The sequence below is a fragment of the Grampus griseus genome, assembly GCF_964374135.1.
Source record: "Grampus griseus genome assembly, chromosome: X".
NCBI classification, from domain to species: domain Eukaryota; kingdom Metazoa; phylum Chordata; class Mammalia; order Artiodactyla; family Delphinidae; genus Grampus; species Grampus griseus.
Genome location: NC_138999.1, coordinates 756,265 through 827,860, shown reverse-complemented (window position 1 = coordinate 827,860; position 71,596 = coordinate 756,265). Strand labels below are relative to the sequence as shown.

At 49.8% G+C, this 71,596-nt stretch overlaps 2 protein-coding genes across 2 annotated transcripts in view; one reads left to right on the top strand and one right to left on the bottom strand.

Moving 5' to 3' along the window:
* The window catches only part of CSF2RA (colony stimulating factor 2 receptor subunit alpha), a 21,778-nt gene extending 15,034 nt beyond the window's left edge, over positions 1-6,744 (bottom strand). Inside the window, exons 1-2 of the mRNA XM_082681157.1 lie at positions 6,670-6,744; positions 253-360 (exon numbers count right to left, since the gene is read on the bottom strand). Of these exons, the coding sequence (XP_082537283.1) occupies positions 253-360; positions 6,670-6,706 (145 nt within the window). The 5' untranslated portion in view covers positions 6,707-6,744. The remainder of the gene's footprint in view (positions 1-252; positions 361-6,669) is intronic.
* A 10,516-nt stretch (positions 6,745-17,260) lies between these two features.
* Positions 17,261-43,593, top strand: CRLF2 (cytokine receptor like factor 2; the record flags this gene model as incomplete). Its single annotated transcript, XM_082681198.1, has 9 exons — positions 17,261-17,327; positions 27,075-27,200; positions 32,285-32,387; positions 34,449-34,612; positions 35,536-35,669; positions 37,596-37,758; positions 38,540-38,645; positions 40,950-41,034; positions 43,327-43,593. 9 exons carry the CDS (start codon positions 17,261-17,263, stop codon positions 43,591-43,593), a joined length of 1,215 nt encoding a protein of 404 aa, XP_082537324.1.
* Positions 43,594-71,596: the final 28,003 nt, after the last annotated feature.

Below are 71,596 nucleotides of genomic sequence, written 5' to 3'. Positions count from 1 at the left end.
GACAGGAAGCAGCAAAGGCTATTTATCCAGATCCTGCCATAGTAAAGGGAGTCGGCCACCATCACCTGTGTCTGCAGAATGGGTGGGAGGGAATTCACATCACCAGCAGGGGGAGCACAACAGGAGGTGTGATGCCGGTTGACCATTGCATATGAGGATAAAATGAAATGAGATGCAGGCATTGGGATGTTTCCCCCAGAACCCAGGGTCATGGGAATGGGAGCAACGGGGAGAGGGGAAGCACATTCATACGTTTATCCCATTGGTCCTGGGTCAGGCAGAGTGAGGGTACCAGCAGCATGGAGAGTAGAACGGCCATCACCAGGGCACACAGGGGGCTGACCGAGGGACGTGAAAGTGCTGGGGGAAGAGAAAATCAGCTTTCATGGGGGTCTGGACATGGAGACCAGGGGTGTTTCCCTGGCGGGATGTCCAGGGAAAAAACACAGGACTCTCTCCAGGGTGATGGTCAGCATGGTGACCTGGCCAGCCTGGGTCACTGTTGGCTACAGGGGGTCCTCAGGCTTCAGTAAGCCTCAGAGATGGCCCCAGAACCAAGAGCCTGTCCTCAAGCCTGAGCACCACGTCCAGCCTTCCCTGTTACCGCCTGAATCACTTTGGGCAAGTTGCCTACCTGCCTGGTCTGTAACATGGTGGCAGGGCTTGGGAGGCTGGGGGATAACTCCCAAGTCAAAGGCAATGAAAGGCCATGTACCGCGCCCAAGGATGGGGTTCCTTCATGCAGTGGGAGACCCTTGGGAGACCCTCCACCTGACCCTTCAGCATCCTTTCTCCAGAGCCTGAGGACGAGGGTCCCTCCATGCAGTGCATTTGGGGAAACCCAAACCCTGAGTCTCCAACGTGGTTATCAGAGTCTGTGGATGGGAATCCCTCTGGGCAGTGTCTTTCTCTCTGCCCTGAGAGACTGTAAGCCCCCAGCCATAGCTGTTTCTCTATCCCCAGAAATGCATCCCCAGCATATGGGTATCAGGGCGCTGGATACACATTTTACAAATTGAGTGGATTATTTCTCCAGAGCAGACTGTGCTAAAAGCAGGTATAGCCCCTGGAGCAGCTGCTGAAGTTGGGAACAGAATAGCAGGGATGGTCTATGTAAAGAAAATATAAGCCATTTATATACATTATTATATAATTCCCCTATGCATTAATTATAAAATCTATCTCTTCATTTATAATAGAGATCTTCATATAAAATTGTAAATATAATGTGAAATATATAGAAATAATCCATGTTTGTATGAATATGAACAATTTTATAAATAATATTGATACATAAGGACATTCTGTGACTTATTTATATTATCTTTATGCTAGGAGACTCTCTCTCTGACAAGCTTGCTTCACACTTTGATCCCTTTGTTATTCACACCCGATGAGGGAAGTTGATAAATGAGCAGAAAGACAGACACAAAATCAGACAGATGTCATGAGTTTGTAGGCGCTGAGCCTGACGTGGATGTACAGTTCCCCACAGAGCGTGGAAACCGGGGAGCTTTTCCTGCCCCCCAAGAAAACTGTGTTACTTTCCTTGTGCTCCTGTAACAAATTCCCACAAACTTGGCATTTTCTTTTTTGATTTTTTTATAAATTTATTTTAATTTATTTATTATTTTTGGTTGTGTTGGGTCTTTGTTGCTGCATGCGGGCTTTTCTCTAGTTGCAGCGAGCGGGGGCTACTCTTCGTTGTGGTGCACGGGGGTTTCTCACTGCGGTGGCTTCTCTTGTGGCGGAGCTCAGGCTCTAGGTGCGTGGGCTTCAGGAGTTGTGGCGCACAGGCCGTTTAGTTGCTCCGCGGCATGTGGGATCTTCCCGGACCAGGGCTCGAACCCGCGTCCCCTGCATTGGCGGGCGGATTCTTAACCACTGCGCCGCCAGGGAAGCCCCAGACTTGGCATTTTAAAAACTCCGCACTTCATCTCTTGCAGTGCTGCAGATCAGAAGTCTGACAGGGTCCCTTTGGGGTAAAATCAAGAAATTGGCAGAGAGCTGCTTCCCTGTGAAAACTCCACAGGGGAACGCGTTTCCTTGGCTTTTCCAGCTTCCGGAAGCCACCTCCTTCCTGGGTGCATGGTCCCCCTCCATCTTCAAAGTGCATTACTCCAGCCTCTTCATCATCACAGCACTGCCTCTCTCTTATAAGGACACTTGTGATGACACTGAGCTCAACCAGATAATCCAGAATAATCCACCATCTCAATACTTTTCACTTAGTCCTGTCTGTCATGTAAGGTAACATATCAAAGTTTCTAGGGATTAGGACGTGGGTGTTTTGGGGGACGTTTTCTGTCGACCATACGGGGACCAGGACTTGGAATTCGTGGCTCAGGTGACCCATGAATCCATGGTTGCCACATCACGGTGATTATAAGATGCTTTGGGGGGCTTCCCTGGTGGCGCAGTGGTTAAGAATCTGCCCATCAATGCAGGGGAAGCGGGTTCGAGCCCTGGTCCGAGAGATCCCACATGCCGCAGAGCAACTAAGCCCGTGTGCCACAACTACTGAGTCTGCGCTCTAGAGCCCACGAGCCACAACTACTGAGCCCGTGTGCCACAACTACTGAGCCTGCGCTCTAGAGCCCGCGAGCCACAACTACTGAAGCCCTCGCGCCTAGAGCCCGTGCTCCGCAACAAGAGAAGACACCGCAGTGAGAAATCTGCTCACCGCAACGAAGAGTAGCCCCCGCTCGCGACAATTAGAGAAAGCCCATGCGCAGCAAGGAAGCCCCAATGCAGCCAAAAATAAATAAATAAAATTTTTTTTTTTTTTACAAAAAAGATGCTTTGGGGAAAATTACAGCCCCTTTGCTTTGTGTCTCATTGCTCTGACTCTCTCTTACTAATCAGACTGGATTTGGGGAGAGTGGAACAAGAAATACGTGTTCAGGTTTCCTTTATGATATTAACACATTTTTTGAGATCTTAAAATATTTTTTAAAACTTGAGTGTTGCAACAATTAAAAAGCGTCATTAGGAACAAAACAGAAAAATAGGAACAGTCAGTACACAGAGAGACAAGGAGGAACTTTCAGTGCACGTGACTGGGTAAAGGAACCAATCTGAAAAGGGCTTGTAGTGCATGATTCCAGCTCTACGACAGTCTGGACAAAGCAAAACCGTGCAGACAGCAAAACCATCAATGGTTGCCAGGGGTTAAGAGAGGAAGAGGGATGAAGAAGTGGAGCACAGGGGATTTTTAGGGCAATGAAACTACTCTGCATGACACTATATATAATGATGGATACAGGTCATCATGCGTTTGTCCACACCCATGAAATGTGCAACACCAAGACTGACCCCTAATGCAAATTATGAACTTGAGTCAAGAATCCTGCGTCCAACTTGCTCCATCAATTGTAAGACATGCGCCACACTGATGAATGGTGTCCGTCACGGGAACTATCTGTAGGGGAAGTGGGTACGTAGGACTCCCCTTACTTTCCACCTAATGTTTCTGTAAACCCACAACTGCCTTACACAAAGTCAATTAACATTACCAAAAAATAGTACTGCAAAAGCACCATGCTCTATTCCGATAAAGCCACACCCCACAGAAGACACCTGGTCTTCCGGCTGGGTCTGGGGTGGCACCTGCGACTCTGCTCACCGTTTCCCCAACAGTGTCTTTGGTTGTGGTGATTCATTATCTGGTGTTGCTGTGACTTGGAATGTGGCCTTTCCTTCTCTGGCGCTGAGTTCTGCCAGTGCGCACCTCACCTCTCTGCGCTCCCAGAAGCCCATCCTTCTAACGCTTCATCCTCTCCTGGAGGGCCCTCTCTCTCTGCATTTTATGGTGCACGATCATATTTTCTGTAATTTCCTTGCATTTATGGAGTCTATTGGTCTAAACGCAGCCTCTGTCTCTTGGTGTTTTAGTTGACTGGGGGCTGCCCTAAGAAAGGACCACAAGTTTTCTTCCCTCCCTCCCTCCCCCTCCCTCCCCCCTCCCTCCTGGCCTTCCTTCCTCCTGGCATTTCCCTAATTCATTCCTTCTCTATCCAATCCTGTCCTGCCTCTGCTTTTTTTCCCACTATGCCCAGCACGCCGACCCCTTGGACCTCCTTCTCCACATTCTCGTATCTCCCTCCTGGGCTCCAGCCCCACCAAGGGGGCTCCTCCATCTTCCGCCAAGGCTCTCAGACCTACAGGACCCGCCATCAGCGGACCGCTGGCCCAGCTCCTCCGTGGCCTGTGTCACTCTGGGTGACTTTGGCATCCATTGTACAAGGGGGACCTCCCGACTTCCGTGAGCCATCTCCACCAGCAAAGACCCCTTCACCCCAGCTGCCTTCACACGCCCAGTCCCCCTGGCCCGTTATCATCTGGACCCTGCCCCCGCTCGGAGACGTGTTCAGGAGCGTCCCGAGCCTGCTGGCGCTCCACAGGCACCGGACACCCTCTCCTCACACCCCAGCTGCCTCTGCTAAGAAGCTGCCAGCACCTCCTGCGTTTAATTCGCTGTTTCCATGAACGCGCCTCCTTTCCCACCTCCTCTGTTGAAGGCTGGACTGGCTTGGCTCATCTATTGGAGCCGGGAAGGAAGGAAGGAAGGAAGGAAGGGAGGGAGGGAGGAGGGAGAAAGGAAATAGATTCCCTGAACCTTCACCATCTCCTCCTGGCTGGGTCCCAACAATGGAGGACCCCACCCACTCCCTTTTTCAGGTGTGCATACCTGGGCCACCGCACACCTGGAGACAAGCATCCAGCCTCAGATTCCTGCCCCCAACTCCCCCCCCCCCCCCCCCCCCCGCTCCCTGGGACCTCACTTGCTATCAGAGAGGAAATAAAAACCACAGAGCCGACCTGTTCCAAGTTCCCCACCCGCCTGACATCTCCTGCCCTTCTCCCACGATGGGAAAGCACCCAGCTTCCTCCACGTGCGAACGGGACCCCGGACCAGCCAGCTTTCCTCTGGGTCTTGTCCCCGTCCTCTGTGCTGGGGCCGGGGCACCCAGAGGCTCTGAGAGAGAACCTTCCTGGGTCAGTGCACGCCCGCAGCGACTCTTGCCTTGATTTTCACATCCGCAATTTGTGCACTGCCCTTGCGGTTGGAGCTGAGCCTCACTTAACAGGGCGGGGGATGGGCCGCGGAAGGGCCACGGCCCGGAGCACCTTAGTCCTCAGCGGTTACAGCACCTGCGCCCATCACCTGGCCCTCTGTCCCGTCAGCTTCCTGGGTGCACTTTTCTCCTCCTTAGTGCCTCGCATCGTACCTGCCTTGGGAAGCGGGATGGACACGCAGCGGGTACCCAAGGATACACACTATCTTAGACTGATCGACACCCTACAGCACAGTTCCCCATTCAGCTTCCTCTGAACCGAAACTGCCTTGGCTTCTTGCTCATTGTGATGGGGCAAAACCAGAAACTTCTGTAAACCTGACTTAAAAAAAACAGCCAAGTTCTCACACACCACAGAGGGACACAGAAATCCACCCAAAGGTCGCTGCTTTAGATCAGCGGTCCATCGCAGCCCCCGGCTCTTGGTCGAGGATGGCGAGAAACCTCCAGAGGACAGTTCACGCAGAGCATGAGATCATCAGTGCTATGATGCATCATGTGCAGACAGAGCCTGGTTTAATTCTCACCCCCGTCCTACGAGGCAGCTCCTGGTACCCTCACAGAAGTGGCCGGACGACCAAAGCCCAGTGAAATCTCATTCTTTTATTTGTTGCCTTGATTGTTTTTAAAGTCGCGGCAAAATTCACATGGTATAAAATTCGCCCTTTAAAACGTACAGCTCAGCAGCACTTAGGACATTCATAATGTTGTGTATCCCACCACCTCTATCTGGTTCCAGAACCTTCTCACCCCTCCAGAAGGAGACCCCGTCCGCATGAGCTGTCACTCCCCAGCCCACGCCCCCAGCCCCCAGACACCATGAACCCACTTTCTGTCTCTGTGGAGTTGCCCGTCTGCTTGTTCCCTGTAAATGGAATCGTGCCCTATTTTGCCTTTTGTACCCACTTTCCCTCTTCTTTTGGTTTTCACCAGGCTGGGTTTTCTTTCCTCTTTTAAAGATTTCAGCTTTACACAGATGTCAGCTGGAAAGAAGGCGCTGAGACCTTGTCTCAGAACAACATCTCTCAAATTCGAGGCACACAGGAAACACCTTGCAGGGGCGTGGGTCCACGGGGGACCCTGGCACAAGCTGGCATTTTGATCTCGCTGTGGTTCTGGGGTGCCACGTATCACCATGATCGGGCAACACACAGACACAGAATGCAACGCCACCCTCTTCAGCAGCACCTGTAACCTGGGCAGGCCACCCGCTCTGCAGGACACACAGCTCCACGAAGGCGTCCCACCCGAGCCTTTGGGCTAAATCCAAGCCATGTCCCAGGCACAGGCTTGTACAGAGAACTCCACACACACTCACTGCAAGCTGGCTGGGTCCCTGGGACTCACTCAGACCTTACAATGCAGCTTCACGTGCTACGAGACGTACCCATCACCAGTAACCATCTTCACCTGGGTGCCCTTCACCCAGCAGTTTTTATTGCCCACCCTCAACTTCTCGCCCACCTGGAGTGCCAGCTGCCCGGAGCAGCAACAGAGGTAGGAAAAGGTCCCCTAGTGACTTGACACTTTGGAGGACCCCAGGATCAAGGGGACCGGACTAGCCCACCGTACCGCGCTCGCCCCTGCCAACCTGTGTTCCTCCATGCTGCTGCCTGACGCTCCCACATCTGGCCGCTCTGACAACTAAGTCTCTTCCTCGTTCGAAAGCAAGTGCCCAGATTGCGCGACAAGAACATTTCAGCTCAATATCTTCCTTTTTTTTTTTTCCTCCTTGATTCCCTCCCCCATCTGTGGTGTTTCTCATTACAAGGAATTGGGAAACCTTCGTGGTGGAGTTGCCCCCCTTCACCATAGATACAGAGAAGGTCACCCTCCTTAAAGTCCAAGCAGTGGCTCAGGAGGCTGCCCAGACCAGCTACCAGGTGGGCCTCTCGTGTCACTGCCCATTTTCATCATTGACGTGGAGAAGGTCATCCTCCTAACGGTTGGACCAGAGAGATCACCAGGTCTGCTCAGAGTGGACACCATGGTGGGTCTTCATGTCTTCGGTGGAGAACACCCCCTTGCTCACATTCACAACCAACCCAGTTCTGTTCAGTTCAATTCATCAGAACTTTGCTGAGTATCCCAGGGATTTAAAACCAGCCAGAGTGGGTAGGAAGTGGCTTTCTAGCTCATGATGGGGCAAGGCTGAACAGAAGGGTCATGGGGGCTGGGGACACAAACGCAGCACTGGATGTCCCCAAGGAGAGTCTGTCACATGAGGTGGTGGACAAGAGTGGGTGTGGGGTTTCATGGGGACTACATCCTGGGTGTGAGGGAGAGATGTTGTCTCCCAAGCTCACTGGGGCTCCGGGGCTTCAGAAATGCAGGAATGCTGGTACAGATCAGAGTTAGGGCAAGAGGAGGTACTGGCAAAGGGGATGGAGCTGGGGGAAGGCTCAGTCCTGCCATGTTTAAGTGGCTTCCCTGATGAGCCCCGAAGGGGAGGCGTCCATCAGGGAGTTGGATGTAGGGCTCGGCCTCAAGGGAGAGATCTGAAAATCTGAGCTCCCTTCCGGGCAGGACTCCTCTTCCTGATTCTTACAGGATTTGAGTGGCGGCAGAATGAACATACTTGGGTAGTAAAGGGTTACCTCAGCAGCCCTGGGTGGTCCACACAGTCTGCCCACTGCAAAGAAAGGTCTGACCCTTGACCAGCTCCTGGCAGGTCACCTATGAACCCTTGGAACATCCTGCCTTGTTTGCCTAGAGTCTTGGGTCACATCCAGTGGTCTGTGCTCCAATGTAAGTTATGATGGGACTGTGGGTCACGCCGTATCCAGACCTCGGGAGGGGCTGAGTAACTCAGGTCAGCCGTGTGGACGCTCCGTGCTACGTGACTGACCCCAATACAAAGCCTGGACGCCACGGCTGGCTGAACTTTCCCGTTGACACATACCCCATGCCTGTCATCAGGTATCATTGCTGGGAGAAGTAAGCCCTGTCCAGACAAACCCGCAGGGAGCCGACACTGAGACGCCTAGTCCCTCCTGGACCCTGCTCCCTGCATCTTTTGCCTTTGATGACTTCAGTCTGTATCCCTTTGCCGTATGAAACCAGAGCTGTGTGTATAACGGTCTTGCTGATTTCCGTAGGTCCTTCTAGTGAATTGTAGAACCTGAGGGTGGTCTCAAGGACCCCGACACACTACCTGTTTACCGTCGTACAGGCCGCTATGTCTGGTCAAGCATGACACACACAAGAGAAGGTGAATAACTAAAGGTCTGGACAAGCGACACCGTGATGTTTCTCGGGACCCCCTGGTGTTCATCTTTTTTTTTAATTAATTTTTATTAGAGTAGAGTTGCTTTACACTGTTGTGTTAGTTTCTGCTGTACAGCAGAGTGAATCAGCTGTATGTATACATACATCCCCTCTTTTTTGGATTTCCTTCCCATGTAGGTCACCACAGAGCACCGAGTAGGGTTCTCTGCGCTATGCAGTAGGTTCTCATTAGTTATCTATTTTATACATAGTAGTGTATAGATGTCCATCCCAATCTCCCAATTCATCCCACCACCCACCTCTCCCCCTTGGTATGCATACACCTGTTCTCTACGTCTGTGTCTCTATTTCTGCTTTGCCAGTAAGTTCATCCGTATCATCTTTCTAGACTCCACATATCTGTGTTTCTCTTTCTTAGTTCACTCTGTAGGACACTCTCTCGGTCTGCTTTTCATCTTCTGTGCTTTTCCCTGGCTTTTTCAGATTCGCTCAGAGTTCCCACCAGGGTGTGGACAAGGGGAAGGAGAGTAAAGGAGATGCTGCCTGGTCTTGGGTGTCTTGTAAGGGTCCTTCTGGGACAGGCTGGGGAGAGCATGCAGGGTGGGGCGGGGGCGTGGGCGCCAGAGTCCTCTCTAGCGACCACGAATTTCACAGGGCTTCTCACCATTAGACTGTCACTTTAGCACAATGCACTGTGTGTTCTCGTTTTCACTTTCTCTATTTGGGGCTTGGGTGTTTTGTTTTGTTTTATTCTGACACAATACATTTTACCCTTTATTAGAGGGTAAGTGTAACCTTTGTCATAAGTCACATTCTGAGAGCTGAATGTGGGCCTGGATGGGCACACTCCAGCCTTCCAGGAACTCACAAAGGAGGAGGAAAGGTTAAACTGTTCCCAACAGCTCCGGCCCTCCGGTCCAGTACTGCTCCGGGCATCAGGATGGGGTGGGTTGGAAGCACCCCAGGGCCCGGGGACAGGCCACCAGGGCTGGGGACTCAGCGGCCATCACTCGTGCCAAGGAAGCATGAGCCCTCACTCCTTCTTTTTTTCGAGAATATTTTGGGTCTTCTGGATTCCTTGCATTTCTGTGTGAATTTTAGGATCAGCTGGTCCATTTCTGCAAAAAAAGGCAACTGGGCTTTTTGAAGGGATTGCATTAACTCTGAAGACCACGTGTGCGATTTCAGAGTGTCTTAAGAAGATGAAGGCTTCTGATGGAACACAGGATACCTTCCTATTTATTGGGGTCTTCTCGTCCCTTTCAGCAAAGCTTCGCAGGTTTCAGTGTATAGATCTTCCACTCTTTGGTTCAACTGATGTTATTATTTATTTATGGGTAAAACGACTCGACAGTAAACACAGATGTCCTCTGCTCTTTCGGATGCTCTTGTACACGGGCTTGTTTTCTTAACGTCACGTTTGGATGGCCCATTGCACACGGGTGTTGACGTGTGCAGCTCGTATCCTGCAGCCAAGCTGAATCTGTTTATTGGTTCGAGGAGTTCTTTAGTGGATTCCTTAAGATGGTCTATATATAATAGCCGTCTGCAAATACATAGAGTTCTACTTCTCTTTTCCGATCTGCATGTTTTGAAAAGATTTTTTTTTATTGAAGTATAGTTGGTTTACAATGTTGTGTTAGTTTTGGGTGTACAGCAAAGGGATTCGGCTATTATATATACATATTCTTTTTCAGGTTCTTTTCCCTTACCGGTTACTACAAAATATTGAGTACAGTTCCCTGTGCTGTACAGTAGGTCCTTGTTGGCTATTGCATCTGTTAAGGCAAGTTCACGTGCCTGACGCACAGTGAGGCCAAACAAGGTCACACAAGGAGACGAGGTGCCTCGTGCCCTGAAAAGCCCCGAGCTCCCCGAAGGTTCTGGCAAAGCATTTTTACGAGCCAGGTGAGGGAGGGGTGTCGCAGGGTATGTGATCAGCTTGTGCACAGTTGTCTGACCCGCGGATGGTGAGGCAGCAGGGTGGTGTCACAGCGGTCAACGTTATCAGTGCTCAGGCTCCCGGAGGCCTGGGGCTGTGTGCGCATGCTCTCCAAGGAGTTAACATCCACCATTTCGTAGGGAGGTTTTCACATCTGCAAAAGAACTTGGGGAGGGCTTCCCTGGTGGCGCAGTGGTTGGGAATTCGCCTGCCGATGCAGGGGACACGGATTCGTGCCCCGGTCCGGGAAGATCCCACGTGCCGCAGAGCGGCTGGGCCCGTGAGCCATGGCCGCTGGGTACGCGCGTCCGGAGCCTGTGCTCCGCAACGGGAGAGGCCACAGCAGTGAGAGGCCCGCGTTCCAAAAAAAAAAAAAAAAAAAAAAATTCAAAGAAAACCCCGCCCCGCAAAGCGGCTTTTCCTAAAGCACATTTGGGGCAGCCAGTCCGGAGTCACAGCTGTAACAGAAATGATGACGCGCTGAGTGTCTACGTTGGGATGGTTTTTACTGACGTCACTCCCTGCAGCAGGTCCCCTGACACTGGTTAATCAACGGGGCCACGGCGATGACTCACGGGCCTGCAGCCAGTTCTGCCCACACCCTGGCTGTGAGACACCCACACCCACTGAAGCCCGACGCTCCCCCCATAAGAACACTGAGGTGCCAGGCGCTGGTGGGGAGCCTGTGTCCATCGCATCACCTGGCAACAGGATCCCGAGGTGTGCCTTCAACAGGGACGGATGCTGGGGGTGTACTTACCACCCAGTGTGGACGCTCCCCTTCCCCCCACCGACATTGGGGAGCTTCATGGGGCCCCCAGCTCGCAAAGCGCTTCCCGCATCTAAAGCCCAGTTGCTGATACACAGAGCCGGAGATCACAGTCGTGACAGCAGACGGGTGAGGACCCGTCTTCCGCCTTCCTTTTCCTCGTCAAACCCGCCTTCCTGCAGGATTAAATTCTGCTTTACGCTATTTCACACCAGACCCGCCCTCGGGCCCCACGTCCCGTGGAATGTGCTCTTTAGACAGGTTTGCTGACGTTCCCAATGGGGAGGTGGGAATTCTGATTTCCTACCCCCAGGAGACACTTGGTGATGTCTGGGGACATTTCTGGTTGTCACAGCTGGGAGAGGGGGTGCTCCTGGCACGTGGTGGGTGGAGACCAGGATGCTGCCCCACACCCCACAGGGCCCAGGATGCCCCATGTGAGAGAGTCATCCAGCCCCGATGTCAGCAGTGCTGAGGCTGAGACACCCTGACGGAGCATTAGAGACTTTATCTATCACCTCTCATCTCTCTATCCATCTATCCATGTATCTATATCCTCTATCATCTATCTACCTACCTATCTATGTATCTATCTCTTGCCAATCTCTCTGTGTATCTGCCTATCTATCATCTATCTCTCTGTATCTCTTAACACATACCTAACTATCCATCATCTATCCATCTTTCATCTATCATGTATATCGACGCATCTATCTGTCCATCCGTTTATCACCTCTCAATCTGTCTGTCTGTGGCAGTGGTTCAAAATCAGACATGACTTTGCCCCCAGGGGACACTTGGCAACAGCTGGAGACATTTTGGCTGTGACAGCTATGGGGGAGGAGAGCTCCTGGCACGTGGTGGGTGGAGACCAGGGATGCTGCTTCACAGCCCACAGGGCACAGGACGCCTCACATTGGAGAGTCACCCAGCCCCAAATGTCAGTAATGCTGAGGCTTAGAACCCTGACTTAGCCTCAGAGACTTTATCTGTCATCTATCCATGTATCTGTGTATCTATCTAGCCATCATCTAGCCATCATTCATCTATCACCTCTATCGATCATGCATCTATCCATTTATCAGGCTGTCACTTCTCTGTCTGTGGCAGTGGTTCCAAACCAGAGATGACTTTGCCCCCAGGGGACAAATAACAATGTCTGGAGACATTTTGGCTGTGACAGCTATGGGGGAGGGGAGCTCCCGGCACCTGCTGGGTGGAGACCAGGGAAGCTGCTGCACACCCCGCAGTGCCCAGGACGCCCCGCATCAGAGAGTCCTCCCGCCGCAGATGCCCGTGGGGTGAGGCTGAGAAGCCCGCCCCAGGTGCTGGGTGAGTCTATCCCTTTGCCGACACCTGCCCCGCCCCCCCCAGTCACGCTTTTCCTGCTTCCCCAGACTCTCCTCCTGGGCAGAGAAGGGGGGTGGGAAAAGCAAGTCAGCCACTCTTCCAGAGAAAAACAGACGTGAGGGCAGGAGCTGCGTAGAAGCAGGACCTCCGTGAGTGAACGTTCTGGGGAGGGTGTAGCCCGGCAAGTTGTAGCATCTCTGTTCCCAGAAGTGGGAGCAGGTACTTGGAGGCACATTTCCAAATAGCTCCACCTCGTCCGAACTTCCAGAAGGAGTGTCTTCAGGCCACAAGAAGGCTGGGCTGGGCTGCTTTTCATCTTTTTTTTTTTAGGCTCCGGACGCGCAGGCGCAGCGGCCATGGCTCACGGGCCCAGCCGCTCCGCGGCACGCGGGATCCTCCCGGACCGGGGCACGAACCCGCGTCCCCTGCATCGGCAGGCGGACCCTCAACCACTGCGCCACCAGGGAAGCCCTGGGCTGCTCTTCTTAAATGCCTAGGTTTGTGTTGTTTAGTTTTTATTTTAGTTTTATTTATTTTATTATTGTGATGATTGTTTTTTTTTATTGTGATGATTTTTGACACGCGGCATGTGAGATCTTAGTTCCCTGACAAGGGATCGAACCCGTGCCCCCTGCAGTGGAAGTGCGGAGTCCTAACCACTAGACTACCGGGGAAGCCCCTATTTTATTATTTTTTTTAATTGCAATATAGTTGACTACCAATATTGTATGAGTTTCAGGTGTAGAGCAAAGTGATTCGGTTATACATATGTTTTTTTTTCAGATTCATTTCCATTATAGGTTATTACAAGATGCCGAGTCTAGTTCCCTGTGCTATCCAGTAGGTCCTTGTTGGTTATCTATTTTGTATATAGTAGTGTGTATCTGCTAATCCCAAACTCCTGATTTATCCCTCCCCCACCCCCTTTTGCCTTTGGTAACCATAAGTTTGTTTTCTATGGCTAGGAGTATTTCTGTTTTGTAAATAAATTCATTTGTATCATTTTTTTAGATTTCACATATAAGTGATGTCATATGGTATTTGTCTTTCTTTTTCTGACTTACTTCACTCAGTATGATCATCTCTAGGTCCATCCATGTTGCCTCAAATGGCATTATTTCATACTTTTTCATGGCTGAGTAATATTCCATTGTGTATAGGTACCACATCTTCTTTATCCACTCCTCTGTCGATGGGTTGTTTCCATGTCTTGGCTACTGTAAATAGTGCTACAGTGAACATTGGGGTGTGTGTGGACCTTAAACTTTTGCAACTGCTTTTCCTTATGCAGGTAAATCGGGCCACCCCAGGAGCAGGGAGCACCCATCACTAACCTGGCTTCAGGAATTGGCAGACAACTTTATGTGTCTCCTCGTGTAGACTAGGGTTCTACCTGGAAGGTGAGACTTGCTCAGAGAAGAAATAAAATGGTAGGATGAGTTCCTGAGGTTTTCCCTGAAGGAATGAGCATAGTGTCCACCATCTCCTTGGCTGTCTAGATGACAGATACAAAGGTGACACTGATTAAGGTGTTCTGGAAACTTCCACCCCGCCCTGACCAGCAAGGCAAAGGAGGATTCGGCCAGGACCAGTGCACTGGAAGAACCCTGGGGCCTCACTTGCATCTCCGGCCCCTGTTTACCTCTCGACCAAGATTCTTCCTTGCCTTGGTCTCTTCTCAGGTGTGCTGAAGCAAGGAGAAGCTTCTTCCTCTCCCTGGAAGACGCACCCGAGACACAGAACATGTCAGATTGCACAGAGCACACAGAATCCTTCCCTTCTGCCCTCACTCCATGGAGCGTGGTGGGCCTTTGCCGTTACACTTGCTCCTCAGGCCAGCAGCCAGCACGCCCCCATAGCATCTCCTGCACCTTGAAGATCAGCTGACCAGTGTCCTGGGAGCACATCGCTGCTCCGTCATCACATGGCTTCTCCTATGAGCGTCTCTGTGTCTTCTCTTCTTATAATGACACCGGTTATACTGGATTAAAGACCCACCCTCAGAAGCAACCTCAATGTCCATCGACAGACAAATGGATAAAGAAGATGCGGTACGTATATACAAGGAAATATTACCCAGCCATGAAAAAGAATGCAATGATGCCATTGGCAGCGACATGGATGGACCTAGAGGTGATCATACTAAGTGAAGTCAGACACAGACAAATATCATACGATATCACTTATACACGGAATCTAAAGAAGATGATACAAAGGAACTTATCTACAAAACAGAAGCACACTCCCAGACCTAGAAAACAAACTTACGGGCACCAAAGGGGAAAGGGAGGGGAGGGATGAATTAGGAGTTTGGGATTAACAGATACACACCACTGTACACAAACTAGATAAACAACAGGACCTACTGTACAGCACGGGGAACTCTACTCAATATCTTATATAAAATATAAAAAAACAAGGAATTACCATATAGCACAGGGAACTATTCATATCTTGCAATAACCTATAATGGAAAATAATCTGAAAAAGATATATATATATATAAAGTTTAAGGTCGGTAGACATAAGCAAGACCCGTTCTTAAAAACGTTAAGACTCTTCATCCCAGCCTTCTGCCCTATTTTACAGAAAGAACTGAAAACCCTCACCAGAGATGAAAAGAACAAGAAAATACATCGACCAACATGGCAAGACAGAGTCAAAACCACGTAGCGCATACTTTGGACCGAAGAAAGCCAGGGCAGGACCCAGAGGACAGCGTCCCCTGCCCAGCCCGTTAGGAGAACGTGCTGGACACACAGTCAGAAATCCCCAAACAAAACCAACTGGGACCCACACCCTCCAGGATGCCTGATGGAAGATGTGACCTCCTTGCTTTCAGGTCCTGCCTTTGAGCTACATTTCTCTCCAGCTTCCTGAGAGGCAGGACTTAAGCCTGCTGCTGGCCCATGACTCTGGGTCCCTTGGAGGGGTCGCTCCTGGGGGACGGCTCGGACACTGCGCAGTGGTCCTGGGCCACCTCGGAGCTGCCCTCATGAGACATTCCGGGGCTCCAGACGTCCCTCCTCGCCCTGGGGCCTCCCGGGTGTTGGACTGTGCACCCCAGGCTCTCAGCTCGGCCTCCCTCCCCACTCCCACCCCCGACCACCACGATGCCCAATTCAAACTTCAGTTTCACTTTTGAGCCCAGCGCTCCTGCACCTGGTTTGCAGAGAGCGCTACTGACCCCTAGTGACCAAAACTTCCCAATGAAAGCACAAACCCCAGGACACGATGCTAGCTAGCCAGCCGGGCTCCTAGCCCAGTGAAGTAAAGAGCTTTCAGCACAGACCTACCCTCCCAAGTTCCGCCCAGCAGGACCTGAGTGCAGAGGCCTTCCTTGTAGCTCAGGAGTTGCTGAGTCAGAAGGTGCAGGAAGTCCTGGATGCTTCGGTGGCTGGGTGGGTGGTCAGAGCTGCTCTGGCCAATGTCCCCTGGTGTGGGTTTAATTGTCCCCCCGAAGATATACTGAAATCTGACTCCCTGGTACCTGTGACTTTGACAGCACTGGGAAATAGGGTTTTTGCAGATGTAATGAGTTGCGATGAGATCCCTAGGGTGGGTCCTTCATCCGACTGGACCAGCGTCCTTAAAAGAAGAGACAAATTCAGGTACGGATGCGTCTTAGAATTCCAGTGGAAGGACACTGCTGACCTTTACGTCCGGTGTTCCCTCTGCACCCCTCCATGCAAGGGTGGACAGCTCAGACCCCAGGGCGACCCCCCTGAATCTTTCTTGCCCAACTGTCTCGTTGCTGCCCTCCCCTCATTGGAAAGGTCTCTCTAGTTTGGGGATCAGTGAAAATATAGGGTGTTTTTTTAGGGGGTTGCATCTTTTGAAATACTTACCTGTCACCCCTTAATTATTCAACCCCAAAGTCTTCCAGGGGACGCTGAGAACTGGGCTTCTACTGGGAATCGGTCTGTTTCTGATGACACTCACCCCGCCATGGGTAGACCCTGGTCCCTGTGGACGGAGGGCTCAGGGGTTCAGGGTGAAGTTTGGGGGCAGGCGCTCTGGGCAACACCTTCAGGAGGAGCATCATATTTAGGGTGCTCTTGGCCCCAAGAAATGGTAAATGCTGTCAAGCTGCCCGCCAGGGAGCAGGGTGGCATCCTGTCCTGGGGTTTGCGCCTTGATTGGGAAGTTTTGGTCACTAGGGGTCAGTAGCGCTCTCTGCAAACCCGGTCCAGGCGCGCTGGGGTCTGAAGAGCGGCGGGCAGTGAAGGGGGCCTCCCTCGTCACAGGACTCAGAAACCCATCTTTGGCAAAGCAGGGGCGGTGCCCCATCGTGGATGGCTCGGCGTAAGCAGTGGGGGATTGGGAAGTGCCCCTGCCTCGTGGGAGAGGTACCACTGGGCACAGGGGTCATGCTGGACCGGTGGGCTTCTCAGAAGCCTCAGATTCTCTTTCGAATGCAGTAACGATTCTTCCCGGGGGTGCCCTGTGATGCAACCCAGAAGAGAAATCGTTGGCCGTTCCGTTTTCGGGTTTCCAACCCCAGCCAGACACCACGCCGCAAGGGGCTGGTACGTGACAACCTGAGTGCCCAGAGGGAAGCTCTCGCCCAAATCTGGAGCCCGGGAGAGGCCACCGGGCCCAACCAAGGAGGCCTCCTTTCATTTGCATTTTTTCTTCCACACCAGGCACTACCTCACCTGCAGGGGGGCTGCAGAACAGGCTCGGTAACAGTTTTGGGTTTTTTGTTTTTTTAATTTAAATAGGAGAATAGCATGCTTATCTCCCGGGCTTATCTCCATTGTTGCTGCAGTTTCGGAAACTCCCTCCCAGCCCCCTGGGCTGTGTGGAGCTGCTGTTCCTGGAAAAGCAGGTAACCCGTGGGCAGAGGTCAGATGCACGAGAGATTGCGGGGTGACGGGGGAGGGGTTCACAATGGAGAGAGCGCCCCGCACCCCTCAAGAGTGCGAAGGTCTGAGAGGCGCGGTGACGGCCTCGGCAGGTGCGCGGCTGTGTCGGGGGGTCTGCGTGGCCCTTCGCTCTGTGCCCTCCGGCTGCGCCCCGCCCCCAGCTCACACACCCGCGGCCTCTTTTTATCACTGGGCTGTGATAAGGTGTTTGTTGTTGGCTTCCTCTTGTGTTTCTTGTTTTTGAATCTTGTCGCGGGAGAAGGAACAAAGATAAATTTTCAGCCTTCTTGCACTTTCGATCCTGCGTCTGCTGGGCACAGGCAGCTTTAGGGTTACCCGATTTCTGACGATGCCCGGGCTCACTCCAGAGACCACCCCCCCATCACCTCAGATATCCATCCCTAACCCCAGAGACCCTCAGGCTCACCCCACATTTCTATCAGTCACCCCAGGGGTTCCCCCATTCACCCCAAATTTCCATCCCTTATCCACAGTCCCTGAGGCTTGCTGACAACTTCCAGGATGGGAGAGATGGAGCTTTTCTACGGGGAGAGGGCTGTGTGTCAGCAACTCAGCGTTAGTCTCTGCTTGAAAAATCTCGGTCTAGAGCCTGGGGTAGGGATGCTGCTGACACCCACTGTGGGTGGAAAATAAAACTATTCTCCACAAGGTGCTGAGGTCTAAGCGGAATTGAGAGACCACCACTCACTTTGCCCTCAATCCTTCTTTCCCTCCATCCCCTAAACCTTTTAAGACCTCCCTTTTCCAGGGGACCAGCAGAGCAGGGATCGAGGGGTCCCGGGACCAGAAGTGTCAGCATCCCACGGGGCAGGTTAAAAACGCAGAGCCTCAGGTCCCAGCCAGGTCCACTGCTCGGAACCTGCATCTTCCCCAGACCTCCTCTCCGCGTGATTCAGACGCACCTCACTGTTCGAGAATCTCTGCTTATCCCAAATTAGCTTTGGCATCTCCTGAATTCTGTATTTCCTGCCCAGCTTCTTTGCAGAGTTTCTCTTTCTGTGAAACCAAAGCGGAGGGTAGATTCCTGTGTCCTAGACGTGGCTGCAGAGACGCACTCTGCTGCTTCATGATCCCCGGTGGTGGAGTATTAACCGCTTACTGTGTTCCCCGAGAGGGCTGCTCTGTGGGATTTCAAGGTCCTTCCTGGGGGACAGTGAAACGCTTCTGAGATGTGGACAAAGCATTGACAGAGAATGTCAGGGACTGCTTTGTCTGCTCACTAAAAAAGAAAAATAGTAACCGGAGGAGGCAAAGCCAGAAAAATCCACGTCTCCCTTTGCCAGACACACATATTAGGTTCTTTGGATGAACACAGCTAAGCCGTGTACACACCCTTAATTGCGTTTTCCACCCGGGGTGCTTCCATGTAAATGAAATGGACGAGAGAGCTGGCAGCCCAAGTACCCGAAGCCACAGGGATGCGGGTACCAGGGCTGCAGGCGTTTTGGGTGAGGGGGCAGAAATACATCAGCAGCAAGTTCAGTGGGATTGCCCCCATTTTCCACCTGCCGTCCTATCTGAGGCACAATCTGCCTCAGATTGTGCAACGTGCAAAGGTCACGTTTTCTCCCCCAGTCTCGGGGCATCATTGCACGCCCCCCCCCCCGTTAAGGGATCAAGGGAGCACTTGATCCCAAGGTAATTTCTGCAGCCTTTCTAGGCGCTTAACTCTGGTTAATAACCGCGGCGTTTCATGGTTCATACCTGCTTAGATGCACCTGGGTCGTGGGCTCCAAGGAGCTCGAAGGAGCTTGCAGCTGCCGGGCCCTGCAAACTGTCCCAGGACCAAGCTGGGGAGGGCTGTGTGTGTGTGTTGGGGGGGGGGCGGGTAGTAGGAACACAGCCTCCCAACTTTTCCAAACCAGGAGAGCAAAAGTTTGTAGCGCCGCCCCGAGATTCCAGAAAGCCCTTTCTGAGCCCGTCGATTAAGTTCTCCGTGTGCTTCCAAAGGTTACAAAAGCGGATTTCACTAAGTCAGCCTCGGGGGGCGATCCCCTGGAGGGCTGTTTCTTGGGGTAAGATAGCCATTTTCAGGGTAAAGAATTTCGGTGTCAGGAGGCCGACACTCAGTTTACAGTTATTGCATCTTCGGCTGTAATTTCAATCACTTCTATACACGAACGTTGAAAGGCACTCCGAAGTGTGTCTCCTGATCTTTTGGAGGAAGGGCTTACGGTTTTATTTTTTTTCGTGCCCACTTATAATGCTGATAAAGAAGGCGAGAAGGCAAAGGGCCAAGACGTCTCTGTGGCCACTAGGAACCTGCCTAATGCTGACAGAGGAGTATCATGGGTGTTGGCTGCCACGTCAGGGAGAAGGAAGGACCCACATAAGGATCAAAACAACAGCGGAGGCAAGATGTGATTTCCTGGGAAAAGGAATGTTCATTTTCAGGCATTTCAGAGCATCAAACTGCTCGCTTGCCAGGGGCGGGTCCAAGCAGTGAACATGCGACAGGAAAGCAGACGTGAATTTGGAACAGAGCAAGGGAGCACAAGCAGGGGCTCATTTCGAAACGCTGACCGATTCCCAAATATCCCGGCGTCCGGGAATGAGGTCTGAAACGCTGAGGGACAGGCTGCTGGGTACGGCTCTATTGCATCTTTCCACGGACAGGCTTTGGGCTCGCTGCTCTGCATTTTCACACATGCTCCTGGCACGTGTGCCCTGACACAGAGATGCGTGTGCCCTGACACAGAGATGCGTGTGCCCTGACACAGACATGCGTGGCCACCATTGACCCCTGGCCCCTCCCATCATGGGCCAGTGAGTCAGGACCCTGGGTGGTAGGGATATTCATAGACGACACACCACTGGGCTGGCTCTTGACCACAGAGTTAGACACGGCTGTGACTGGAGAGTAGTCCACACATCCCACACACGCCCACAAAGGCATCCCCGCCCAGCTCCCTGTGGCCAATCCCGAAAGACATTTGCCACAAAAGGGAAGCAGGAGCCACGAAAAGTGGGAGTGGAACGATACCGTGGCTGGATGTGGCTTAATGTCACACAAAGCTCAGTGCCAAATAAGGGGCAATTGTGCCTCAGGCGTGACCTATAAAGTCACTTTTCCGCTGTGTTACAAACGTCAGAGACTTCAGGGTTGCCGGCTTTTCCTACTGTTGGCCCTTCCTTCCAACGTTGGGTCCTTCCTCTAAAAGAAAACTCTTTTTATATTTCAGAGGCAGAACGTATACTTGTAAAAATTTATTTTTAATTGTGATAAAAACACACAACATCAAATTTCCCATCTTAACCATTTTTACATGCACAGTTCAGGGGCACCAAGTACATTCACCTTGTGTGACCATCCCCACCGTCCGTCTCCAGAACTTGTTCATCTTCCCAAACTGAGAATCTGTCCCCATGAAACACTCAATCCCCATCACCCTCCCCCAGCTCCTGGACCCACCATCTACTTTCTCTTTTTAAATTTATTTATTTATGTTTGGCTGCGTTGGGTCTTCGTTGCTGCGCGTGGGCTTTCTCTAGCTGCGGCGAGTGGGGGCTACTCTTCCTTGCGGTGCGCGGGCTTCTCACTGCGGTGGCTTCTCTTGTTGCAGAGCATGGACTCTAGGTGTGTGGGCTTCAGTAGTTGTGGCGCGCGGGCTTCAGTAGTTGTGGTGCACGGGCTCTAGAGCACAGGCTCAGTAGTTGTGGCGCATGGGGGCTTAGTTGCTGGGATCTTCCCGGATGATTTTAACCTGAAGACAGTTGAAATTCGACAGATGCAGGGGAAAAAAAACACCTCTTCTTGGAGCTTCCCTGTCTGAACAAAAGTAGCAGTTTCTGAGAAATAGGGCTCCACAAATTTCCCTTCAGGGAGGATCTGCTCCCAGAAGGGAAAAGGTAATAAAATCCACCCCCAGCCCCTTCTCCAGGGGAGTTTATGGCCAGGAAGGAGGTGGAAAGAGCACTCATATCTGTGCACACAAACATTATCCCACATTTTCTGATCTCCTGTTCGTTCACCTGAAAACCCACTTATCTTTTCAAAAGACGTTTGTTTTCCCCTAAGTGTCCTTTCTCCACCTCCCCATAACCTGCTAAGTTAGGTACATAAACCCCAAATTCTAACCATCCCTTTGAGTTACTGATCATTGCGTTTCTCCCCCGTGTATGCACGCTGCACGTGTAACTTCTGCTTTCTTCTTCCCTCTTCGCCGATCTTCTGTCAGTTTAATTTGCAGGGGCCTAGGGAAAGAACCTAAGAGGATAGAGAAAAAAGATTTTTTTTTTTCTCCCTTCCCCTACAGTTTCACCTTCCCCCACTTGGATGTTTCCATCCCTGTAAGAGTCAATCCTCTTTCTTAGCCCAGAATCCTATAGAACCCTGTGCTCCGCCAGCGCCTGCCCCTCCTGTCCCCCTCCCTGTGATGGATTTATTCCCTTTCCCGTATTTCTGTTCAGCCATGTGAATGACCTCTGTGGAGGGTCACCCACCATCTTGAACCTGAGGGCTCATTGCCAGGACCTCAGGCTACCGAGGCGTCTAGGAGCTCATGAGAGAATGAGGCTCGTTTAACCTGGAAACCAAGGTAGCGTTGGCCATCCTCAGTTATCTGAACGGGGCGCACACAGAGATGGGTTTTCTGTGTGGTCAGAGGACAGGCTGGGTCGGGGGAACAGGTGGACTTCCTGTGCATTGCAGCCGTTCGGACACGAGATGGGATGTTCTGTCCATAACAAGCTTGCTGCCCCTACCAGACTTAGGGTGACATCTGTATGAGTTTCCTGGTACAACTGTAACAAACACCACAGATGGCAAGCAGGTTGGGGGGGATTGGCGGGGGGGGGGGGGCTTACTGTCTGACAGTTCTGGACGCCGGAAGTGCCAAATCAAAGTGTCAGCAGGGTGGGTTCCTTTTGAGGGCCATGAGGGTAAATCTTTTCAACGTCCTCTCTGTTAATTCTAGGAGCCTCGGGGGTTTCTTGGCTTGTAGATGGCCATCTTCTCCCTGTGTCTTTACATGCTCCTCCCTTTGTATGTTTGTTGGCATGCCCAAGGTCCCGTTTAGCAGGACACAAGTCATATTGGATTAGGGCCTACTCAAAATTTCATCTTAACTTGACCATCTGCAAAGACCCTATTTCCAAATAAGGTCATAGGAATAGGTTCTGGGGGTTAGAGCTTCAATATGTATTTAGGGGGAAATTCAATCCACAATAACATCTTTCAGGGACCTTGAGAACCCAGACTGGATGATTCTTCCATGATTCTACCCACCCATCTGTCCATTCATCATTCACCCTTCCAGCCAGCCAGCCAGCCATCCATTCATCCACCCATATGTTCCTCCATTTGTCCCTCTGTCAGCTTTCAGGATTATACACTTTCTGCGTGTCAGACACAGGGTGGACACCATATGCACCCGGGATGTGTAGACACAGACCAACAGAGTCCTACTAAGCCCATCATCATTGCATGACTATGCCAACACGTTACATTTAATTAGGCCTCCACTTAGCTAGTGTTGAACTCGTAATTTCATTTATGAGACTTTATCACATCACACATAAAGACCTTTTCCTTAGCCGAATTGTATTTCCTCGTTCTAGGAGAAGTCCAGGAGAACTGCTCTGGTTCCCCCATTTTTGCCCATGTCATTGGTCACTTCCTCCACCCCTTCCTGGTATTTCTGTGCAAAGCCAGGCTGGGTTTGGGGATAGGTGGGATGGAGCAGGGCAAGACAGGAGGCTGGGATGGGCTACAAAAACGTCAGCTCTTCCAAGACTCACTTGTTTATGAAGGGAACGTTACTCAGCAGAGGCAGGCCCTTGTACTCAACGTTGTAACTCTCTGGCCAAGAACACACCATGCAATTAAGAAGTGAGTTTTCTTTGGCTTGTGGTATAAGTAAGCATTGTGCACTGGTCCATGCTCTACACCGATGGTGTCTGCTGGCCCATCCTCAGACAGAGCTGTTAACGTAACCACATGCGGACAAGGCATCCTTCTCCCAGATCCAGATGCGTAGGCCCCCTGAGTTCCACTCACGCCCCCTCCGAAGCCAATCCCTCCGTTTCCAAGGTTCTGGATCAGTACAGCTGCCCATCTTCAAATCTCTCCTCAAACAAATGAAATAGCAAAGAGCTTCCCACATGGTTCTGTGCTGTAAAAATGCCGCTGTGCTACGTTCATCGCTCCCAGGCCTCTGCTGTCTGCTGAGCGGGGAAACCCTTCCGTCATGCAATAGTTCTCAATACACAGTAAACCCCGACACGCTTTCACTGAGATTAAAGATTGCTTTCGCTGAGAGCAAAGCACGCAGCTCACGGCTTTCAGCTGCCCCCCCCCCCCCAACCCGTGCCTTTTTGACATTACATCCAGCAGCGCCGGGCAGATTCAGGAACAGACCAGTGCCAGAGTAGAGGTGAGAGGTCGTGTCACGCTGCACATTCTGACACGATTCGGTGTGGCAGAAGCTGGACATTTAAGGCTGGTGGAACCAACACTGTGGTTCATTATCATTGCTGCGAACCCATCATATCTTGACTTCATGTAAGAAAGAGCTGTCTTTTATGGAAATCACGTGGAACCTGATCAGACAGAGATCGCTATTGCGGAGAAATCTGGATGGGTGTGAATTCTTTCCAGCTCCTCCCAAGGGGGTTCGTTGTCGCTTGAGTCTGGGCTGGCCCGTGGCTTGCTTTGGCCAATCAAAGACAGCGGAAGTGACCGGACCTTGTGGAATGTTCCATGCAGTCAAGTCTTCCGGTCAGGGAAGGGACCAGTCAGGCTGTCAGCTACTACTCAGTCCAGAGGCCAGGTGTGTGAGCAAAGCTTCTAGAACATTCCCACTCAATCAGTCCTCCCGCTGACGATGGATCCAGCCGACACTGAAGCTTCTGAGCATCTGAGTCCCAACCAGTCTGTGAATCGGGAGACACGACAAGCTGCTGTCCATGGGTGCCTCTGAGCTTTGGGGTGTTTGGGGCTACAGCCACAGGTCACCCAAATCGTTCCCACACGCAGGGGGAGTGGGCAGAACAGAAGAAAGCACAGGAACACTGACGTTTCCAGCTCCATTCACACCCACGTCTTATAACCTCCCTCCTCTTTGCTTTTCTCGCTGCTGACTCACCCTGCACCTCTGATACGGAGAAGAGCGCACGGCACAGTACCCGTTTGTGGCTTTGAGCGCAGAGGGCGGACAGTGGGAAGGAGACGGCGTGCGGTTTGATGTGTCATCTCCACGAGACATGGCCGTGGCCTCCGAGATTCACGTGCAGTTTGTTTCCATTCTGGAATCCAGAAGGGAGGGGACGGCTCGCCTGCCCATTTTCTCCCCCCCCCCCCCCGCCCCGCCCCGCCCAGGTTTATGCGCCCGCGAAGGGCAGGACCAGAGAACACAAAACCTTCCCGCGCAGTTCACCGAGGTAGCACAACCCCGGCCATCATGCTTTTCCCACCGGGTCACCCTTCTCGGAGCGGTCCAGCGTCTCAGAGCCGTAAAACATGGGGGGGACAGCCTGTCACAGTTTTCCAGGGAGTGCGAGAGAGCACCGCGGCTTCCGAGCCTCTCTTTGTGCCTCTTGGGTCCTCCCGAAGGGCAAACACTCTTTCACGTCATTGACCCGGGGAGCTGTGAGAACCCATCTTCGGGGACCACTCATCTCTGTTCCCATAAAATCCTAATCTCACAGGATCCCCATCCCTACTGCAGAAGCACCACGGTGAGGCTTGGCTTTCTTCTCCGACCTCAGAGTGGCCTCCCAGGCCTTTTCTCCCCGTGTGGTCTGCCTGAGTATTTCCTTTTGTAGGTAAAATTTCTGAAATGAACAGTTCCTTCAGGGCAAGGTCTGCTCTGGAAAAGAGCTAGAAGCTCTAGCTGCCCTGGATGGCGGGAAGGAGGGAGCAGTGGGGGGAGATGAAGGGATAAGGGGCCCCCCCACCAAAGGGAAGCTGGGGGATGCCTGGAGCCCTTTGGCTGTCCTGGCTGGGGGCGGGGGGATGGGGGGAGGGGAGCTCCTGGCACCTGGTGGGTGGAGACCAGGGAAGCTGCTCCGCCCCCACAGGGCCCAGGATGCCTCACATCAGAGCGTCGCCCAGCCCCGATGTCAGGAGTGCTGAGGCTGAGAAGCCCTGAGCTAGCATGAGAGGCTTTCTATCAATTATCTATCATCTATCATCTATCTATCTATCTATCATCTACCCACCATCTATCTCACTATCATCTATCTACTTATCTATCATCAATCTGTCATCAAGGTACATGAGTATATATGCATGTCTGTGTCTGTCAATCTATCATCTATCACACTAAGGTGTCCACGTCGTAATCCCTGGGTAGTAGACAGACTAATGTCCCCGAAGATGTCCACGTCCTAATTCCTGGCAACTGCAAATATGTCACCTGACAGGACAAAAGACCTTTTGCAGGGCTTCCCTGGTGGCACGGTGGTTGAGAGTCCGCCTGCCGATGCAGGGGACACAGGTTCGTGCCCCGGTCCGGAAGGATCCCACATGCCGCGGAGTGGCTGGGCCCGTGAGCCATGGCCGCTGAGCCTGCGCGTCCGGAGCCTGTGCTCCGCGACGGGAGAGGCCACAACAGTGAGAGGCCCGCGTACCGCAAAAAAAAAAAAAAAAAAAAAGACCTTTTGCTGATGTGATTCAGAATCTGGAGATGGGGACTTCCGCGGTGGTCCAGTGGTTAAGACTCTGTGCTTTCACTGCAGGGGGCCTGGGTTCAATCCCTGGTCAGGGAACTAAGATCCTGCGAGCCGCCACGGCACGGCCAAAAAAAAGAATCTGGAAATGGAAAGAGTGTCCTGAGTTATCCAGGTGGGCACAAGGGCCCTTACTTGCAAGAAGGAAGCAGAAGGTTCAGAGTCAGAGAAGCAGAGGTTGGTGTCACGTGGGGACATGAGCTGAGGAAGGTGGGCGCCTCTAGAAGCTGGAAAGGCAAGAAGACGGATTCTCCCCGGAGCCTCCGGAAGGAGCCAGCCCTGCCCACACCTGGATTTCAGCCCAGGGACAGCAGTGTTGGACCTCTGACCTCCAGAAGGATGCCCACGGTGGAAGCACCCCTGATCTGGCGCCAGGAAGACCCGAGTCTCAGCCTGCCCTGCAATACGCCACTGGAAGTCATTCGGCCGCTGTCTGCTTCTGGGAAACTGAGTTCTTAACTCTACAATGGAGCAATTGGTGTTTACTCTGCCCATCTCCCGCTGCCCACAGATTCTGTCAGTGCATATCTGTGAAGCGGCTTTGTAGTTTTGACATGATTTTACAAGCACAGTTATCACGGTGGGTGTTATGTTGCGTTAGAGTCACCCACTCCCAGGGGCACATTTGGAGGCAGACATGGGGGCCATAAACTGGCCACTGGGGATCAATCCAGGCTTGCTTCTGTGGGAAAAAGCCCACCTACAAATCTCCCTGGTAACATCTGGGAAACGATTCTCCTTGGGATTCTGCACGTCCCCAAACTTTGTCCTTTATGGATACCATGCTGTCCCCTGCTTGCTTGAGGCCATTGGGAGGGGGACCAAGCGTCCCTGCTTCTGGGTGAGCAGCCAGGAAGCCTCAGCAAGACGAGGGCTGCAGGACCGCGCTTGGACCTCGACCTCCAAACGCAGGATTCTCACAACCCAGCAGAGGGTGAGAATCCTGGGTGCAGATCATATCTGATACTGTTTCAAGTGAGATGTATCCGGCGGGGCTGCAAAAGTGCTCGGCGGGGCTGAAAGAATGATCCTGCACTTTTTTTTTTTGAGAAGAGTCATCTTTTAAAATAAAGCATGGCTGTTTCCTGTAGTCATTTCCCGAGTTTCTTTTCCACATTTTAAAGACGGGGTGACCTGTGTACGATGAGCTGAGGCGCTGACCTTCTGCTCACTGCTTTCTCCTCCTTCAAGCATGAGGCGTATCCTTCTGCCCTGGGCAGCCTCAGCTCTCTTCCTGCTGGGACATCTGATGGCTTCAGAAGAAACGGAGCTGAGTAAGTCAACGCTGGCGAACGTAGCCATTTGTCTGCCTGAAATGCCCTTTCTTTGAACATCTCAGCTCTCTTCTTTTTATGGTGTCTTTTGCAACTGCAGTGTTTTCTTTGTCAAAGTGACAAGGGCTTACACAGGTTCCTGAGTCTCGGGCAAAGCTCCATTTGCCTGTTGCAAAGGACCCACTCTTTTTTTTTTTAATTATTTTTTAAAATTAATTAATTCATTTATTTATGGCTATGTTGGGTCTTCGTTTCTGTGCGAGGGCTTTCTCTAGTTGTGGCAAGCGGGGGCCACTCTTCATCGCAGTGGGTGAGCCTCTCACTATCGCGGCCTCTCTTGTTGCGGAGCGCAGCCTCAGTAGTTGTGGCTCACGGGCCCAGTTGCTCCGCGGCATGTGGGATCCTCCCAGACCAGGGCTCGAACCCGTGTCCCCTGCATCGGCAGGTGGAATCTCAACCACTGCGCCACCAGGGAAGCCCCAGGACCCACTCTTGACTGAGCTCAGGATTAGGTCTGAAGGGAAAAGAATCAATAGAAGAGCTCTTGTCTGCAGAACTGAGAATCTGGGCTGCTTTGCTGTTCTGTCTGCCTCCAAAGAGGTGAAAGGCTTTTGTCTGAATTAACATTTCCCTTCCCGTGGTGAGATCATGCCGCCACAGTGCCCCCAAGAAAGACAAGAGCCTCCCCAGTCACCCGTTGTCCGCGGGTCACCCTTGAATCCCATCCCACGGCTGGCCGCGCCTTCTGAGAACGATGATCAGCGTCACCTTTGCCCTCTGTCCGCAGAGCCTGGTTCCTGGGGCTTTTCCAGAGAATTGTTTCCAGGCTGCATGATCACCTTACAAGCTTTGTCAAAAGGCAGCAACAGGAGGGGGCGGACGGGAGGTATCTGGTCCCCTCTTGCACTAGACAGCTTCGATTTGCTTTCCAGCTCAAGGGAGGCCCGGATGGGAGCAGGTGGTGGCACGTTCGTGACATGTAGCTTCTGAACTGTCCCCAGACATCACCCCGTGCTTGACCGTCCACGTCCGAGCTGGCCTCTCGCCTACCTGGTTTGGAAGGGTCCCTAGGGGCCTTCTTTGCTGCAGCCCCGGGGTTGCAAACTGGGTATCAAGTGGACACAGTGAGGAGGGTGAGAGAGCCTGGGTGTGGGGTGTCCCCAGGGCTGGCACCCACATGATTCCCTAGCTCTGTGTGATGCCCGGTGCTCTGTTTCCACGTGGCCGAACCGAGGACTCCATCTGCCAGCGACAGAAGGCAGAGGGAGGAGAGATTTGGCTGCGATCGGAGCTCCCTGTGGTCACAGATTCCTTGAGACCCATAGCTTCCTTCTGACAGCCCCCCTCTACCTGCCACCACTGCGCACGTGGAGTTTGAGTGAAGAAAGAGCCCTTTAGACCAGTTCTAGATTCTGACCCACTTGAAGCACATCCGTGGGCAGAAGTAGGGGTTAAGGTCGTGGATGCACAGAGGGTCCCACCCGAGGCGGTTCTCATCCCTCTGTGAAGCCGGGCTCACTCAGAACCTTTGTAGGAACTTCCTGGAAAATGCAGAACTTGCTTGACGAAAGGCCTTTGTGGTTTGCCTGCTTTTCTTTTGCCCGAGGTCATCACAGGTGTGTGAACACCTGCGGTCCCACTGGGCACAGTCTTAGAAAAGCCTCGCCCCATCCCACCCGAGGTCCCGGAGCTGCGCAGGGAGGTCCCTCCCGGGCCATTTCCATGCCGTCGATCCATTTTGAACCAACAGATTCAGACTTCACGACTCCATTGGGGATTCAGATCATATTTCCACATAAGGCTACTGTGTTTCTGTTGGGGCTAGTGATAATACGCCTTTGCCCCGAACACGCCTAACCCTCGTGAACGCTTGTGAACCGGCGTCAAAAGAAGCACGAGGAAATCGACACCCAGAGACACCCCCCCACCCCCACCCTTGCCTTGGTGCAGACAACCTTTGTCACCAGGGCTGTCCTGGTACACTTTGCCATTTACACCTTCATCTCTTAAAATTTCCGAATAAGTTCATAATATCCCATAAAATCAGCACACACTTTCTAAGCAACAACGGGTCCTGCTGGCCCTGAGCTCTCTCCGTTCGGGAGCCGACATTCAGGTGGGAACAGTGAAGTCACAGGAATGAGATGGTATCTCTCAGGGGCAATGGTGCCACCAGGATGGTTAACCACCGATGGCCCAGGTTGGCGGTAATTTCTGGAGAGATGGAGGTGTTTCTGATGGTACTGGAGAAATAGAATCAAAACTGGCATTTCTCGCCAACCCAGAATTCTTCTAGACCAAGGTAGAGATAAGAGAGACACGGTTTCCTGACTGAACAAGCATTGAACAAGCCTGCGCTCTGATGCACATGCCTTTTGAGAAAGAGGTTGACAGGACACAAACCCTCTTCTAGAGCAAGGTGGACACCAGCCACTGCACCCGCATTCTCAAACGGGAGGACGTCCCGGCACCATTTGTAACCATAATTCTTCCTAAACTCACCTTCCAGGTGGAGGGACCACCTGGGTCAGATCACTGGCTTTCTCCAAGGGAAAAATGAACTCCTGTCTTTATGACTGAAGGTGCTTTTACGACCTGGAGCCAGACTCTTAGCCCCTCACGGAAATGGGGCTCCACACCGTTCATGTTTGCTCTTCAAGGAGTTGGCTCCCTTGAGAAGGTTGTGCCTAGGTCCCGAATCTGGAAAAAGCTCACTAACTTCGAAAAGTCTCTACATATATTTCAGAGGGATGAAGAAAAAACGTACACATTTTATTTATTTATTTTTAATATATTATGAGGGCTTCCCTGGTGGCGCAGTGGTTGAGAGTCCGCCTGCCGATGCAGGGGACACGGGTTCGTGCCCCGGTCCAGCAAGATCCCACAGGCCACGGAGCGGCTGGGCCCGTGAGCCATGGCCACTGAGCCTGCGCGTCCAGAGCCTGTGCTCCGCAACGGGAGAGGCCAGAACAGTGAGAGGTCCGCGTACGGCAAAAAAACAAAACAAAACAAAAAACATATATATACATATATATATATACACATATATATATATGTGTATATATATATATATATATACATATATATGTGTGTATATATATATATATATATATATATATGTATATATATATATATATATATACATAATGAGTTTTGGGACTGCCCTGGTGGCGCAGTGGTTAAGAACCCACCTGCCAGTGCAGGGCACACGGATTTGAGCCCTGGTCCAGGAGGATCCCACATGCCGTGGAGCAACTAAGCCCGTGTGCCACAACTACTGAAGCCTGTGTCCCTAGAGCCCGTGCTCCGCAGCAAGAGAAGTCACCACAGTGAGAAGCCCGTGCACTGGAATCCAGTGTAGCCGCCACTCGCCGCAACTAGAGAAGCCCGCGTGCAGCTACGATGACCCAACGCAGCCAATAAATAAATAAAACAAATAAATAAATAAATTTATAAAAAATATATATTATGAGTTTTAAAATTGAGATAGAGTTGATTTATAATATTATATATGTTTCAGGTATACAACATAGGGATTCATAATTTTTTAAAAATTATACTCCATGTAGAGTTATTATGAAATATTGGCTATATCCCCTGTGTTATACAATATATCCTTGTAGCTTATTTATTTTCTATGTAATAGTTTGTACCTCTTAATCCTCTACCCCTATCTTGCCACTCGCCCCCTTCCCTCTCCCCACTTGTAACCGCTAGTTTGTTTTTGTATCTGTGAGTCTGCTTCTGTTTTGTTACATTCACTAGTTTGTGTCATATTTTAGATCCCACATTTAAGTGATATCATGTGATATTTGTCTTTCTCTGGCTTACTTCACTCAGTATGATCAGCTCTAGGTCCATCCATGTTGCTGCCAATGGCATTATTTCCTTCTTTTTTATGGCTGAGTGGTATTCCACTGTACATATGCACCACATCTTCTTTGTCCATTCCTCTGTTGATGGACGTTTAAGTTGCTTCCATGTTTTGGCTATTGCAAGTAGTGCTGCTATGAACATTGGCGTGCATGTGTCTTTTCAAATTAGAGTTTTTGTTTTTTTGCGATAAATGCCCAGGAGTGGAATCACTGGTTTCTATGGCAGCTCTATTTTTATCTTTTAGAGAAACTGCCGTAGTGTTTTCCACAGTGGCTGCACCAATTTGCATCCCTACCAACAGTGTACCAGGGCTTCCTTTTCTCCACACCCTCACCAACATTTATTATTTGTGGTCTTTTTGATGATGGCCATTCTGACAGGTGTGGAGCCTAAGTAGCGTGTAAAGCAAACATTGAAGGACTCACTTGACCTTGAGCTTTTCCTCGACTCGTCATGTGTGGTGTTCTGAGTAAGACAGTGACTTTGGTGGATGGGGGACAGTGTCCAGTTCCTCTCTGTGTGCCCACAAAACATGGTGCCTCTGGACACACAGTCAGCACTCACCGTTTACTCTTCACACTAACCGGTAATCATTACCTCTTGCCAACGAGAGAAGAAAGTCCGCTGTAATCTTGCACTGACTGTTGTCTCTCAAAGTGATTGAGTTTTCTCACCGACCTTCATAGATCCTGCAGTCTTACTGACATAAGTCATGACCGGTTTGTTTGTGAGAATCTTGGTTTTCTCTGTCCCTTTAAAGCACTCTATCATTCTTGTATTATAAGTATGAAACACGTAACAGACTCTGGACACATAGTAAGAATATAAAATATCTTGTTGATAATTACAGATAGATGACATAGGTAACAGATAGATGATGACAAGATAGATGATAGGTAGATAGACGATATAGATGTTAGATACATAAATAGATAGTAGATAAATAATAGCTAGATGATGATGGATAGATACATAGATAGATAATAGAGATAGATAATAGAGGTAGATAGATAGATGGATAGATAGATATAGATATCATGTTGAAATGATAATATTCTGGATATATAGGGTTAAATAAAATATATCATCAAATTTTTTTAAAAAGCACTATATCATTCTTATAACATGAGTGCTGACATCATTTTACAAATTTCAAGCTCTTTCCAGCATCGCCTCGAAGTCTACTCTATGTGTGTCTTTTTACCCAGGAGAAACATTGCAGCTTCAAATCATCAACTTCAATTTCGAAACTGTGAAGGTTACATGGAACGCGAGTGAATACCCCGGGACTAATTTGACATTCCTCCAAAAGTAAGTGCCCTGAGGAAGGGAAAACCATGCCCATGGCTAAAATATTTCCTCTTCTAAGATGTCAACAGCTGGGAGGCCCAGGACGCGAGCGTGTGAAGGATCAGAAGGTGCAAGTGTGCATGTGTGTGCTCTCTAGCTCTCAGGCCTCACCACAGCTGTAGCCACAGCTTCCAGACCTTCTAACGGAGTGATGACTGACTCATGCTCGAAACCACCTAGATTCTTTTTTTTTTAAATAGATATTTGATTATATCTTTTTTCTTTTTTTTAATGAATGAATTAATTTATGTTTGGCTGCGTTGGGTCTTCCTTGCTGCGCACAGGCTTCCTCTAGTTGCGGCGAGCAGGGGCTACTCTTTGTTGCGGTGCGCGGGCTTCTCATTGCGGTGGCTTCTCTTGTTGCAGAGCACGGGCTCTAGGCATGTGGGCTTCAGTAGTTGTGGTTCGCGGGCTCTAGAGCGCAGGCTCAGTAGTTGTGGCGCACGGGCTTAGTTGCTCCGGGGCATGTGGGATCTTCCCGGACCAGGGCTCGAACCCGTGTCCCCTGCATTGGTAGGCAGATTCTTAACCACAAGGGAAGTCCCGCATCCATTTCTTTAATCATAAAGGAGATAATTCTTCGTCTCATCACTGCTTGGGTTTGAGATCTTAAGGATGGAGTATAAGCTGGTCTCACACTCAGTCCTATAGGCTTCTTCTTAATATTGCAGGGAAGCCTCAAAGATAAACCCAATCTTGGGACATCCCTATTAAAAATGTCTCCTGGAAGAGATAGTTAGGGAGTTTGGGATTGACATGTACACACTGCTACATTTAAAAAGGATAACCAGGGACTTCCCTGGTGGCGCAGTGGTTAAGAATCCGCCTGCCAATGCAGGGGACACGGGTTTGAGCCCTGGTCCAGGAAGATCCCACATGCCCCGGAGCAACTAAGCCTGTGCGCCACAACTACTGAGCCTGCGCTCTAGAGCCCGCGAGCCACAATTACTGAGCTCGTGAGCCGCAACTACTGAAGCCCACGTGCCTAGAGCCCGTGCTCCACAACAAGAGAAGCCACTGCAATGAGAAGCCCGCACACCGCAACGAAGAGTAGCCCCCGCTCACCGCAACTAGAGAAAAGCCCACGCGCAGCAACAAAGACCCAGTGCAGCCAAAAGTAAATAAATAAATTTTATCTTTAAAAAAATGATAACCAACAAGGACCTACTGTATAATACAGGGAAGTCTGCTCAATGTTATGTGGCAGCCTGGATGGGAGGGGAGACTGGATACATGTATATGCGTGGCTGATTCACTTTGCTGTGCACCTGAAGCTATCACAACACTGTTAATCAGCTCTACTCCAATAGAAAATAAAAATGCCTCTTTGAGTCAAGGGCTGGGTTACTCTGCAGGTCAATTACTTTCCTAGGGCTGCCGCAACAAAGTACCCAAAACTGGGCAGCTTAAAACAAGGAAAATTCATCCTCCCCCATCCTGGAGACCAGATGTCTGAGGTCAAGGTGTCCCAGGACCGCGCTCCCTCCTGAGGCTCCAGGGGAGGCTCCTTCCTGCCCCTTCCAGCTTCCGGGGGCTCCAGGCGTCCCTGGGCTTGTGGCTGCATCCCTCCCGTCTCTGCCTCTGTCTTCCCGGGGCTTCTCCTCTGTGTCTGTGTCTCTCGTCTTCTGTCTCTTAGAAGGACCCTGTCATGGGGTGTAGGGCCACCATCATCCAGGAGGACCTCATCTCAGACCCCTCACTTCATCACCTCTGCAAAGATCCTATTTCCTAATGAGGTCCTGTTCCCAGGTTCCGGGGTTAGTATCGATACGTAGGCATGCCATTTGGAGGGCCACAATTCGAGCCCTACAAGATCCATTCAAGGGGGGTAAACATTTGAGAGAGGGGTACTTTTCTGTTTCGACAGGTCTTGCTGTAGTTTTGTAAGGGGAGGGGGTCATTGAAGCGAGTGACGTGGTACCCAATCTGAGTCAGTGACAGAGTCATGGAGCGAAGGAACGGCCCTTAAGTTGTTATTTTTAAGATGCTACATAGCTGAATTTTTCTCCTTTTAAATCACAGGTTAAGCAGCAATGAGGCCTACAGACCGTGCTCCAAGTACACCCTTCAACAAGGTTACACTGCCGGGTGCCTCTTGGAAGTAGAGAAAGATGAAGTTGTATATTTTTCCATCAGGAATGGAACACACCCTCTTCTCAGCAAGAGTCTGTGGATCAGCAGTTACCGTACGTGCTTTAGTACCTTGAGGGTTGACTGTCCATGTTGGATTAGGATACATCGTACAAAGGTAGTGAAACCCTCTCTCCAAAGATTCATGTTTTGGTCTGGATTTCTGTGAGGCAGAGTTTCTTTTTTTCCCCCCCTGTTTTGAGGGATGGGATGTCACAGGTCCATCTCAGAATCCCATGAGAGCTATGGACCCCCTCCTGAAAACAACCCCTCATAGACATTGTATAAGTCTCCTCGGGCTGCCATAAAAAATGATCAGAAATTGGGTTGCTTAAAGTAAACATTATCTTCCAGTTCTGGACACCAGAAATTCTACAGTCGAGATGTGGGTGGGGTTGGTTCCTTCTGGAAGTTCTGAGGGAGAATCTGTCCAAGCCTCTCCCAATTCTTGGGAGCTGCTCGTAACCTTGGGCGTCCCTGGGCTTGGGGCCGCCTCCTCCCGTCTCTGCATCCGTCTTCATGTGGCTTCTCCTCTGTGTCTGTGTCTCTTCTCTTCTGATAAGGATGCCAGTCATACTGGATTAGGGTTCACGCTACTCCAGGATGACCTCATCTTATCTTAAACAATTACACCTGTAATGATCCTCTTCCCAAAGATTCTGAGGTGCTAGGGTCCAGGACTTCAAAGTGTCTTTTTCTGGTGGGACACAATTCATCCCATAACAGATACAGAAAAGATTTTCAAGCAATTTCAGAGAGCTCTTTCCACGAGACACCTAAGGGTCCTTGGAGAGCTAGCTAAAAATTCTATTTTTAATGTACTAAAGACAAGGAAACCCCACATCTCATAAGGTATCAGAGGAAGGATTGGAACAGTCAGAGGAAAGTGAATCCAAGCCCAGCTACCACTGTAATTTCAGAGATGTGGAATGTTTATCTTGGCAGAGGCGTTAGTCATTGTGCTATTTCTCCTTCTTAGTGAAACCCAGATCCCTGAGTGATCTGAGCTTCCAGTGGCATCAGGGAGCAGTGACAGTGACTTGCTCTGACCTGTGGTACAAAGATCTCGTGTATGAAATCCAGCACAAGAGCACCTTTGACGCCGAGTGGCAGGTGAGGGCAGGGACGTCTTCTCGGGCCAGGTGTACGTAAGTATCCCCAAGATGCGAACAGTGGAGAAGCTGGAGAGACACAGAGACAAAGATACTGAGATTGATTTTAAGGACTTGGTCATGTGATTGTGGAGCCCAGTGTATGTGACAGAAGCAGGGGGCACTCATCCAAAAAGGGAGAAGACGGACAAATGGCTGGAATCAGTAGAATAGAATCACTACTCATCAAAGAAATACACATTAAAATAGAGGGATACTTGGCTTCCCTGGTGGCGCAGTGGTTAAGAATCCGCCTGCCAATGCAGGGAATATGGGATCGAGCCCAGGTCAGGGAAGATCCCACGTGCCATGGAGCAACTAAGCCCGGGAGCCACAACTACTGAGCCCACGTGCCGCATCTACTGAAGCCCACGTGCCTAGAGCCCGTGCTCCGCAACAAGAGAAGCCACCGCAATGAGAAGCCCGCCCACCACAACAAAGAGTAGCCCCCACTCACCGCAACTAGAGGAAGCCCGTGCGTAGCAACGAAGACCCAACACAGCCAAAAATAAATAATATAAATAAATTAAAATTAAAAAAAAATAGAGGGATACTGGAGTTCTCCTAAATAGCTGATCATAAAATGTGATCATTTTTAATGATGTTGAACACCAGGAAACTTTAAGACCTCCGTCCTTGTTGTGATCAATTAATTCCCTTTGCAGAAATCAATCCTCAGGGAATAATTCAAAATGTGGATGAGGCTGTATACACGAAGACGTCTATCGAAGCATTATCTACAATAAATACATGGACTTAGGGACCACCTATGTGGCATACAGCAGGTGAATAGTCAAACAAATTATGGTGCATTTATAATAAAATATTTAAGAGCCATCAAAAGGTATTTTGAAGAATATTTAGTGATAAGAAGCAATGTGTACATTAAATATTGTGTTCAATGAATACCGTACCCCCGGAAGGAGAGAAATGATATCAATTTGTTAATGGTGATTGTATTTTGGAGCTAGGATAAAGACGGGTTTTAAGTGTCTTATTTTGCCTTTGTGTGTGTGTATGTGTGTGTGTGTGTGTGTGTGTGTGTGTGTGTGTGTGTGTGTTTTCTAAAGTCTCAAATGTAAGCATGCATTACTTTTCTTTCTTTTTAAATTAATTAATTAATTTATTTTGGGGCTGTGTTGGGTCTTTGTTGCTGCGTGCGGGGTTTCTCTAGTTGCGGCGAGCGGAGGCTACTCTTTGTTGCGGTGCACGGGCTTCTCATTGCGGTGGCTTCTCTTGTTGCGGAGCATGGGCTCTAGGCGCACGGGTTTCAGTAGTTGTGGCACGTGGGCTCAGTAGTTGTGGCTTGCGGGCTCTAGAGCGCAGGCTCAGTAGCTGTGGCGCACGGGCTTAGTTGCTCCGTGGCATGTGGGATCTTCCCAGACCAGGGCTCGAACCCATGTCCCCTGCATTGGCAGGCGGATTCTTAACCACTGTGCCACCAGGGAAGCCACAGCATACATTACTTTTATATTCATAAAAAAAGTTACTTGGGAAATATAGCCAATATTTTATAATAACTGTAAATGAAGTCTAACCCTTAAAAATTGTGAACCACTATATTGTACACCCGTAACATATAATACTGTACAGCAACTATACTTCTATTTTAAAAAATTACTTTTTTTTTTAAAAGAAAGAACTTAGTAATTCTTCAAAAGCGTCTGTCATCATGTTTGTCATAACGAATTTTTTTTCCTTTTTGGAGGGAGGTGTAGAGGTGCTGCCACATTTGTTTTTGCTGCTGTTTGGAGGATAAATATCTGGGCAGAGAGAGGAAGTGAAACAAGAGAGGGAAATCCTGCAAGAGGGAATCTTGTGTGAATCCCTGGTAGAAGATGAAAAGTCTGGGTCAATCATGGGTCATCGTGTCTGTTTTTCCCTCTAGTCCAAGGAGGCAAAAACCTGCAATGTCACGCTCGACAGTTTGGATGATGAGAAGTGTTATTTCTTTCGGGCCAGAGTGAAAACGCTGGAGTCCAGCTACGGCTCTGACACATACCCAAGTGACTGGTCAGAGGTGATACGCCAGCAGAGGGGCAAGCTAACAGGTAATGTCACACAGCATCGCTGCACAACATGGTCCAGCACCCTACGTTGGGGGGAGGGTGGAATGGGGCACCTGAAAACACGGATGACCCCAAGTCCTGCTCCAGAGGTCACGGTGGAAGAATTCCTCTTCTAGATTCCATCATTATTGGACTAATTTTCATTTTTATTTCATAGCAAGAATAATGTGTCATTTATGAATGTGGTTCCATGGATATAGATACAGATGCATAGAGAGATCTATAGATAAATAGGTGATAGATGGATAGATTGATAGATGATAGATGATGATAGATAGATGACAGATATAAATAGGTGATAGATAGATGACATATATAGATAGATAGACATAGATGGATGATAGGTGATAGATAGCTAGATAGATGGATAGGTAAGTAGACAGATATATATCGTAGATAGATAAGTAGATAGGCAGGTAGGTAAATAGATAGATGATAGATGATAGATAGATAGATGATAGACAGATAGGTAGATAGATGATAGATAGATAGATAGATGATATAGATATGGATAGACCAAAGAAAGCCCTGATATCCTCAAATACCCCTGGCAGTGAGTTAAATATACACTCCCTCCTTCCTGATGTTTGCCTGTCCAGTGTCACCATCTCTCTTTCCAGGACATTTCACACCAAAATCAAGATTTGCTGACCCTGACATTTACAGAGGAAAAAACAATGTGGGTGGCTGGGTTTGGAGTGTGATCTAGTATTATGTTGAAATTATCTTGATAACTTACAGCCCTCATTCTGTTTTGCTTTAGATTTGTGCCAGGAAAAGAGCCTTTTCCCAAATTTTATTTTATTTGCTGGCATGGTCACCTTCCTGATAGCCTCCCTTCTCCTTCTGCCTTTATGGAAACTACGGAGGTAAGGATGACCCTGACAGAATCCTCAGACACATGGGCTTTGGTTCCAATATGTCCCTGAACTGGGGGGGAAAAAAAGAATTGTCTGATATGATTATTTAGCTGAATATCACTTTCTCTATAATACACACTTTGCCAGTGGTATATGACAAGAAAATTGAGAGGGAAATAATGCCAAAGGTGCAGAGATATCTGCAGAATTCATTGACAAATATTCTCTTGGAGACAGTAGGATATAAGAATGCTCATTCCTATGAGAGCGTTACCTTGCTTCAAACACACGCCCCATTGAGCTGTGTCCTCCTGTCATGTTACAATGACAGGTACTTAAAACACTTTTAATTTTTATTGAGATTTATTAAATGAGACAATTTGGTGAGTGAGGTGAGAAGAACTGGACAAGAAGAAAGCTTGTCTGCTTTGTAAATCCATTTACAGATACAGCAAAACAATATTCTTTGAGACCATAGAAAGCATTTCAAAAATATGATATTAAATATTTCTCCCCATTAACCTTCCGTGCAATAATTTAACAACCGCTATTTCCATCTTTCTTTAAACGTACTTGTGCCCGGGCCTTTTACTTCTTGATGATGTTTGAAGGCACTGATGCCCAGGGCCGTGGGTGCCATCTTTGTTTCTTAGGATGAGGTTTCCATAGCAACGACTGGAGTGATGCATAGAGAAACGTGGACCGCCATTCTGGACAACTCAGGCTGGGACTGAGCTAGGCTAAGTTAGACAAGTTCAAGGACGTCCCGTCATGGTTGGATACAGCTTCTCTTGATTCTTGCAAATCGCCCCATTTTTTCTTCAGTCTGCTCTTCTCTCTTTGACCAGCTCAAACAGATGCCTGCAATATGGTTCTCTGCAAGGGAGTAGATGAAGCAATCAGATAAGCGTGTTGACAGGTGACATGTCTGATGTTTTTAATACAAAACTGAAATCATCCCTGAGGGAATCTGAGGGGTACACTTCTTGGAAAAAACTAACACTTGTCCTGTCTTCAAGGAAGTCCCTGTTCACGACGAGTGGTGAAATCAACTATTATTTTCCTGGGGTTGCCATAACAAAGCACCCCAGACGGGGGGGGGGGCTCAAACAACAGACGTTTATTTCTCCCAGTACTGGAGGCTTGAATCTGAGGTCCAGGTGCGGGCAGGGCTGGTTCCTCCTGAGGCTTCTCTCTCCTGGGTGTGTAGACGGCCCTCTCCTCTCTGTGTCCTCACACGGTTGTCCCTCTCTGTGCATCTGTGTACTAATCTCCTCTTCTTTTAAGGACACCAGTCACACAGGGTTAGCATCTTATTAGATGAAAACCTCTTAGGTTCTGTAACTGGGGGCCTGCGAATTAAACTGACCAAAGACAGAGTAACGTAAGAAAATGCATGTTTCTTTACTGATGTAATGTTCTTAAGCATGTGGAGATTCGTAGAAAGGAAGTGAACACCTAACAAGGCAGTTAATTCGGGGGCTTCTGTACCATTTTAACAAAAGGTGATAATTTGTGGAGAAGTGGAAAAGGAAGACAAATGAAAAGGGAGTTTGAATGTGGGTAACTAGTGGGAGGGTGACTAAGAAATGTGTGGGGGAAACTACAGGCAGATAAACGTTGTCTGTGTGGAAGCATCTTGGTGCCTCTCAGTGACTCGTCCATTTCCAGGTAAAGGGGGGGGGCACCTTTACAAATGGAATTTTTTTTTTTTTTGTAAAGAGGGAAATTTGTGGTCTGCTTTTAGGTGGGTGGGGGAGGGCAGAGGGCTTCTCCTACCTCTGCTGTTTCTCAAGTGCCTTCACCTCCAAATACACAATATCCCCAAGTGGCATATTTTGGGGTGGTGTATCCAGTTCACATTCATACCCCATGTCTATGACCTCATTTCACCTTAATTACCTCCTAAGAAGTACGACCTCCAGATACGGTCAGATTGAGGGGTTAGGGTTTCAAGTTATGAATTTGGGGAGGTGGGGACACAATTCAGTCCACAGTGTCAACAGAAGTAGTGATTCCTGGGTAATAAGAATTGCTCTTTGGCAGAGACGGGCTCCACGCCCCTAATATCACATTCTTGGTGAGGGCTTCTCGTGGATGCTGGGAGCAGGGTACCTGCGAGGGTAGGAGCGGGGCACATGTTTTGAAATTGGGGTCGCAGTTCCGCCAAGGTGTGCAGCCTCTGGGGTCACAGTCTGCAGCCATCCCGGGCCCCTCATGGCGGGGCGGTGGGTGGGGTCTGTCCGCCTGGACGTCCACAGCCCTGCTCAGGGGCGCCAGCCTGTCTGACCAGACCCTCCATGTCCATTTCAGGGTTAAGAAGGTTCTCATGCCCAGCGTGCCGGATCCCAGATTCACCTTCTCGGGGCTCTTTGAGTCTCACCAAGGTAACTTCCAGGTAAGCGTCATGTCCTTGGGCCTGAGAAACAGGCTTGCTTTGTGCCGTCCTGCTACCCCCCTGTGCACCACGTAAAATCCCGCTTCTATTCCAGCAGCCTCTTTAAATGCCTGGGAGCCCTTTTGCATTTGAAAGCAGCAGCACGTTCTTTTCTCTTTGGGTCAGAGAGAGCAGATCCAAGGGCCTCCGAGGGTGGCTTCTCTTGAAATCAGCCCCGGAGATCAGTGGCCCCCACTACGGGATTTTCCAGCCTAATCACTTTCTGATCTTATCAGGAAGTTGTGTTCTTAATCTGTTCTCTCTGCAGAGCTGACAACAAAACCTACACTTCCTTTTTCAAACTTTATGGTTGTTGTTTCATTCACACGACAAATGCTTAAGGAGTTGGGAGGAATGAGACGGAGGGAATCAGCACCGCGTCCCCAGGAGATTGCCAGCAGTGGACACTCAGGCGTAGACTTTACGGGACCATGGGATCAGAGTTATGCCAGTTCCCTGCGGCTGCCACAAACGGCGGGGTTCAAAACATCACACATTCATCCTCCCCCATCCTGGAGACCAGATGTCTGAGGTCCAGGTGTCCCAGGGCCGCGCTCCCTCCAGAGGCTCCAGGGGAGGGTCCTTTCTGCCCCTTCCAGCTTCTGGGGGCTCCAGGCGTCCCTGAGCTTGTGGCCGCCTCCCTCCCGTCTCTGCCTTTGTCTTGGGGCTTCTCCTCTGTGTCTGTGTCTCTCCTCTTCTGTCTCTTAGAAGGACCCTGTCATTGGATGTAGGGCCACCCTCCTCCAGGAGGACCTCGTCTCAGACCCTTCACTTCATCACATCTGCAAGGACCCTATTTCCAAATAAAGTCCCATTCCCAGGTTCTGAGGGTTAGCACTGGGGCATATCTTTATTTTGGAAGGGATGCACTATTTAACCTTCCAGAGGAGCAAGAAGGTGAATTTTAAAACTACTTATAGGTGTAGGAGAGGGAAAGAAATGGAAAGAAAACCCACAAAAACATGCCTCTATCCTGCTAAGTTCTGTCCCTGATACCTGCAAATTAAATGGACCAAAAAAAAAAAAAAAGATTAAGAAGAGAAAAGGTTTATTTTGTATGCACATGAAAACAAGTGAAAACAAAGGGTGATAGAGTGTGGAGGAGACACCAAGTAAAAGAAAAGGGGTTGGGGACTTGGGGGTGGCAGGCAAGATATGAGAAGGTGACTAGGAAATGCATGAGAAATAAGGGTTCTTTAGTAAGATTTTATGCGGACTCAAGTTCTCCCAGGTGCTAAGTGTTGTCTCTGGAGTTGGAAGGGTCAGGGTGACCTTTTACAAACGTACATTTCCTTGCCAAAAGGGACAGTTACGCCCTGCTTCTAGGGAGGATAAACGGAGAGCAAAGAATCCTCTCTGCAGCGGTGCATTCTCCATTGCCTGCAGCTGAAAAAGCGGCATATTTAGGGGTGTCCCAGTTCCTTTCAAGGGAGAAGAGAGGGGGTTACAGCAGAGGTTAGGGGGAAACCTGAAGCTTTTCAATACTTGGGGCTAGAAGAAGGGGGTGGGGGAGGCTGGGCCGGGGAAGGGAGATGCTATAGGGAACAGAGGAGTCACCCGGTGGAATACGGTCCCCTGGAGCACCGTATTCCAGATGTGCTCCCAGCCAGCATCAGGAAATCCCAGGGCACCTGTTAGGATTCAGCATCTGGGCCCCCTGGACCTGCTGAGTGACAGTCCTCCTTCTGAAAAGTCACTCCCATCTCAGAGAACATACCTGCGGGGTGGGGGCGCGGGGAGGAATCTGTGTTTCCTGTTTTGGGTTCCGGAAAAGCCCCTCAGGCGGTCCTCATGTGTGAGGAGTGACCACAGGCCAGCCGCTTTGAGGCTGATGACAAAAGGCAGGTCTGGGGCTTCCCTGGTGGCGCAGTGGTTGAGAGTCCGCCTGCCGATGGAGGGGACACGGATCCGTGCCCCGGTCCGGGAAGATCCCACGTGCCGCGGAGCGGCTGGGCCCGTGAGCCATGGCCGCTGAGCCTGCGCGTCCGGAGCCTGTGCTCCGCAACGGGAGAGGCCGCAGCAGTGAGAAGCCCGCGTACCGCAAAAAAAAAAAAAAAAAAAAAAAAAAAAAAAAAAAAAAAAGGCGGGTCTGAAACCACAAGCTCTATGCCAAGATACTAAACATGAGAGCTTTTTTGTTCTGCTGGGGGTGGCATCACCTCCGGAGGGAGGCTGCCAGGGTCCCGGGGATGCACGGGCCCCGAGGGGAGGGGTTTGCCGCACGGAGCCTGAGTCAGTGTTTCATCCTGGCAGGAGTGGATCAAGGACACGCAGAACGTGGCTCATGTGAATAAGATGGAAGACGGGGAGTGGGAGTCTCTCCCGGAAGAGGCCGTGGTGGTCCAGCTGGCCGAGATGCCCAAGACAGTGGTGACGAGCCCTGTGTACCGGCAGACAGCGGAGGAAGAGGCCACCGGGGAGCCCGGCCAGCTCCCTCGCCAGCCCCCCCAGGGCGGCGAGGTGGTCTCTCTCGGGGATGTTACGTTTGTGATGAGTGACAACTCATACGTGATGTTCTGAGGGGGTGCAAACTCAAAAGCCAACATCAAAATCTACGTTAACATTGTAGGAACCCAGGACAGCATCTCGGGGCTAAAAACCGCTGTGAAGGGAACTCCCCAGAACCGAGGATGCTGGTGTCTGGGGTCACCCAACATCCCACCCATCTAACCAATGCATCCCATGCATGTCGATATCCAAGGGCTTGAAGGCGGATTCCCTATAGGCGGCAGACCGTTGGTTGGGCTTGTTCTTGCTGTCACCTGGCACATTGTCACGGTTCACTTAAATCGTAAGGAAGGACAGCCCGCGGCCTGAGCCCACCTTCCTTCGCACGTGCCCACCCAGTCCTGCCCTTTCGCCATTACTGCTCGCACCTGAGTGGTTCCTCAGGTCTTTTGCTACGCGGCACCTGTACCCAGCAGGTGAGGCACGGCACCCCCAGGTACAAAAGGGATTCTGCGTTACCAACCACAACCAGCCACCCAGCTCTTGATCCAAAAGGGAAAAACCCTCTTTGCAAGCATTGAGGCATTTTACTAAGCAGACTGTTTTAATTCCTGAGTCCACACTCAGGACATCACTCCTAAGAGACATTTGAATGTAAAAACCCTGCATGAGCATTTGAGACATTCCCCGCTGAGTGTGCATTATTATTATTTTTTTTTATATTGAAATAAAAAGAAAAAAAAGTGTTGGCCTGAGAACTACGGTGAGATGTAAACATCTTGCTGATATGTGTGGAGATAGTGGACAATGTTAGTTTGATGCCCTCAAGCTTCACGTACAGGATGTGTCTAGATTTCTAGATTATTGAGATCTAGTTGTTTTTTTCTTTGTTTTTTTTTTTTTCAGGCTGGCACTGAGTTTATCTTGTCTCTCTCTGCAGGGTGCAGTAAATAAACTTGATCAGATATACCTGGAGTGTGTGTGTGTGTGTGTGTGTGTGTGTGTGTGTGTGGTGTTGGGGATTTATAATTTAACAAAATCTCTCCCCACCCCAGAAAATTCCTCCACAAAGATAGAAATGGAAAGAAAACACTTTTATTAGTGAACAAACACCAAGCCAGGCAGCCCGCTAACGGTTGGCAAACATAGAAGGACTCTCACCCTGTTTCTGAGCTCAGCAACCCGTTCCCATTCTCAAGACAACATTGCTAATTGTCTCCTCTCTGTAGGATGTAGGTGTTGCAATTTGGGGCCAGGTTTCCAGCTGCAGTAAGGCCACTCTCTTCCCTGGAAGCTGGGAGGTGGGCCTTATGTGATTGTTCCCGTTTGGGAAGGTCATTCCTGGGTCAGAGCTGTGGTGCAGGGTTGGAAGTGGGAGAGCAGGAACCCCAGAAGTCACCTTTCCCCGAGGAAGATTTCATGGCGGGCTGCACGCCTGGACCTGGGACCTTGTTTCTGGGCTGTGAGAGGCTTTTATTTATTTTTTTAAAGTAATTAATTAATTTATTTATGTTTGGCTGCGTTGGGTCTTTGTTGCTGCGCGCAGGCTTTCTCTAGTTGCGGTGAGCGGGGGCTACTCTTCATTGCGGTGTGAGGGCTTCTCATTGCGGTGGCTTCTTTTGCTGCAGAGCACGGGCTCTAGGCGCACTGGCTTCAGTAGGTGTGGCACATGGGCTTAGTAGTTGTGGCCCGCGGGCTCTAGAGCACAGGCTCAGTAGTTGTGGCGCACGGGCTTAATTGCTCCACGGCATGTGGGATCTTCCCGGACCAGGGCTCGAACCCGTGTCCCCTGCATTGGCAGGCGAATTCCCAACCACTGCACCACCAGGGAAGCCCCACCCTGGGGCTTTAATTGTGTCTCCACCATTGAATCTTTCGTGTCCTGGTCCATGTTTCTTTGCTCCAGAGTCCTCGAGCTGGGAATCATGCAGTGTTTCTCTTCTCCTCACTCACTGGGGTGAAAAGAGGGGGTCTCACACACTGGAGCCCCCCGGAAGGCTTGTGTCCCCCTGCCCAGAGGTTCTGATTCAGCAGGTGCCTCTGCAGTCAGAGCAGCTGCGCTTCTACAAGCCTCCCCAGGAGTGGCTGGAGGGGAGATGGCATGGCCGGTGTGTGCACCACACTCTGAGGAGGGTGTACAGCAAGATGCCGACTGAATCCTGGAAGACAGAGGAGGGCTAGTCTGTGCTGCTTGGACGCTGAAGCCCCCTTCTCGGGAGCAAGGTGCCGGCACTGACCAGGGAAGCAGCCCTCCGTCTCCCGGGGACCTGAGGCTACAGGTGACCCTCCCCTGGGGTCACAGAGCCGAGATGTGTGGTCATGTGGAATCCCCTGCCTATACGTTCCAGGTGGGCACGAGGCCCTCTGCTTCAGACCAGGCTTTTCTGGGGGAAGTGCGTGGAGGTTTCCAGAATCTAGTCCCATCAGCGGGGTAAGCATTCGATTTTCCTGAGAGTTGCCTCCATGTGGGTTTTATTCGTGACGCAAGAAACAAGTTGGCTCCACAATCATCACTGAGGTGGACAGATGTTGCATTCATCAGCTAGGGCTGCTGTGACAAGTAACCCAGACCGGGCGGGGGGTTGGGCTTAGACAACAGACATTTGCCTCTCCCAGTCCTGGAGGCTAGAATGTGAGATCCTGGTGTGGGCAGGGCTGGTCCCTCCTGAGGCCTCTCTCCTGGGCGGGCCGTCTTCTCCCTGCGTCTCCACGTGGTCATCCCTCTGTGTGTGTCACTGCCCTTATCTCCTCTTCTTATAAGGACACCAGTGCTATGGGATCAGGACCCACCCTAGTGACCTCATTTTCCCTTCATCACTTCTTTAAAGACCTTATCTCTGAATACAGCCAATTCTGAAGTCCTGGGGTTTAGGGCTTCAGCATAGGAATCTGGGGGGAGACACAATGCAGACTGGAACTATCTAACCAGGTCAGCCTGTGGTCCACCTACCTGCCCACATCCTTGGCCTGACCCCACTGGCCCAGGAAAGCCTCTCTGTCTACCTGGTATGGCAAGAATTCAGGCCAATATGCTTCACTCCTCCCTCTGGGCAAGCAGTGGAGCCTTGGGAGGGACAGACAGCCAGGCCCTTCAGGCTAGACGCTGCCTGGTCTCCTGAGAGGGGACGGTACAGCTCAGCACCAAGGTCTGGGTGGGATTTCATTGCAACCACTGGAAAACCAGAGGAAAACCCCACTTCTCTTGTCTCCACATTCAAGAAGTCTTATCTGTCCAGTCACCCAGGAATCCCTTTTCCAGAAAGGCCCTGAGATGCTCCAGCGCAGGCTTGGGAGCTGGAAAGGCTCGTACCAAGATCAACATATTATATGTACACTCGAGGTGGTGGGTATTTTTTAAAAACCTTCTTTTCTCTTACCTTCGAATGTTCTGCTATCCCTGTTGACATTTTCCCCTCTTGATTTTGCTGATCGGAAAACAACCTTGGATTTGGATGAAAGAATGCCAGTTTCCACTGGATGACAGTGTGGCTTTAACAGTCGAGGTGGGATAAGCGGGGCTTGGGCAGTAATGACGGAAAGAATCTAGAAAATGATGTTACGTGGTGATAAAATATGAAATATACTGGACGGTCCATCCAGCAAGTCCACTCTTCTGGGCTTTTACGTAAAGAATAAATAGTCAGGATCTCGACGAGACATCTGCATCTCCATGTTTATAGCAGCTCTATTTACAAGAGCCAAGATACATAAACAGCCTAAGTGTCCATTGACAGAGGAAGGGGTAAAGAGAATGTGATATCTACCCATCTATCTATCTAGCTATCTATCTATCATCTGTCTACCTATCTTTTATTTATCATCTATATCATCTATCTACCTACCTTTTATCATCTATATCTATCTATACTATCATCTATCATCTATCTACCTACCTATCTTTTATCATCTATATCTATCTATACTATCATCTATCATCTATCGTCTATCATCTATCTACCTATCATCTATCTACCTATCATTTATCATCTGTATCTATCATCTATCTGTCTACCTACCTAACATCTATCTATCATTTATCATCTATATCTATCTATATCATCGCTCTCTCTCTCTCTCTCTCTATATATATATGTATAAATAATGGAATAAAAAAATAAATAAATAATGGAATATTAGCCACAAAAGGAAGGAAATAATGCCATTTGCAGCAACACGGATGCACTTGGAGAGCATATGATGCTCAGTGAATTAAGTCAGACAGAGAGAGACAAATACTCTATGTTATCACTTACGTGTGTAACCTAAAACAAACCAAAAAACCCCAACAAGTTCACAGATACAGAGAACAGATTGATGGTTGCCAGAGGCAGGGGGTGAGAGGTGTGTGAAACGCCTGGAAGAAAAAGAAAAGAAATATATGTTCTCTGCCTTGGTTCCAGTCACAGAGCTCCTAAAACCCTCGGGATGTCCTGAGGGATGGGGGGGTGGGGGGTGGGAGAAGCACTTCTTTTGTTATTCATAATAAGTCCTTTTCAACCCAACAGGGGCCCCTGGAGGCCTTCAGGATGGGGGCTGGTTGCCAGGGGAACCAACACCTCATAACTTACCACGTGGGTCCCTAACATTTGGCTGAAGTGTGGCCAGTCTGGTGGGGCTGTCCCTTACCCTGAGGGGTCTGCGCTAACACCGGGGAACTCAGGGTCACCAAGGATGCTGGGACACCGCCTGCTGTCCACAATGAATCGGAGAAGCTCTCCGTGAGGAAGACACAACCTCCCTGGCGTGAGAAGCGCTGTGAGCACAGAAACAAGTGCTTTCTCTGGGGGAGTCTCAGAGAATGGTACCTCCATCCTCCACTTCCAGGGCACGGGGAACCTCCGCCCACACTCTGAGCAAATTGTGAGACGTTTCCTTCTCTGCGGCACAAAAGTATCCCAGGCATTGCCTTTCCCAGGAGGGCAGGAATACAACAGTGTGTCATTTTGTATCATTTTTTTAAAGAACAGAAATAGACCCACCCACAGACATAGAAAACAAATTTAGGCTTACCAAAGGGGGAAGGGGGGAAGGGATAAATTAGGAGCTTGGGAATAACAGATAGGTACTACTCTATTTAAAATAGACACACAACAAGGTCCTACTGTATAGCACAGCGAATATGCTCAGTATCTTGTAATCACGTATAATGGAAAAGAATCTGGAAAAAATGTCACTGAATCACTATGCTGTACCCCTGAACCTAACACATTGTCAAGCAACTATGGTTCCGTTTTAAAAAATAGCGTGTCCTATGCAGTTCTGAGTAGGTACAGTTTTGGGGGTTCATCTGGGGAGATCCCACGGGTCTTCCTTTCTTGCTCCTTTGCACAGGGCAGGTGACAAAGCTCCCTGGCTGGGGTTTCGGGGCCTCCTGGTCCGGCAGAGAGGAGTGTGCTCTCCTGCGGGTTTCCACACTGGCTTCCGTGGGCTTGTCCAAGGTTGCACCTGGTCCTGCCTGTGGCTGCCCTTCCATGGGGACACCTGCGGCTGTGGCCGTGCTGCAGTCCTGTCTGTGGCCGCTGGGCACTCCTGGCGCTGCGGCAGAGCCCCGCCCTGCATCGTGCACTGGGGATCCACGTCCCTCAGCTGGGGTCTGTGCCCCCCTGGATGAAGGAACAGTGTCCACTTTCCCCGGTGCTTCTGGGCCACCCGCGAAGGCCGCTTTGGGCTCTGTGTACCCACTGGCCATCTGGAGACACTCCTGCCTGCTGCACCCCACAGAGGGGTGGGGAACCTCAGGACTGTGGGCTCCCAGGGGTCACAGCTAAGAACTCTCAGCTCCCCCAGACAAAGGTGCCAGCTGATGCCAGCCCACCGGTGGTCATGATGAGCCTCAGGGACACAAACCCCTAAACTCATGGGAAGAAGTTGTGAATGACTCTGTCCGTGAGAAAAAAACACAACCTAAAAGTTGAGAGTTATGTTTTAGTCGGGGCATTCCTGAGGACTCAAGACTGGAATACAGCTTTCCAGATGGCTCTGAAGGGCTGTTTCAAAGAGGTCAGGGAGCAGCCTGGATATATGAGTTTTACAAAAGCAAACAAACACCCCCCCCCACCAGGTGGCCGAACATCAAAAGATTACTCCTAATTAAAGAAAACCAGACATCTCAAGTAAATGAGTGTAGCGCTTTCCTATGTACGGGAAGATGCAGGAGTCTGGGCTCACGGAAATCATTCCTCTGATAGGTATCTTAACTCTCTAGGGCCAGGATCCTGATTTTCTCCATCCTGAGTCCCCTCGGGGGCACCGTCGGGGGCAGCTGCAGTAGCTGAGGGCTTGGCAGCCGAAAGGTCGTTTGTTTACTGAAATGGCAGGCGACATTCTTTCTCCACAATGGTTACCTGCCTCTTTCCATGCAGAAGGCCCGTATCTTCCACTAGGACATAGACACACACGGACGGAAGACCACAGGAGGACACAGAGGAGAAGCCCCGGGAAGACAGAGGCAGAGACGGGAGGGACGCGGCCACAAGCCCAGGGACGCCTGGAGCCCCCAGAAGCTGGAAGAGGCGGGAAGGACCCTCCCCTGGAGCCTCTGGAGGGAGCGCGGTCCTGGGCCACCTTGACCTCAGACGTCTGGTCCCCAGGGCTGGGGGAGGATGCACTTCCTGGTTGAAGCCCCCCCGTCTGGGGTACTTTGTTACAGAGGCCCCCGGAGACTCACCCACTGAGAACACCCCTGCATTCATTCCGAGTCCCACCTCACCATGTGCGTAAGTCCACTCTCCGACAGCAAGAAACAAGATTCCCATCAGCCCCGTTGAATCCATTGATTAGCTTAAGCCCAGAACCCCAGAAAGCAAGTTCACCAAGCACACACCCCACGCTTGAATGATCGTTGTCTTATGTGTGTTCAGAATTTAGCCGTGAAAACACACGCCCAGAAATCCCACAGGACACATCAGTCCTCATTTTAATGAAACGTTCTGTCTGCATTTGGAAGCAGAATCTCTTGTATCCTATCACCCGTGAAGCTGTGAGTGTCAGAGGCTGTGTGTGGGTGGTTCTGTGATACAGGGCAAATAATTTGGTTTTTCATAGAAAAAAACAAAAACAAAAATTCCAGACATCTGCCAGGACTAGCAAGGGGCCTCTGGTTATTATGGAAAAAGACATCGTAAAAATGTCTATGTTTTGTTAACATCACCGCTTACTATATTTTCACATTTTCTTCAATTAAACAAATCCCCTAAGAGGCATATTTGAAGGCTCCACAGGCAGGCTCTGCCTGCCTGCCACGAAAACCCATGAATTTAAGAGGTGTTGAGCTTCATGAATGCAGAGGCTCCCAGTCTTCAGTCAAAATCACATTTTTTACCGAGTTCGTCGACGCAAAACCAATTTAAGACACACATGCTCACATATTCACGTTCTAAAACCCCCAGATCATAGCGCAGGCATTCTTGCAAATAGTTAAATTTTATAACAGGCAAGCGAGTGAGTCCCCCCCGTGTGACTGCTGACCCTGCTTTCTTGGGTTAACCTTCCCAGGGCTGCAAGACCCAGAACTTAGGTTCTCTGGGTGGGACCTTATAACTGAGATCGACCGCAGACAGATTATCAGGAGAAAAACTGAAGTTTATTAGCAGAGCATCTCGGTTCCACTTGGGGGTACCCAGAGGCAACTAATTCCAAGGGGTGGTTATATATACCTTTTTGAAGCTAAACAAAGGAGAACAGATTTGAGGGTTCTGGGGGAGAAGGCAAATTGTGGGGAGCTGACTAGGAAACTATGGTGAAAGAGGGTATTTATCAGGGCTTGTTACATAGATTAAGTGGATCCTTCTGTAGCGATAAGAGTTCTGAAGCGGCCTCTTCTTCCAGGTATGGGAGACAGATACATCTTTACAAATGAGCATTTCCTTTATACGTGGAAATCTCCTTACTTATCTGGAGTCGACTGGCTCTGTGTGGCTTTTAGGGACCTCCACAGGCCAAAGCGGCATACTTGGGGGTGGCGTGTTTTGAGTAACCGGAAAGGATTGTTAGAATTTTGGGGCTTCGAGGTGAAAGGGAAGCTGGCCAGAAAAGCACGGAGGGGAAAACAAGTAACTTTTTGGAAAGAGAAGTGGGTTTTCCGAGCACAAACAGGAGATGAGAAAGTTTGTGATGATGTCTGTATGGGTATGAGTGATGTTTCCATCTCCTTCTGGGGACAAAAACTCCCCTGGAGAAGGGATTTGGGGGGAGGTTTTTAATTTTTAGTTTTTTGGGGGGGAGGGGAGGTTTTCTGGTGTTCTGAATTCTGGGAATAGATCCACCTTGATGAGGAATTTATGGAGCCTTATTTCCTAGCAGTTGCCCCTTTGGGTCAGAGAAGGGAAGCTCTAGAAAGTTGTTTTTTCTTCCCAGCATCTGTTGAATCTCAAATGTCGTCAGCTTAAACTATTTTTCAGGCCAACTCTGAGTCCCCACGGAGTGAAAGGACACAAAAAAGAGGCGAGAAACTCAAGCCAACGATTAAGCAAAATACGTGTTTAGGTATCTTTATGCTTAATGGGTCCGGCCACACAGACGTGAAAACCAACGGACCTTCCTGTGGAACCCTGTTTTCTCCTGCGCAGCAAGGCAGGGTCGCTAGACTGATGGCGCCTGGGGCGAGGGGGGTTGGTGAACCAGGATAATGCTGTAAATCAGCACATTTCTGTGACAGGCACAAGGGGCATGTGTCCTGACACCATGCCAAAAAATCCCCCAAATACAGTAAAAATAATTCTGTCAATACTACAGTGACAGGATAGCATTAAAAAAAAAAAATAAACACGCACACACCTGGAGAATTCTAGGAGGGTGCAGTTCACGGCATAAGCAAGACATACGTTAGAAACACAATGGAGACGTCAGGAAGGGCCTAGGGGAAAATCCCGGCAGGAAGTGAGTTTTCACCCTACCTCCCTGGGGTGCCTGGAGCCCTCTGGCTGGCGGAACTCGATCTGAGGAGTCTTTTCTTGCTTATTTTGTCCTTTCACACGTTCGTATAAACAAATCGCCCTTCCCCGAGGTGGTGCCTCAGTCCTCCTATCTGAGTTTCTGAGCGCTCTACGGTTTAATAGTCACACAGAGGTTTATATAATCCACCTGGATGGAGATGCTGAGTCAGGTGGGAGCGAGGGACGCCTTTTTAGCTATTCCGAGGCAGCCGGTCCTGACGTGTCTACAGCGCCCCCTGCTGTCCCCTAAGGTCTGTAACCCAGGACCCCGTCCTGGACTCTCTTGGGGTTTGCGGGGTTCATTCCAGACCCTGCCCCGTGGCCGGTTGACTTGATTTTGCAGCTCTATTAATAAACGTGGCATCTGGCTGTCTGATACACTGTGTTTCTTTTCTCTCCGTCTGCCCCCCTCCATCCCCTCTGTTTGGAGAATCTGAGCCCTTTCGAATTCCCACACAACCTTTATAAACAGCTTGTCAATAACAACGGAAAAAAAAAACTTGTTGAAATTCTAATTGGACTTGGGTGGGATCTCCAGATGATGATGGGAAGACAATCAATCTCTTGCAAATACAGAGCGTCTGAACCTGTAAGGGAGACAGGCTGGGACCTGGGACCCTCTGCTGGGACCTGGGACTCTTTGCTGCAGGGCGGCGATGCTTGCATCTGGACGCAACAAAATACAAAGAAACTCTATGGGACCAAAAATAACTGCGTGCATGCGCAGTCGGGACAAATCCTGGACCTAAAAGATACAAAGAGACCAAAAAACCCAGTTGCCGCTTTTGAAGAGCGTGGAGCGAAAGCAGGGTCCTGAGGATGCCCCCTGCACTCAACACCACCTAAGGGGTGGACAGACCACCTAAGCCTCCCCTCCTGCCCGACCCCTGGACCCACCCGTACCCTCACCCCGTGTAAGGAGCCAGCTCACCGCCCTCGCGCTCACCCTGCTGCATCAGGGGCCCAAATAAAGCCTGGCCTGAATTTTTTGTCTGTCCTCTGATCAATTTCTGTTGATTGAGGCGGCCAAGAGCCCTGGTTGGTAACCTAAGTATATCACCCGATTCCATTTGCAGTAACGTTTTGGAAATTTTTCCGATCAGAAGAGTTTTACCTCTTTGGTTGGAATTTTTCCTAAGCTCCTAGATTTGATGCTCTCCTAAATGACATCTTTCCTTTAATGTTAAAAAAATTTTTTTTTTGCTACTAGGTAGAAACAAGTGATTTTTGTATATTGGTATTGTGTTGGGCTCTTGCCAGATAAACTCTCCTAGGCATTCATTCATCTTTAGATTACTTTGAATTTTCTAGGTCATAATTATTTAGCTGCAGATAATTATTTTATTTCTTCTTTCTTTCTTTTTTTTTCGGGGGGGGGCACTCCTGCAGCTTGTGGGATCTTTTTTCCCTAACCAGGGATTGAACCCTTGTCCCGTGCAGTGGAAGCGCAGAGTCCTAACAACTGGACAGCCAAGGAATTCCCTATTTCTTCTGTTCTAATGCTGACACCACGATTTCTATTTCCTCTCCTGGTTATGTTTCTATCTGCTGTTTGTTCATTCTTTCTCTCTGTTGGCCTCACCGGGGGTTTATCGACTTTGTCAGTTTTGTTGTAAAACCACGTTTTCGCTTTGGTTGTATTTCCCCCTATTTTTATTATTTTATTATTTATTTATTTATTGGCTGTGTTGGGTCTTCGTTGCTGCGCACGGGCTTTCTCTAGTTGCGGCGAGCGGGGGCTACTCTTGTTGTGGACCATGGGCTCTAGGCATGCGGGCTTCAGTAGCTGTGGCACACGAGCTCAGTCGTTGTGGCTCGTGGGCTCTAGAGCACAGGCTCAGTAGTTGTGGCGCACGGGCTTCGTTGCTCTGCGGCATGTGGGATCTTCCCGGATCAGGGCTCAAACCCGTGTCCCCTGCACTGGCAGGCAGATTCTTAACCACTGCGCCACCAGGGAAGCCCTCCCCCCGTATTTAAAAAATCTTTATAATTTCCTTTCCAATACTTTCTCTGAATTTATTTTACTGCGTTTTTCCCTTCTAACTCCTGTGCTATCTTTTTGTCATTGGTCTCTAGTGCAATTTTATTGTTTTCAGAGAATACACTTTTTTGGGTTTTAGCTTTTTTAAGCCTTCTTGAGAGTCACTTTATGACTTGGTGTATGGGTTGTCAGAGAAGAAAGCCTTTACCTCTGCCCTCCTAAGTGCCACAGCTGGGCCTGCGAAATAAACTGACAACAGGCGGAGTAGCGGGAGGAAAGGTACACAGACCTATTAAGGTTTAACATTACATTACGCGCACGAGGGCCTCACAGGAGGAGAGGTGAGAAGCCGAGACGTTTGAGACGTTACAGACCATCTTAACGGGGAGGGGAGGGGGTGTGGGCCTCTCAGGCAGACTGAAACGTTCTCAGGAAAGATGGCTCAGCCCTTAGGAGAACAGACGGTCCGAATGGCTATCATCGAAAAATCTACAAACAGTAAATGCTGGAGAGGGTGTGGAGAAAAGGGAACCCTCTCGCGCTGTTGGTGGGAATGTAAATTGATACAGCCACTATGGAGAACAGTATGGAGGTTCCTTAAAAAAGTAAAAATAGAATTATTATATGACCCAGCAATCCCACTACTGGGCATATACCCAGAAAAAACCATAATTCAAAAAGAGTCATGTACCACAATGTTCACTGCAGCTCTATTTACAATAGCCAGGACATGGAAGCAACCTAAGTGTCCATCAACAGATGAACGGATAAAGAAGGTGTGGTACATGTATGCAATGGAATATTACTCAGCCATAAAAAAGAATGAAATCATGCCATTTGCAGCTACATGGATGGACCTAGAGATGATCATATTGAGTGAAGTAAGTCAGACAGAGAAAGACAAATACCATATGATATTGCTTATATGTGGAACCTAAAATAAGGGTGCAAATGAAACTATTTACAAGACAAATAGACTCACAGATGTAGAAAACAAACTTACGGTTACCAGGGGATGGGGGGGGCGGGATAGATTGGGAGATTGGGATTGACATATATACACTACGGCATGTAAAATAGGTAACTAGTAAGAACCTGCCGTATAGCACAGGGAACTCTACTCACTGCTCTGTAGTGACCTAAATGGGGAAGGAATCTAAAAAAGCGTGGATATATGTATACATATGTAACTGGTTCACGTTGCTGTACAGCAGAAACTAAGACAACGTTGTAAATCAACTATACTCTAATAAAAATTAATTAAAAAAAAGAACACATGGCAGGTATGACCATTTGTGACAATGTCCCTCTGGATGTGGAGCTGATGCGGAACCTCCTTTCCCGGGACAAGAGTCAATATTCCTGATTGATGACACTCCCTGGAGGGGATTGATGACAACCGGGTTCCTTTTGGAAGAACATTAAGTATCTACGTTCAGAGAAAGACCCTCCCGGCATCTGCCGGTTTTCTAGTGACGTCCACTCAAAATAATCAATGAACCAAAGCGACACATTTTGGGGCCATGTGTCCTAACCTCCTTCATGGTCAGTCGTCAGACATTCTTCCGTGTCCTGGAAGAGAATGGACATTCTAAAGGTGCTGGGAGTTCGTAAGACAACGGCCAACACAAAAGGCCCCCGGTTTTCAGCCCCAGGAGGTCTTGACCCGGATGCCGTGGTGGGTCATGAATGTAGGTGGCCAGGTCAGGGAGGGTCAGCTAAAGGCTTCAGGGACAGCCCCTGGCCAGCCTGAAGCCACTGGCAGAGGACAAGCGAGAACTTAATAGAGATGAAGGTAACAGCCTCATTTCCTGGTCTGCAAACCAATCGCAGGGCTGCAGACCTGGGAAAACCTGCTTCATCGGCAGGTCAGGACAGGACCCCAGGGTTTCTCGTTGATCTCAAGATGACAAAGGTGGTTCTGATTGACTGCAGTGCGGGTGCTTCTCAACTGCTGGGTGTGGCTGCCCTGGAAACCAGGAAGGGTAGAAGGTCCTTGTGCAGGGTGGCCAGGTCTTTATAACTAAAGTCCTCTAGGGGACTTCCCTGGTGGTCCAGTGGTTAAGACTCTGTGCTTCCACTGCAGGGGGCACAGTTCCCATCCCTGGTCAGGGAACTAAGATACTGTATGCCATGTGGTGCAGACAAAAACAAAAAACAAAAAACAAAAAACGTCCTCTGGATGGCAGCCCAGGACCTAAAGGGTGGGTTTCCTTAGCTGGATTTACCCCAGTAGTGGAACTGCCCCCTCACACCTTACAGACTCAGAAATATGATTGCACCAGAATTCCCAAAGCCAGCCTGTTCTCTTAAGGCCCGACTCACATTAGCTCAACTCACATAGACTTGAAGCAGACGCCCTTGTGGTCATCTACTGGTTTACAGAGACAGTAGCTCAGCCTCTGGCATGGAAGAGTCTTCACCCTCCAGACGCTGGGCAACAGAGAAGCCCAAATGATAACCAAAGTCATCTGAGAAGTTTGGCACTAAGATTTAAGGATCTGAGAGGTCCTTGTTCAGGGGTCTGTATATGGCTTCTCAACTTACCTGTTAGGGCCACCTGGATTCTCACCGCTGGAGTCCCTTCCTGCAGTGCTGCCTGCCACCAGCATCCCAGGGCTCCTTTCCTAGATACACGCAAAGGGGAGCCCTTCACTGCGGGCCAACTTCAGACTCACAAGAGTAGCGATTTCAAGGAAGCTCAAAGCTTAGCTTTCCTTTGTATTTGTGGAGGCAGAAATTTGAAGAGGGGAACAAGGAAGGAAAAAAGAGCCAAGATGAATATGGGAGAGGAGAGAAAGTGAGGGAATGTTGGATCCAGCCTCTCTGTATCATCTTTCCCTCTATTAATACTGTCAGGGAGGAAAACCTTTTCCTCTACCCTCTTACTTCGGTCCCTGGCGCGTGCAAATTAAACCGGCAAAAGACAGATTAGCAAGAGAATAAAACATTACATGATGCATATATGCACAGGACTTCACAGAGAAATCTGACTCATGGAGGGGGTTAGAATTTCAGACTTTCTATACCCTATTCATAGGGAATGAGGAGAAAAAGAGAGTGTTTCTGGGAGAACAAATGGCTTCTTGGAAATGGGGAGAGAAGGGGCACTTATGGAAAAACAGATGACTCTTCGGGAAGATAAATGTGCCCTTAGGAGAACAGATGGGAGATACAATATTTGTGTAACAATGTCTGTGTGGGTGTGGTACCAACCTCATCGCCGAGGAAACAAGATTACAGTTGCTTCCACAGAGTGGGTTTATGACAACTGGCTGTTGGCAGAGGCTCTGCGTTCAGACAGATAAAGAATTTCAGGAGCTCAAATGCCTTCGGCTCAAAATAATTTTATGCCACAGTGGCTAATTCTGGACCCCTTCCCTATCAGCACAGTAACCCCCACTATGTATTAATCAATACATTTTCATCACATGAATATTCACATCAATTGTTCGATTCTACCTGCAGCCCACAGCTTTCAAAAGAAGGTTCTAACAGCTCACCTTGGACATTCTCACCCTCATCTACACGGTTGCCCTCCCCAGGAAGGGATGTGTCTGCACAGCACTGCACTAGCGTGGTGTACGGTCACCAACCAGCTCCACACTAGAGGGACGTCCTCTTTCCCTGAGGATGAAGGGGAAAAGGGAACGTTTGGCATTACCACAAATGCTCACCGAATCTGTGCAGAATTTGCACATGAGATCACACCTGTGTTAGATTCCAAGGTCTGGTGACCCAGCGGGACAGGTGATGGTCCATTGGGTGAAGCCATGCCCAGTGCATCCTAACCTTTTCTAATTCATTCTCCTGGGGGGCACGTTTCCTTGCTTCCGGACCCGGAGCCCATCCCACTCTCCACCTGCAGCCCTCTCCCCTTGGAGGGGAGAGACCGTTTCTCCATCCTGGTTCCAGTTGTGGCTCTGGGTACCAGCCTTCCACGGTGAGCCCTGATCCTGTGGGCGCCTGGGAGCACAGCCCTTGTTTCCTTTGCCCTCTGTCCCCAGGGGCGGGTCGCCACATGTGCAAAGCATCTTTTTTTTGCTGTCCCCAACCGTCGCCAATGTTCATTTTCTCCATTCTGCCGGATTCCTCGCCGGAAGCTGGCTTTTGGTTGTAGCTGCAAATCCAGCCCCTCTTTGCAGCATCTGGGCACTGCTTTGCTTTCAAAGTTCCTTCCAGGGCCAGGGGCGAATATCCCTGACTGCTGTCCTGCCTTGTGTTCCCTGGGCGTCGTAAATAGTGTGAATAAATCCCTTTTCTGAAAGGAATGCACCTGGCTCTTCACTTCCTGGCATGTACCTGCCTTTACTGCCTGCTTATCTCCCCAGAAGGTCAGCATCTCCCCAAGTTCCATCCTGACGTGTTGCTTCCTCTGAGCTGCTTGATGAGAATCACGTGCCTTCATGATGGAAAATATGCTGTTGAGGGCGCCACCCCGCCCCCCTTTTATTTTTCTGTCCGTTTTCAGAAATGATGAAGGGGAATTTGCAAACCGATGTTTTGTGATCTGAACACACACGCTCCCCTCCCCCCGCAGACCCTGGTGCCCTGCACAGCATCTCAAATGCTGAATTTCCCAGCATTCCCGAGGTGGGAAGTGTGGACAGGACATCCAAAGACGGCAGCCGAGGTTTGAGACGCCTGTTTATAGAGAGCCAATAGCCTCGTTTGTTAGGGAGCCTGCTTCTGGGGGTGAGAAGGACGGTGTCAGACGTGATGTAAAGGCTTCGCTTTTCTGATTATCATTCGTTTACACAAAAAGCCTCCTCTTCGAAGCGGGGCCATTCACCCGGTATTTATTTAGGCAAAAAAACCAAAAAAACCCCCCAAAACCCATAAGATTAGATATATTTTGTCCATTCTTCATTTCTACCTGAATGCATAGAACTGGATAGTTTTAATTCTACAATTCATTTTTGCCTAAATACACAAGATTATATATAGTTTATTACACCATTTCTGTCTAGATGCATAAGGTTACATAGAGTTTATTCTACTATTTATTTCTACCTAAATGCATAAGGTTAGATAGTTTATTCTACTATCCATTTCTGCCTAAATGCATAAAATTAGATATTATTTATTCTGCTATTTATTTCTGCCTAAATGTATACGTTTCCATACAGTTTATTCTATTTATTTCTGCCCAAATGCATAAGATTAGATATAGTTTATTCTATCATCTATTTCTGCCTAAATGCCTAAAATTTGATATTGTTTATTCTGCTATTTCTTTCTGCCTAAATGCATAAGGTTCCATACAGCCTGTTGTACTTTCTATTTCTACACTTATGTCCGTAATCCTGCAAAAGGCTGCTGTGAAGCGTCTGGTGCAAAATTGTCATCAGGTCACTTCTGCCCGGCTAGCACAGCCCCCGGAAGTAGGCCTTGTTGGTACCAATGTGTCTTGCCGATGTCGTGGGCCTTGAGGTGGCAGAGCGATGCCTGAGGCACGACCTCAGATGCTCACAAGCTCAGTTTGGGTGGCTGAGCTCTGATCACATAGTAAAAAGGGCACTGGTCCTTGCCTTCCCCTCTGTCTGCAGACCCACACTTGGGAGAGTGTGAGCCCTTTCTCTGCAGAACCCCCCTCTGCGATCCTACACTGGGTCCTGAGTTCACCCACGCACTTAATTCTATGTCTAATGAGACCTGCCTTCCGAACAAATGCCTGTGCTCTCCTAAAGCGGCCCCCAGCAGGTAAACTGGCCCCCAAATAGAAAACCATTACCTTCCGATGACACAGTCTTCGCTACCAACAATAAGACCGTATCTGCGGCTTCACCCCGTGCAAAATCAAAACAAACCCATTCACAAGTATTATGGCCCCTCCTAGAACAGACATGCACTGATTCTTTTTTTAATTGAAGTACAGTTGATTTACAATGTTGTGCTAGTTTCAGGTGTACAGCAAAGTGATTCAGTTATATATACACGTATATATATATTCTTTTACAGATTCCTTTCCCATATAGGTTATCACAGAATATTGAGTAGAGTTCCCTGTGCTCTACAGTAGGTCCTTATCTATTATATATATAGCAGTGTGTATCTGCTAATCCCAAACTCCCAGTGTATCCCCCCCACCAACTTTTCCCCTTTGGTAACCATAAGCTCATTCTCTATGTCTGTGAGTCTGTTTTTATTTTGTAAATAAGTTCGTGTGTGTCATAATTTTAGATTCCACATAGAAGTGATATCACGCGGTATTTGTCTTTGTCTGACTTACTTCACTTAGTATGATCATCTCTAGGTCCATCCATGTTGCTGCAAATGGCATGATTGCATTCTTTTTTTATGGCTGAGTAATATATTTTTTTGCTGGTGTTTTATGGATATGGTTCCAGCTGTCCCCTCTGTCTTTAAAATAAATTTTTCTTAAAAAAGAAAAGCACTTTTCTGCTTCTGGGAAACGGGAGGTGTGGGAAGTTCCACTGATCACGGCAGCGTTACCCATAATTCTGTGCCCAGCCCTTCGTAAGCAAGCTGAACTCTCACCGGCCTTAGGGAACGTCCAGCTCCAAGAGCAGAGCCAGATGGCAGGATTCCCTCGTTTCTGGAGAAACAGGGACAAAGGAAATCACCCCTGTTTCGCTTATGAAAGAAGACATACAGGGTGCGTGAGACATCCCTGTGACAGGTAACATAGTGTTCTCGCTTTTAACGAAAAACAGCTCTTCCTGGAAGGAGGCCTGGAAGAGCTCTCACAAGGACTCAAGATTTGGCTTCATCAGGTGGTGTTTCCAGACCTGCGCGCACAGGGTTCTGACTGGTAATTAAATTCATCTAAAGAGTAAACAGGTTGAATGCACTGGGACTTGGCATCCCCCCCAGGCTTGGAGAAATGATGCCTATTCCAGGGCAACCGTGAAGGACTACAGTGGCGTTTGTGAGGGTCTTTTAAGTCTGGGGACGCGTGAGACATTCCTGCAGCCAGCTGCCTGCTCTTTGGGAAGCGACAGGGGGCCAATGGCCGCATCTGGCCCTAAATCACCCTGGGTCTGGTTGCAGAACAAAGGCAAGTCTTCTACTAGAGGGGACTGTTTTCTGGTTCCCTGGGACCACTCACCACAGGGCAGCACACATACGTATGATGGTGTGGGATTAAGCAAGCGTCCTAAGAAGAATTGCACACACACAAAAATGAAAAGAACTGTGTGTCTTCTCATGCCTCTGCCCGGCCATTGCAGGTCTTACAAAACACCCCTGCCAAGATTCATAAACTCAGAACAATGATTTGTATGAGGTTTTAACCATGGGTCACGTCCGTGGAACCATGGATACAACTTCAGAGACTTAGTTTGAAGGATACTTTAAACTGGGGTGTGGTGATCCAACGATGCGTAAAATGCAGGATGCTCAGGTGGTGGCGTCAAACTTAAAATCCGGTGAAAAATGGAAACCGCTTCTGAGTGGCTTCCACGGGCTCGGTACCCATCCTTTTCCACTCTCACCAGAAGTCGTGGAGGCAGTGCCTGCTTCTTGTGGCGGAGGCAGAGCTAGGTGCCGGCTACCTTTACAGGATAATGCATTTCCCCACCTCCTTCCTGGAAAGGGAGGGATGCTAAGAGAGAGTCCAGTTTTTCCAGGACCTGGAAATGATTATACTAAGTGAAGTAAGTCAGAAAGAGAAAGACAAACATCATATGATATCACTTACATGTGGAATCTAAAGAGTGAGACGGATACATATACCCCTATGTTCATGGCAGCAGTATTCACAATAGCCAAGACATGGAAGCAACCTAAGTGTCCAAGGACAGATGAATAGATAAAGGAGGTGTGGTACATATATACAATGGAATATTACTCAGCCAGGAAAAAGAATGAACTAATGTCATTTGCAGCAACATGGATGGACCTAGAAATTATCCTGCTAAGTGAAGTAAGTCAGACAGAGATAGACAAACATCATATGATATCACTTCTATGTGGAATCTAAAAAAAAACGGATACAAATGAACTTATTAACAAAACAGAAACAGACTCATGGACTTTCGAGAACTTGAACTAATGGTTATGGGGTGGGGGGGGAGGTGGGTGGGGGAGGGATAAATTAGGAGTTTGGGATTGAAAGGTACACACTGTTATATTTAAAATGGATAACCAGCAAGGACCTACTGTCGAGCACAGGGAACTCTGCTCAATATTCTGTAACAACCTAAATGGGAAAAGAATGTGAAAAAAGAACAGATACATGTATATGTAGAACTGAATCACTTTGCTGTACACCTGAAAGTAACACAACATTGTAGATCAACTCTACTCCAATATAAAATAAAAATTAAAAAAAGTAAGTTAATACATGGAAAACACTTAGATACATGTATATGTTAAAAAAAAGAAAGAAAGAAAGAAAAAAGAGAAATCCAGCTTGTGGCCTCAGTTTCCCACATGGCCGTATCCCAGACGGGGATGCACCCTGGTGCCTTTAGCACCCTACGGTCTGGGCAGGCGAGGGCTGCTCACAGATTTGATCCACGTTATGAAGGATGAGGGCTGAGGTGGCTGCATCTCCGAATACGGTGATGAGCCCACGGGGGACGGGTCACTGGGGACCAGTATTTGTAAGCATTCCCTCTGAGGGGCACGAGGTCCCCTTTGCCTTCTCACGAAGAGGGACACTCATGGGTGGCCGTCAACACAGTTCTGTCCCTGCGGACGAGCACCTCTTCCTCCGGATGTCGGGGAAATTCAACCTCCTATTGCCAAGCGTCTTTATCCCCGAAAGCTGGGCTGGGGAGATGAATGAATCACTTCCTTTTCATCTCTGACAGAGAAAGCTCCAAACTAAGGGTCTACAAAAGATGCTCAGCCCTCTGCCGGAGACCAAGACAGGGGGAGAATATGCAAAACTGCAGAAACTCTCGGAGTTTCCTTGTATTTGTCTGGAATACCCACCTGGACCCCTCTGGAAATACCTCCCGTTTTTCCTTGAGTTTCAGGGTCGACTCCACAGGCAAGATGGAGGTGGGAGGTGTTTCTTCTCAGACCCAATCCTTGGACCACACTCCCAAACCGCCACTGGGGGGCAGCAGATGTCCGCGGCTTCTCAAAACAGCCTTATGCGGGTAAAAAAATCTAAGAAAAATGCAAGCTCCGCTGAGAGCCCACTGTACACATCTCACGCCCCCAAACTCCACGGCGGGTGTGAAAGATGGACCCTCCCCCCACCCCATGGGTAACCAAGTCATCCCAAACGAACCCAATCTCTTCCTCAAAATCGACCCCGTTAGGATGGGACCGTTGTAGCAGTCGACAGCCCAGGGACACCGGACCGGGGCAAAGATGTCTAAACTGGGCGTTCCTGGTTCAGCTCAATGTCATCGAAGGGAAACCGGTGGTTTGTCCGTGGCTCTCAGGTAGCTGGCATTTGGCGATCGGCTCCAAAGATGTCCTGGAACACTTGGAACACTGCAGCGTCAGGTTAAATGTGGGATTGAAGAGAAGCAGAGAGCCAGGGACCTTCCTGTCTCTGTCTAAATAAGTAGTTTAGAAATCATGGTGGGGTAAGGAGGGCCTGCATCTGGAGAAGAAAAAGGGACGGGGGTTGGGGACCCTTCACAGTTGGGAGAGCGTTTGCTGTTCCCCCACCCCGGTTTCCTCGGGTGATGGCTTATCCAGGTCTCAACGGGTACAGCATTGGAGTCACTTGTTTTCAGGAAGATGAAGTTATAAGAGGTGGAGGCATTTTATTTTGTTCCCCAAGCCCCAGACAGCCCCAGAGCATGGAGGATCCCCCAATCCTGCAGACAGACCCGGGGCCTGGAGGGTCCCCCCATCCTGCCGACAGCCCCAGGACACGTAGGATCCCCAATACTGCAGACAGATCCAGGGCATGGAGGGTCCCCAATCCTGCAGATAGATACAGGGCATGGAGGGTCCCCCAATTTTACAGACAGACCCAGGGCATGGAGGGGCCCCTATCCAGCAGACAGCCCCAGGACATGTAGGGTCCCCAATACTGCAGACAGCTCCAGAGCATGGAGGGCAGCCACGTGCACCTGGGCAGATGGACACTTTCTAATTCTGACCTGTGCCCTGGTGACCTCTCCCCCTTCCCCTCCAAGTGCCCTTGGCCGGGAGAGCTTCTGGGGCAAAGGCATCGCCACCTCTGATGGGCAGGTGGGCACTGCAATTAGGAGAGGTTTGATTTTACTGGTCAGTGTGTCCAGCTGGCTCTAGGCATGCATTAGGGTGTAAACGGTTTTGTTAGCATGATTCAAACTGGGCACCTTTGTTTGGGACCACGGTCAGCTCAGGGGCGAAAAAAACCACCAAGGGTCCAGAACCTTCACCAGGGTGTTTGTCCAGATCCCTGACCCTCAGGGGCCATCCCCGATGTTTTTCTTCCAGGCTGAAGCAAAACCCAAAATTGACAGCTGTCCTTACCTGGATCCGGAGCCCATAGGAGGCCACATGCGAGACGCTCAAGCAGGGGCTGTCCCTATGCTGACTCTGCAGGTGGGATTTATGATTATATAATTTCTTAACGTCCAAACTATTTCCAGTTAAAATGTTGCAGATTTTCTCCTGGTATTTTTGAGTTGATGGGTCTGGTGAAAATGATGTGATTACATTTCTAATATCTCCTAGTTTCCATTTTAGCCTACTTATTTCTGAACATGTCCTGTTTTCTTGGCATAGGAAGAAGCAGCGTCTGAGCCAGCCCAGACGTTGCCAGGACATACAGAGGGGATGTGCGGAGCAGGTGTGATGCCGCGGCAGGATCTAGCTGGGTGCTTGGGTCGCGGTGATGCCAGGGCTGAGGTCAGGACTTTTTTTTTCTCTAGATAACAGGGCTTTGTGAAAATTCAAACCAGAACAAGCTGAATTCCTAAAGGTTAGCTGCAGACGTCAAGGTTTTCAATCAAAACAATGCTTGAGTTGACGACTCCAGCCTAAATTCTTCTCAAGGCCAAATTCTCACAGGAAAAAAGATGGTTTATATTATTCTTAAGTGGAATTTTATTACATCCTGAGGGCAACACGTATTTAAGTGTTTGTTCATTTTATAGCCAAGGATATACAATGAAAGTCAATGAAAAATAAAAGAATCAAATGAATTTTTTTTTTTTTTTTTTTGCGGTACGCGGGCCTCTCACTGTTGTGGCCTCTCCCGTTGCGGAGCAACAGGCTCCGGACGCGCAGGCTCAGCAGCCATCATGGCTCACGGGCCCAGCCGCTCCGTGGCCTGTGGGATCTTCCCGGACCGGGGCACGAACCCGTGTCCCCTGCATCGGCAGGCGGACTCTCAACCACTGCGCCACCAGGGAAGCCCCAAATGATTTTTTTAAAAAATTATTTATTTATTTTTGGCTGCGTTGGGTCTTCGTTGCTGCACGCGGGCTTTCTCTAACTGCGGCAAGCGGGGCTACTCTTGGTTGCGGTGCGCGGGCTTCTCATTGCCGTGGCTTCTCTTGTTGCGGAGCATGGGCTCTAGGCGCGTGGGCTTCAGTAGTTGCGGCGCACGGGCTTAGTTGCTCCGGTGCATGTGGGATCTTCCCGGACCAGGGCTCGAACCTGTGTCCCCTGCATCGGCAGGCAGACTCTCAATCACTGCGCCACCAGGGAAGCCCCAAATGAATTTTTGAATGTAACAGTCTTCTTTTGTTGTGGTAAAATATATGTAGCGTAAAATTTACCATCTTAATCACTGTTAAGTGCACGGTTCTGTGGCATTACGGACCTTTACTCTGCTATGCAACCATCACCACAATCATCTCAGAACATTTTCATCACCCAAACTGAAACTCTGTCCCCATTAACACTTTTTTTTTTTTTAATCATGAAGAACCGTATCCAGGAAGGAAAAATTTCCATGAGATCTTAGTGGCTGGTGGAGTTTAAAATATGTCCAACATATAGTCATGAAAGATTCTTGGAGGAATGCAGCCTTCATGGGTAAGAAGCATTCAGGGTGAGATTAGAGCTTTCAGTGAACTAAATACCTCACTACGAAGAATAAACTCAGGTCAATAGAATTCGCTTTCTATTTAGCTTTCTAATAAAAACGCTCACATTCTGTTCCCTTGGATACTGTAAATCATCTCTATAAAGCAGCTAAAGGGGCTTTTAGATTCTCATGGGTAGAGAGTCAGTCATGCATGATGTCAAGATGAAAACAGCAAATGCTTGGGCAGGTGTGGGAGTGGCTGAAGGTGATATGTGACTTGTAAGTCTTGGAAGTCAAGGTGGACACTTAACTGTGGGAGGGGGCAGAGAAGAAAAAAGTTCACAGCCTACAAACTGGCCAGTGATGGACACTCAGAATCTTAACTTCACCCTGAAGAACGGCCTCCCGCCATGTTTTGTCACGTACCTGGCATGTCTGCTGGGGCTCACCCAGGATGACGGTGATGCTATTTCATGTGCCTCTTGGAACCTGTGTCCCTTGTTCCTTAGGACCAAAGGCATCGATGAGCCATTGAGTGTGAGCTGATCCCCCCAAGAAAGGCAGTGCCCCCTCTTTCTCCAGGGAGCTGCGGGCATCCCATGTTGTGGGCCAGAAGAGGCATGTAGTGTGCTTCTCCATGGCCATCTCCTAGGGGTGGAGTGTGACCAGGGCTCAGCTCTATTTTGCAGGATGGAAGGTCCTTGGGGGGGGGGCGGGGAGCAGGGGGAAGGGAACAGAGATGGGGGAGAAAGGAGAAACCTTGACACCTCAGCTGGAGGAGGCTCTGAATCCAGGCTGTAGGTGAGAATCACCCAGAGAGATTCAAAACGTGCGGCTGGATGGGAGGGAGGCCAAGGTGCCTGTGGGGCTGTAATTCCTATTCCCTGATTTCCGTTGTGTAGTTATTGGCCGGCTCTGGTGGGGAACTAGGGGCAGGCGTCACTCCGGAAGGCAGGACCCTCCTGCTGCAGCCCATGGAGCTCCAAGTCCTGTACCGGTGAAAAGTCCTGGTGGGGCACTGATTCCGTTCAGCATGAGTCTGCAGAAAATCCATGCCTTCCTTGAGCCCCACCAGCTCCCTGCTGCAGTGGCGCAGAAAGAGAGCACAGTCGTGCACGGCCGGCTGCCTGTCCTCCGTCCCTGTCCTTGCAGACACAGTAGCCCTTTTAGGGCCCCCTGCCCTCCCCCAGGGCAGACAAACCGCCACTGTTACCGCGCGCCGCATCCGGAGAAGGAATGGCCAGCAGAGACTCTTAGCAGCCAGCCAGGCTTCATAATTCATGAGTTGACCACCAAGGGGAGAAGCCCGGGATGGCATTGGCTAAATAGTTTATTGTTTGGGGGAGAAAATAAATAAAAGAAGCGTTCTATGGTTGGCTTTTTCCTCCCTCTTAAAAAAAGCCAAAGTTGGAGACTATTAATGAAAGGGAAGCTTTCTTTCACGAAGCTTTGGTCAGACTTGACTTTTCTACCAATCCTGATAGACGGTGATCTGTTAAGTGGGAAATTCGCCCTGGGCATGTGGATCGTGTTGGGGAGAGAAGAATTATTTCCCAGATGGACATCGGGAGGCAAAGATGGACCGAGTCTCACTGTGGTTAAGAGGCCAACCACCCTGTCGTGTTTTCTCGGTGCAAAAATTTAATTTTGGACCCAGAAGCAGGGAGAAAGAGCCGAGCCCTTCCCTTTCTTGGGCTCTAAATGCTACAGGTATTCGGGGCTGCAGTTGTGACCCACTGGTCAAGCATTTTGCGGCACAAGGAGGCACCAGGGGTGGGGTGCCTTCCACACACCCACAACAGACAACTCTCTACAATTCTCGAATGGGGAAATACTCACCTCCTGGGGAAACCTAGCAAAATCTGAAGACATTTTCAGTTGTCATGACTGGTGGAGGGGGTGCTCCTGGCACGTGGTGGGTGGAGACCAGGGAAGCTGCTCCGCCCCCCACAGGGCCCAGGACGCCCCACATCAGAGGGTCACCCAGCCCCAGATGTCAGTGGGGTGAGGCTGAGAACCTCTGGCCAATTCACAAGAGAGTCTCTTCCTTACTATTTCTATCTATCTATCTACCTTGTCTATCTATCTATCATCTATTTATGCATATATCTGTAACAATCATCTGTCTATTTATCTATCTATTCATCTAGCCATCCATCCATCGATCCATTTGTCTATCTATCTCTTCTATCATCTGTGTATTATTTATGTATTTATCTCTAACAATCCTAAATGACAGGGTCCTTCTAAGAGACAGAAGAGGAGAGACACAGACACAGAGGAGAAGCCCTGGGAAGACAGAGGCAGAGACGGGAGGGACACGGCCACAAGCCCAGGGATGCCTGGAGCCCCCAGGAGCTGGAAGGGGCGGGAAGGACCCTCCCCTGGGGCCTCCAAAGGGAGCTCAGCCCTGGGACACCTTCACCTCAGACGTCTTGTCTCCAGGATGGGGGAGGGTGGATGTCTTTGGATTTAAGCCCCAGTTTGTGGCCGTTTGCCGTGGCCGCCCCAGGAAGCTGCAGCCACAGGCCGTTCCTCAGAGACTGATTCTACCAGTTCAGACACAGCATGGAATTTGGCCAAGGACCCCCTTGAAAACAGTATAGGCCACTAACCAGCTGACAAACATCACTGCCGCCTGTGTTCCTGGCTAAATTCTCCGAACTTTTCTGCAAACACTGATTCTCCTTGGTGTCCAGAGATGGTAAACGTTTATTAGAGAATGTTGCTTTCCCCTTGGGGTCCATCTCACTCTCATGGGCAGGCCCCCCGTGCGTGAAGACCAGCACACGCTCTGAGTGTTCTTGGCATGACAGCGGGAGAATGGCTTGAGTTGGGTGGTCAATTCCCTGACTCCTTGTTGCCTCAGAGAAAAGAGTCTCACTCAGGTACTAAGCCCCATAGCCCTGCCTTCCCCAGAGCTCCGTCTATCCCTGAATGATGGAGTTATGTAAAAATGCCACATCTGAAACCCTTTCTCCTCAAAAGATAACCACGAAGGGATGGATATGCAATTTTATTCTCAGACTGAATTCTTGTGTGTGTGTGTGTGTGTGTGTGTGTTTTCCGGCCACACCTCGTGGCTTGTGGGATCTTAGTTCCCTGACCAGGGATCAAACCCTGTCCCTCAGCAGTGAAAACACCGAGTCTTAACCACTGGACCGCCTGAATTCTTCTCCTCAGACTGATTTCTTCTACTTGTCTTTCTTCCCCATTTGATCTTTAAACCAATGACCATAATCCTCTTTGCCGATTTGGCAGAGTCCCTGCCTCTGGTTTTCTGTTTTGTAAATGTGAGAATGTCCTGTAACGTTTGTCGTGCCCCGACCCCCTCGTGTCTCCTCTTTGTTTCATCCAAGTGTTTGATATTAGGGGTGCCAAGGAAGAAATCTAATAAAACACAGTCAGGCCAGAAAGTGCTGTGGAAAAGAGTATGGTAATTCCTGCAAAAGAATTAAACAGAATGACCCTATGCTTCCCCACTTCCTCTTTTTTTATATTCGAAAGAATCCGAAAGAGACACTTTGAAGCAGATATCCGTACACCTGTGTTTATAGCAGTGTTATTCACAATAGCTAGAATGTGGAAGCAACCCAAGTGTCCATGGGTGGATGGATGGATGGACGGATGGGTGGATAAACAGCACGGGGTCCACCCATATAGGGGAACATGACTCAGCCGTGAAAAGGAGTGAAGCTCTGACAGAGGTTACAATGTGGACGGACCTTGAACACACGATGCTCAGTGAGAGAGGCGGACACAGAAGGAGAAACACTGTATAATTCCACTCGTAGGAGGTCCCTGGAATAGTCAGATTCATAAAGACAGAAAGTAGAGGGTGGGGGCCAGGGGCTGGGGAGGTGGATGGGAAGTGCGTGTTTAATGGGGACAGCGTCTCAGTTTGGGCAGATGGAAGTTATAGGGCTGGATGACTCGGACGGTTGTACAACAGGCTGTACTTCACACCACGGAGCTGTGCACTTAAACACAGCAAAGATGGTAAAATCGATGCTATAGCTATTTCCCCACCATTTTACAAAAAGAAGTGCACTTGAAAAAAACCCGATTTTATTAACATTGAACATCCCGGAGCGCACCTACTGCAGGAGCAGGTTGGATACTCCTGCACCCATTTCACCCTTGAGCAGCCTGATAATTCATGCACAGAGGGTTTGACAGCCTTGGGGGAGTAAAATCGGTTTCCAAGGGGGCCGTTCCAGTCTGTCCTGCCCGTCGGCTTCCACGACCGTTAACTTCCAGGGGCACAGAGGAAACCCCACAGGAGCTCACGCATGAACAAACGGGACGCAGACATGGCGCCCGGCCTTCCGCTCTTGAGCCCAACCCTTCTTCCCTTCCCACTTCCGGGATAATCTGGAAGAAGCAGGTGGTCCCACCATCCTGCAAAGAGCACTGTTTTCTGGTCCCCTCCCCACGAGGGATGGGTGGGGTGCCTGGCCCGGACGTGGGCACACACGGGCACCCGAGCTTCCCAGAAACTTTCTGTAGCTTCTCTTTCCATGCAAACGTGGGAGAAAGGGCTAGGCAATCAGGAACGCAGATGACGAAGCACTTCAAACACACACACAGCCCAGCGGCTTTCCCCTCCCGGGCAGGGAGTGTGGGCAGAGCCCCAAGGTGTTTCGTATTGAGGCAATCAGCCTCAGACGTTCCAAGGGTCCGTCCAGGGTTGGGGCAGGGGCCGGCGGGGTGACACGCATTCCTGCAGAGCGCCACATGAAAGTCCCACAGATCAGGGCCGTACATTACACAGATGTGACCCAGAAATGTCGGAGGCCTCTTTTGCCTGCACTGTATCCGATTAGCACCTCATCAGGCCTCGATCTGCCAACAGATGCTAACAAGCGCGCAGCGGGCCCGGTCGTCTGGGGACCTCTCTGTCTCCCATTAGGAACAAATGCAGTTGAATAGGTTGAAAGAGGCAAAGCGTAGGACTGGGCTAATATATCACCTTCGTCGAAAACAAAAGCGGTCTGGGAAAGCAGGTTTATAGCGGGAGGCTGGCCATGCCCCACCAAAGATGGGTGAGGTCGTCAGCTCCGAAGAGCTCAAAGGAGGGTGCCCCGCAGCGTGGAAGGATCCACTCACTTCCCCACTCACTCGGTTCCGTCCACGGGCGTTGGGTCCTCATCGTGGGCCCGGCGGCTTGCAGTCAACAGAACAAAGACCCTCCTTCTCGTGAAACTGATACCGTTGTAGGGGCGATAGGCACTCTCCATAACAAATAAGGAGATTATACGG